Below are 72089 nucleotides of genomic sequence, written 5' to 3'. Positions count from 1 at the left end.
AGTAGCTTGATGTTAAAAATGCATTTTTTTCATGGTAATTTGGAAGAAGACATCTACATGGAGCAACTGAAAGAGTTTGAAAGTCAAGGGAAAAAACACATGGTTTGTAAGCTAAAAAAGAACTTGTACGGGTTAAAACAAGCACCTAGGCAGTGGTACAAGAAATTTGAGTCCTTCATGGTGGACAATGGGTACAAGAAAACAACTACAAATCATTATGTATTCATTAAGAAATTTCTTAATGACGATTCTATCATTCTCTTGCTCTACGCTGCTGATATATTGATTGTTGGGTTGGACATAAGCAAGATTAACAAGTTGAAGAAGGAGCTAAGCAAATGTTTTGCATGAAAGACTTGGGTTCAGCACAACAAATTTTGGGATGCAAATCTCTTGTGATAGGAAAGCTGAAAATTTATGGCTATCACAAGAAACGTATATTGAGAAAGTAATGGAAATGTTCAACATGGACAAAGCCAAGTCAGTTAGCACTCCACTTGCAAGTCACTTTAAGTTGAGTCTTAAACAGAATCTTTTAAGTAAGAAAGAAAAAGGAAGAAATGATGAATGTGTCATACTTTTCAGTCATAAGAAGTTTGATGTATGCTATGGTTTGCACTAGGCCAGACATTGCATATGCAATTGGTGTGGTTAGTAGATTTATTGCCAATCTAAGTAAAGAGCATTGAAAAGTAGTTAAGTGGATTTTCATGTATTTTGGAGGCACTTCTGAATTATGTTTATGTTTTTGTAATGGTAAGATAGTGTTGGAATGCTATACTAATGCGGACATGGTTGGGGACACTAACTCTAAAAAGTCAACATCAAGTTTTTTACTTATTTTTGTAGGGAGACCAGTGTCATGGCAATCCAAACTACATAAATGTGTTGCTTTATCCACTATAGAAGTTGAATGCATTGCTGCAACTAAACCTTGCAAGGAAATTTGTTTAAAGAATTGGGTATACAACAAGATAAATATGTTGTTCTTTGCAATAGTTAAAGTGCTATCCACTTAACTAAGAATCCAAGTTTTCATTTCAAGTCCAAGCACATTGATGTCAGGTATCATTAGATTAAAGATGTTTTTGAGGAGAAGCAATTGTAACTAGATATGATCCATATGAAAAGGAATGGCTCAGATAATATGACAAAATGTCTACCCAAGAACAAATTTGATTTTTGTAGAGGCTTGGCGGGCTTAAGTATGAAGAAGACCTCCTCATGAGTCAAAGGGGGAGATTTGTTGGGTTGTCCTCCTCATGAGGTGGGATCCACAAATAATAAAGACAAAATGAAGTAAAAGTGAAAATGATAAAAAAGGGAAATCAACTAAAAAGGCCTTTTGTATTCTTTGGCTTGTCTTGCAAGCCAATACATCTTTTGGTGTCAAACAAATTGGGATAGCTCTCACTCTCCACTTTCTCTAAACTTTAACAAGTCTATAGAAAATATCAAAGAATAAAAAAGGGGTTTTGAGAAGGAGATTTATAAGGGATGAGACAAAGAAACAATCTGTTTTCAGCATCCCTTCTTACTTCCATTCAATGAAATCATCTTAACCGAATTTCCTTCCATGATTTGAAGGATAAGGGTGGAGCCCCTATTTTCACGATGGGGTTTGGTTGCCAAAGGGTTTATCCAACTTAGCCACCTTTTAGCTCATTATGGACCATAGTACTTCTTCGAAGAGGTAAAGTTCTACAATCTTCCTTCCGTGAAGAAAGAAAGAAAAAGAATCAAAGTTTCAAGCCTCTCAACCATGCACACTCTAGAATCTCTATAGATGATTGATCAACTTCGATGGATATGGAATTGTGGATTCAACAATATTTTTGACCTTTTTTTTATGTTGCATTTCATTTTCAAGAAGTTCAAAGAATAAAGAACGAAGACCTAGGTGATGCTTCTACTGCCACAAATGACCACATGAAATATTCCTTGAAGGTTACACGGGCTTTTGGCGTTGGCTTTCTAAAATAGGAATTTTTATATTTACATCATGCATCATTCACATAATTGATCAAATGAATGCTAAGTGCTTCAAAACTGACCCATTTAGGCCAAAAAGGCTTAGTTGGGATAGTGCAAAACTGATAGCGGCCTACCTGTGTTATTCTATAAAAGAGAGAGGGAGAGAGAGAGAGAAAGAGAGAGAGAGAGAGAAATGTGAATAGGAAAGAGATTTTCTTCCATAAAACTAAGAGAGAGCTGAGAGTGAAAGAGAAAGGTGAGATAGGGAGGAATGTTTCTATAAGAAGCTAAGAGTTTTTGGGTGTTTCCTGTTCCGAATAGAGAGAATAGAGAAAGACGATGGAAACAATGTCCAAAAGATGAGAGAATTGACAATCGAGAGAATAGTGAATGGAGTTAGCAAGAAAGATAGAGAGAAACTATGAGCAAATGACCGAAATCTTTCCTATTAGATCACGATTGTGAAAGGTGATGGATCCTATTTCCTATCATCTCACGATCTCTTCCTAATTCTTTTTTGGCAAAAAAGAGAAGTTTTCCAAGCTAAGGTGGCAATTTCAAAAACTTAGAAAGGGAATCTTGCACCCCTCTAAGATGGTGTTTGGTATCAGAGTGTTTCACAAGTGTTTCGTTTCTATTGATGTGGCAAGCATAACACATTAGCAAATAAACAGAATTGACCAAAAAAACACATATGGAAAGGCATTATATGAAGAAACGATCAAAAAACGATTTTGCATTGGGATTCGTGAATTTACTTTTTAGTTGAAACTACTTTTTTACGTTTCTTGAATTGCTCCACCTATTCAATAACATTACTTCTACATGGATCATGTTGGCATCTAAATTGGCAATTAGCCATGTCAAATTAAGAGTGTTATGGTGCATCGCATCTCACTATAAACACAATAACCCTCCTAAAACCCATTGAGAGTGTTTTTCTCCCTCTTCCTCCTCATTTCTCTTCTTCTTGCTGTGAAACTCACCAACCTCTCAACCTTGGACTACAAGAAGGCAATCCAGGCACTTGTTTGGTAGTTTGGCATTTCCAGACTTGTATATGGTTTGAGTAAATGCCAACACCTCATTCTCGTTGTAATACTAAAATTTGGGTTTTCTTCTTGTAGCCAATACTGCCGTCGTCGGACTTGTTTCTTGCTGTTTCTACCATCAAGAGAAAGTCTCCTCCAAACAAGGTAACCGCCAACTGTATTTGTGGATTGTTATATTTTATTTTTTTACATTAACATATGAATCGCATGTTGACCTGGATGGTTGGACCATTCAGCTCGGGAACTGTCCAGGCAACTGATTCCATTTTATCCCAAACCCTATCCCTAGCCAAAAAACCGTTGAATTAGTCAATGGCCCATTGATCTAGGTGGTTGAACCATCGATCCATCAACCCGTTCAATAGTTTTTGTCTATTTTTTTATTTTTAATTATTTTTTAATTTTTGTCAGAACGGGCTGTTCGTTTGAACTGGATGATCGACCTGAAAACTAGTGGCTAGAACGATTCCATTTCTATGTCATTTTTTAAAACCATGCATATGATTCAAAATAAATCATTAACAAAGGATATAGATCGTTTTGACAATAATAGAGGAGATAGAGATCCTCTCTGAAACGTAAGCTCTGTTATGTTCATTTTAACAATAATAGAGGATACAGATGAACTCGAAGGTCTCCTTCGAGCAAGATGTTATGTTCGTTTTACCAGTAACAGAGGATATAGATTTTCTTTGAACTGTAGGCTAGATTATTAGAATTACATATTCATCGATTTAAGATCCTCTCTGAAACGTAGGCTTAGATTTGTTTACCCCATTAATAGAGGACCGAGGTTTTATAGTTACAAATCCATCAATTTAATAATTATTTATATGTATAATAATTTTTTAATAAAATTTGTAGTTGTATTTAGTTGAATATTGAATGGATTTCAATATCTTTTTGTTGTAATAAAATTTGTAACCATTGGATTAGAAGGGGTCAGTTCCAGGTTTTTGGAATTAGAACCTACCTTGTGAAGGTCGGTTCTAGCCTTACTGGTTTCGAGGTCGGCTCTAGGGTCTACCCATGAAACCTGTTCTTTGTTTACTCCCCTTTGAAAAAAAACATGTTCTTTAAAATCTTGATTTTTAATAAATATGATATATATAGTTTAAAACTTATATTATCTTTATTAATTAAATTGAGTAAATTAATATGTGGACTATCATTATATGGTTCAAAAGTTATAATTCAAATTTAAATTTTATAAATATTACCTTGTACATTACTTATTATACACGTTCAAATATTAAGATGAAAACAAATTATCAAATATTCAAATCACTTAAAGTAACTCAATACATGTAACCATGGCCTTTGTAACCATGAGTGCTTTGGTTCAAATCTTTACATCCCAAAAAGTATTCCAAGGTTTATTTCAAGGCAAGTTCGGTTCCATCAAGGCCAACGAAGGTCGGTTCAAGTAAGGTAAGCCCCTAGACCTTGGAATCGGCATGAGTAGGGGTTGGTTTCAAGAATTTGGAACCAGACCCTACCCTGTAAAAAATTGGGTAAGGCTGGTTCAAGGTCGGTTCCATTCGGTTCTGGGTAAAACCTACCCATTTGCTCACCTTTAGATGAGACGTTTTTTTAATGCCAATGTGACATGAAACAGAACCAAACATATTTTGGTTGAAATAGTTGAAAAGTTCTTTTTGATTGTTAGGCGATTTTTAATGAAATGAGTCGACCTTGAAATAGATAGATAGATAGATAGGGAATGGTGGATGAAGGAGTGGGGACTAAGGGTATAAATTGGACTGGATTTGGTCCAAACCAAACATATTTTGGTTGAAACAGTTGAAAAGTTCTTTTTGATTGTTAGGCGATTTTTAATGAAATGAGTCGACCTTGAAATAGATAGATAGATAGATAGGGAATGGTGGATGAAGGAGTGGGGACTAAGGGTATAAATTGGACTGGATTTGGTCCAATCTGTTCTAGAGGCTGTCCAATCTGTTCAAATTCCTATTAATTTAGATTGGTTTCAACTCAAACCTAGTTCATTGACACCTATGTTCTTATCTTCTATCAATGGACCAAATATTGTGTCAAATCCAATATAAATTTATTATGGACAGACCAGGTCCAATCCAATATGTCATATTGGTCCGTCTAGTCCGTCCAAATTCAATATGTCTTATTGGTCCATTCAATCCATCCAAATGGATTTTGATTTGGATGGAGTCCAACCCAAAACCGATCCATTGACACCCCTAGTGGTGACATCAAAAGACGTATTGAATTAACCTTGTCACAAAGAGCTTGTGCATTTGATCTCATGCCTCCATGTAATGGAGTGACCATCTCAACTATTGGGTCATCTAGGCCTTAGAGGTTGTTAGTTGTTACTCAATTTGCTTATTGTGGATAGGGGTGTAACGGATCGAATTCGAATCGAATCAGGCAAATCCGTATTCGAATCCGATATCTAAATTTGATTCGACATCCTATGGATATTGAAAGTTAATATTTGAATTCAAATTCGATTAAATATTCAAATTCGACCAATTAATTATTTTAGGTAATTAATAAATATATAAAATAAATATTTTCTTTATATAAAGTATATAAATATATAAATTATTTATATTATTTAATTGTTATTATATATATAGCATATAAAACATTTAAGTATTTCATATATTATATATAAGAACTAAATAATCGGTCAAATTTAGATATTTGTCGAATCGAATCAAGTCATATCCAAATTTGAATCTGATTAACTATTTGATATGAATATATCCAAATTGGACCAATTAGATGTTCAAATTATTGGAATTCAATTGGATTATGTCAAATCTCAAATTGGAAATTGAATTTTTGAATACCATTGACACCCTTTATTTTGGCAAGCCAAGATCATTCTTGGAATGCTAGTAATCTCAACTATACCTTACATGAACAATTCAATTAAGAGTTGTCAATGGACTTTGAAAGTTAGATATTTGTTTAAGCTTCGGATAAAATCCAATTATCCTAAATTTAAATGTTGGAACTTACATCTGAATAATAATTAGATTTGATGTGGATTTAACCCTATGATCCCATTATAATCCAAGTCTCATAAAAATAATTGTATATCTGATATAATTATGCATATGTATTAATATTGTATACAAATTATATAAAGTTGACGACCAATAAATTTAATATTTTATAGTTATATATATATACATGTATAAATTAAAAATAATTAATTTTTTAAGTTTCTTTTTGTCATTTTAAACACAATAAAATGGATGGAGATAATATCTGATTTCAATCTATGTCCAACATATTTGATTTTGGATTGGCTTTAAATCCAAATGTTTGATAATTGGATCAAATGCGGATTTAGCTGAAAAAATTGTATTAGCGGACTGTGGCACGTCAGCCATAAATGCTAAGTAAGTGATTGAATGCTTGCATGTGGGCCATGCATGTAGATAGCCTGCTACACAACCATTGCGTTCAATTAATCTGACGTCGTAGTTGAATTTTATTTGAATCTGATCTGATTAATTCTAGCTTAGCTCCTTGGCAGGAATAAATTATCATGGGCTCTCAGACCTAAAACAATTCCATTAAAAAGAACCCAAGTAGAAAAAATCCAGATTTTTTTCACGTTTTTTAGAGCTGCATAACTATGCTTCAAAAAGTTCAGGCATAGTTCTTTACTTGTCTAACTTAACACGTTTATTTTTTGAGTTGAATGAATGAAATTTTTACTGCAATTCGCTTCTCCCAAAGTGTTTGTTCTCTTTATCATGGAGCCTCTCATGCGAATTAGACTTTAACTCCACTGAAAGTTTTTTCTTGTCTGCTGATTTTCTTATAAGGTATTTGTTTGAATAAAGCTGCAAATAATAACGGTTATATTGATCAATATGTTTATACATGGACACCCGCATCTAATTTATCCAGTTTCAATTCAAGAATATTATAACATTTATCCATTAAGTGATATGTAAAAAGATAAAAATACCCTTCAATCTGCCATCTTCACCCCCCCTTCAGTTGCAGAGACTTGTTCTCTCTGGTAACAAATTCTCCCGCGAGATTCCTGATGGAATTTGGCCCAGCTGATCTCGGCGATTTGAAATCACTTTCCAGGACTCTAAACCTCTCCTTCAATCATTTCTCCAGCCACCCATAATGAAACTGATTCTGTTTGGACCGAGAGGGGTGCCATCACCTCTGCAACTCTGTTCGTTGGGTGGAACCGGGCACGATGTGCAGCAGTTATTCGTCCGATAGAATTGCAGCGGTGAAAAATGTCTGGCTGCCGTCCGATAGAATTGCAGTAAAATTCTGTTAGTTGGAGTGGAACCTGGCATCATGTGCAATTCTAATTGCTGCAACTCTGTTCGTTGGGGTGCCATTTCCACCATCCATCACCGCACGTTTTTCACCGGTTCAGATATACAACTGCAACGACACCCCTCTCAGCGAAACTGCTGCAACTCTCGTTGGAGTGCCGTCGCCGCCATCCACCACCGCATGTTTTTCGCCAGTTCAGATCTGCAGCAGCAAAGACACCCCTCTCAGCGAAAAACCGCTGCAACTCTGTTCATTGGGGAGAAAAACATCTAGCTGGTGGTGGATGGCGAAAAAACGTTTGGCTGGTTGGGGTGGAACCAGGCACGACTCTATTCATTTTCTTGAGAAAGAAGATGATGAACAACTTGTTGGGGACTGATTCATTTTTTTTAAATAAGATGAGTATTCAAGAATAATTTTGACATTTTAAGTCTTAAATGGCACATGACGTCAGGTGATATACATAACTGATAGTCTGTTAATGATAGATACTAGATTGTCACAAAATGAAAGTTTGAGTACTAGATTATCGCATTTTAAAATTGAAGTACTAGATTAACACTCACATAAAATACAGGGTACCTATAGAGAATTTTCCCTAAAAATTATTTTTATGCATCCTATTTCTAGTTCTTTTATTTATAATATAATGTTCTGATAATTTCTAGTCAAACTTATTAATGACATATAATATCTGAATCTGATCCCACTCCCATCTTGATCCAATGCGTAATATTTATAACTCAAATCTGAATTTTTTTTTTTTATAATTGAGGAAAAAATTACAATCAGGCCAAAGAAATACAATCAGAAAAAGACAAGACACCCGATCCACACCCATTACACACAGAGTCATGACACATAGAATGAAGTCCGTAACAAATTAAATCTAATTTAACATCAGAAAAAGAAGAGTTAGAGACAGCAAGCCTATGACCAATATTAGATGATCCACTGCGAAATTCGCTTCCCTTAGAACATGCACGTAGGTCACCTCCAGATTGTTGTTATTACACCTCTTCTCTCGACATTCTCTAATGAATCTTCTGATATTCCACGAGGGATTCATCCGTCCACAAATGCAGTTGATAACAATGCTAAAATCTCCTTCGATTATAATCTTCAAATGGGGGAATTTGACAACAACATTGTGGGCTTCGAGGTTGGATGAACATTCACCAATATCATGACAAACAACCCAAACTGTTTTCCCATAATCATCTCTAGCAATGACCCCAATTGCACACTTGCCATCCTGGCTTTGGATAACCCCTCTCTGGATTCTCCCATCCTATTGTTTGGTTTTGGAATAGTATGAATATGGGCCCTCTCCTCTGCCCATTGCTCCATTTTAATCTTCTCTGTAGTCAGATTAATTGGGATATCCTTGTTTTGAAAAAGCTTAGCATTTCTTCTTTTCCAAATATTCCATAAAATAACACTCGCAATCTTCGGATAAATTCATTTATTTTTATTTTTATTGGCCATTATCTTCTCCCACCATACCATGAAGGGTTCTCTCGGGCTGGGCCTTACCTTTTCAAAATTAGCATGATTCCATACTTGTTTGGCTTCATTGCATTGGAGGAGAAGATGGTCCATGTTCTCTTCCTTGCCATAGAAGCCACATTCTGAGTTATTAATCAGGCCCATTCTTTTAATTTTAACTTGGTTATTAGGAGCTTACCTTTTAGGCTTGTTTGCTTTTTAGTAAGTTATTTATTTGGGTAAATGCAGTTACTTGAGTAAGTTTTTCCTGGCTTATATTTACCTGGGTAAGTACATTTACCCATGTTCATTTATTTCTCATGTAAGTAAGGCAATGACCATTTTAGCCATAAAAATCTATTATTAAAATAGACATTTTCGTCTCGTTCAAGTGTTGGCAACTTTCCCCCTAGGTGGGAAAGTTGTTTATTCACCTACAAGATGGGTATTACTTACTTGGGTAAGTGATAACCAGGAAAATAAATTTTCCATGGTCCCCACATAAATCTAGAAAAAGAACATGGGATTCTTGATCAATGGAAACCAAAATCAATCCCATTGACCAACTTCCCCCCTCTCAAAATCCAAAAAAAGAACGCACCTTAGAGTTAAATACATGAACTGAATCTTCGGGGGGATATTTCAATTTCTATACCATTTTTAATCTACCATCCATCGAATTTTCTTCCATGATAGTATTAGCCGACTCTATTGAATGGGAATTGCTCTAAATCTTCTTCCAAAGAGCCGGGGAGACTTTCTGGTGAATTTTTTCCTTATTTCATTTCGTTTCATTAGTCATTCACCATGAGGTTTTCCTCCTCTTCGCTTGAAGTCATGATCGTTCTAATTGGGTGATTTCCCACTCATAAATGATTCCAAAACTTAATAGACCTCCCATTTCCAACAATTCATCCAATTCCTTTTTTTAGCATCTCTCTACTCTACAGAATGCCCCTCCATGTCCGGGAGATGTTTCTTCTAGCCTTGGCTTCCCATAAATTTTCCTTTTTCAGATATTTACTTCCGATCACTTGGACCAATAGATTATTTGGTTGGGTCAGAATTATCCATCCTAGTTTAGCGCGACTTATTAGTATTCACCCATAATAGGTTTTAATGGATTGTTCTATGCATCTTCAAGTGCTTGATGATGTTGATTATCCCCATTCATGACTTTATGCCATAATAGGTTTTAATTGATTGTTCTATGCATCTTCAAGTGCTTGATGATGTTGATTATGCTGATACATGACTTTATGGTTAAGTGTATGCATGCATGTATGTATGTATGTATGTGATGAAGGGTGATTTGGCCCGACCTCGTAACAGGGGGACACGTGGACACAACCTGATCAAAAGATGACAACTCAGCTTAATGAATCCACAGTAGATCGAGCTCGAGTACCTAACCACCCCGAGCTAAATTGACCATGGAACAAGCTAACCTCGAGACGAGATCGACTCGATACCATATCGCAAACAAGAACAGCCCAATGCCAAGGCACTCCGGCATCCAACCCAGTTCAGGGCATAAAGACATCAGTCCGGGGATACCAGTGAAGGGAGATGAGATCTATCATATGGATAGCCGAACCCTGCAAGAAGGTAGGGCAAAATTTCAAAAATTTCTCCCTCCCATCTGAGGAATCGCATTCCCTGTTTTAGAAAATCTGCATTTTCAATGATCAATCTTGAACTAAGAACCAAACCATATTTGAAACCAAGAGGTAGGAGAGGGATATACCTAATACGAAGAAACAGTATCCTCCAATGAAGGTGTTCACGCTCAAAGAAATCTCCAAAGACTACTCTCACTGAAGATGACACAGTGTAGGGTGGAGCAGAATCAGCAATGTTCTTCCTAAGAACCGAATCCTTCAACAAGAATTCGATGGAGGCTGTGAGCACGACTTCAGATCAGCCTTTCTCCAAAGACTGATATCAAGAAATATTCTTGATCGCTCTTAAAAAACTGGAGATCGAACTGGCAGTAGGCGGCAACTAGAGGAGAACATAGGGAGAAGATGGGGCAATCACACTGTTGTTGTCTTCTCTCTATGTGATCTAAGATCTAATGTCTGGGGAGATGAGATGTGCCGAATGGTTCGCCCCCTCCTCCTTTTATAGACTTAAAGAGATTAGCTCCTAATCCCATTAGGAGTTTCTTGATTCAAATCCTTAATTGAATCTAGACTCTCTTTAAGTGATAAGGATGAATCATTATCTTATCTGCAGATTAGATCAGATCTCTCCTAATCTCATTCAAAGGTTTCCAAATCCAAATCATTATTTGGATCTAGACTCTCTGAGTGGATAGGGCAAGACCCTATCCTATTTGCTAATCCAAATCCCAGATCCGCCCCTCTTTAAATAGTCCAACTAAACTAGTTCGAAATGGGCTTTAGGCCCAATAAGTCTTATGTGCTCAGTGGCCTTCCAAACTGCTACCCAGTTGGGCTTCTTTGTATGGTGTGGGACCCAAACATTGATCTACACATTAGCCACATGGGTTCAGCCTAGCCTCTGTTACAAGGCCTGACCGAATTCACTGAAAAGACAATGAACCCCCTGAAGCCCATCACATGGGCTCCTAATGGGCCCAACACTTACAATAAGTGGTCTCTAGGCCAAGCCACCTTATAAAAACCCAATGGCTGTGGGCAGATACAAGATTAGCCCACCAGGTATTACCCTCAATGGTCTTACACTTAACCTCTCAGCCCATAATGATCAAACACTGCATGGCAAGGGAGGACCTCTCCCTCGACTGCAAGGAACAGTGTTGCACTCTCTGGTCACATGGATCCCGGGAATTAAAACATTTTGCAAACATTTACAAATCGTAATATATATGCATATCTTTATATAAATATATTTTGCAAAAACAAATTTCAACGATTGAAATCGGTTGTCGGCAGTATTGGTTTCCATCAGAGAGAGTGCATCCCCGATCATTACCTTTGTCCGACAAAGGGGTTGATCCTATCACTATGATCACCCACTCAGGTGAATTCTTAGATTGTCCCAACATACCCAAGTGTTGACCCCCTCTAAGGATCTCACTGATTAAAATATCAAAGACAGCCCAATCTGACACCTAGTGCAATATCATAATCGAGTCTAGGGGTCAGGTCTGAATTTCCAGTTTTGCCCATCAATCTCCAAGGTCCAGGGCAATACTGGAAATCTGGTCCGGTTCATGGTTTCAAGTAAACCTACACTGCATGTACCTCGGGTCTCACCCTGGCAGCTGAGATAGGCTACCCCAATACTTAGCAGCACATCAATGTCAGCCTTGGCAGGATAAATCTCCCCATATTTATCCATTGGTTGTGAACATTCTAAACTAACACGAGTCTCATAAATGTCCAATTTAGGGGTATTACACAGAAACACACCATAATAACATGAATTAAATATGTACTTTATTTATTTACAATAATGTCATAATGTACATCAATCTAATTAGAGCTAAGGGCATACACTGTCTAACAGCTCCCACTTGCACTTAGGTTCAATCTGGTATAAGCCGGAGTCCCATGCTTTCCACGTGGTTCTCAAACAATTTCTATATGAGTGGCTTAGTCAATGGGTCTGTTACATTCTCCGCTGATGCTACCTTCTGAATCAAGACGTCCCCTCTACCAATAATCTCCCACAGTACATGGTACTTCCTCTCGATGTGCTTCAACTTCGAGTGGGCTCATGGCTCCTTAGCTGAGCGATAGCTCCATTGTTGTCACACAACAACGGGATGGGTGATGTGTGGAATTCCAAATTCCAGAATGAACACCATTCATAAGGCAGACTCACTTACGACAATGTGTTCGGCTTGGGTTGTGGACTGTTATTCTTACTACTCATGACCCCTTTTTATTGACTTTCAGCAAACAGCACATGATCCTATCGTGAAGATATAACCAGATATAGACATTCTACCATCTGGATTTGACAGGAAGTTGGCATCAGTATACCCTTGGATCTGTAGTGAGCTTCTATCGAATACCAAACAAAACTCTTTTGTCCTTTGAAGGTACTTAAAGTATGTTTTTCACAGCAGTCCAGTGCTCCTGCCCTGGGTTGGCTTGGAATCTACTTACCACACTCACTACCTGAGCAATGTCAGGACGAGTGCACTGCATGGCATACATGATGCTCCCTACGGCTGAGGCATAGGGAACGTTCTTCATGCCCTCGATCTCCTTTGAAGTCTTGGGAGACATCCCCTTGGAGAGAGTGACTCCGTGCCTGAAAAGAACATTTTCCTTCTTGGAGTTCTCCATGTTGTATCTCTTGACAATTTTGTTAATGTAAGCAGATTGGGATAATCCTATTATCCGTTTTGATCTATCTCTATAGAGTCGAAGACCTAGTATATAGGAGTCTTCTCAAGATCTTTCATGGAGAATTGTTGTGAAAATCATACTTTCACCATAGTCAACATTCCTACATCATTCCCAATGAGTAGAATATCGTCTACATACAGAACCAAGAACGTAACCTTATCCCCACTAGATTTCCTGTAAATACAGGGTTCATCTAGATTCTGCTCAAAGTCAAACTTTTTGATAGTAGCCATAGTCAACATTCCTACATCATTCCGAATGAGTAGAATGCCGTCTACATACAGAACCAAGAACATAACCTTATCCCCACTGGATTTCCTGTAAACACAGGGTTCATCCAGATTCTGCTCAAAGTCAAACTTTTTGATAGTAGAGTCAAATCAGATATTCCAACTCCTAGAAGCTTGCTTAAGTCCATATATGGATCTATATTTATATACCACGTGTTCCTGACCCACAACTATGAAACCTTGTGGTTGATACATATAGATATCTTCAGTAAGATCTCCATTCAGGAATGCAGTTTTGACATCCATTTGCCAAATCTCGTAGTCATGGTATGCTGCTACAGCTAGTAGGATTCTTATGGATTTAAGCATGGCCACAGGCGAAGAGGTTTTCTCGTAATCGATGCCCTCTTTCTGAGTATACCCTTTCTCCACCAGACGAGCTTTGTAGGTCTCAACCTTACCACCGGGGCCCTTCTTCCTCTTATAGATCCATTTGCAACCAATTACTTTTACCCTGGAGGCAAATTACTAGATTCCAAACTCCATTGGCCTCCATTGAGTCTATCTTAGCTCTCATGGCATCTACCCACTTCAAGGAATCTATGTCCAACATAGCTTCCGTATAAGTCACGAGATCCTCCTCACAAGTCATAGCTTTCACCAGGTAAATTTCCTAGTCATAGCCAAAACGGACTGGAGGCACGGATACTCGGGTAGATCTTCTGGGTTGGTCACTACCTGGAACTAGACCTGTTCATGGGCTAGGTGGCGGGCCAGCCCGGCCCGCAATAAATTCGAGTCAAGCTTGGGTTTTGTCAAAATAGCCCGGCCCAAGCCTGGCTCGGCCCGACCTAATATTAAACTTAAAATTAGTTATTTGATTATGTCCATTTGAAAAAAAAATTGATTGAAGAATGTAAATTGTGTTTTAAAATATAAAAGAAAGGGGAAAATACCATCTTGTAGGCCCATTGTTCATTTAAATAGAAAAAAAATACTATCTGAATTTTTAATTCTAATTTGAATAGGGAAATTTGTTTTTTTTTTCAATTAGGTCAGGCTTCGGGCTCGGGCTCGGGTTTCGGGCTTTTTACCAGGGCTGGGCTCGGGCTCGAGCCTAGTATATTTTCATTAGTGACAAGTGAAAGCCTGGCCCATGAACAGGTCTACCTGGAACTTGTGGGACACCTCCCACTACTCCTAAGTTCTCCTCATCAAGAACAACTTCCTGACGATGATTGTTCAGGATGTAATCATCCTCCAAGAAATGTGCGTTTCAACTGCAAAATACCTTCTGCTCACTTGGGTCATAGAATAGGTAACCCACAAAGCCCTTGGGGTAGCCTATGAATAGGCAATGACTGGTCTTGGATTCCAATTTGTCCGCACTTGTTCTTTTAACATGTGTCGGACAACCCCAAATCTTCAAGTGTCTGACACTTGGTTTTTTCAGTCCAAAGTTCATATAGAGTATTTGCAACCAATTTGGTTGGAACCCGATTCAGCACGTATATCACAGTCTCCAATTTGAAACCCCAAAAGGATGTGGACAACTCTAAGTGTACGAGAAGTGATCGGACCATATCCAATAAGGTCCTATTCCTCCTCTCTGAAACACCATTAAGTTGTGGTGTAGCAGGAGGAGTTAACTGTGATACTATCCCATTGACCTTCAAGTAGTCCCTGAATTTGTCAGAGAGATACTCGCCACCTCGATCCGATCGAAGGGTCTTAATTTCTCTCCTAACTGCTTCTCGACCTCTTGTCTGAACTCCTTGAACTTTTCAAAGGTTTCGGTCTTGTGTCTCATTAGGTACATGTAACCATACCGAAAATAATCATCGATGAATGTAATGAAATACACGTGCTAGTTACGAGTCCTAACACTCAGTGGACCACATACATCAGTATGTATAAGGTCAAGCGTGCCCGTACATCTTTCAGGCTTACCACTAAATGTTCGTTTCATCATCTTACCCAGAAGGCAAGGCTCACAAGTGGGAAGATCTTCTATAGTTAGAAAATCCAAAAGACCATCATTTACCAATCTTGTGATACGATCAATGCTGATATGGCCAAATAGGTAATGCCACAGGCACGTGGGATTAACTGTATCACAAATTCTTTTCTTGGGGATATCAACTGATGTAGTTTCGGCTATGTTAGTTTCCAGAGAAGGATGAAGAACATAGAGACCATTCTCAAGTTCTCTGTATGCGATGAATTTGTTATTTTTTTTAACAGTAATCATATTACCAAAAATAATAAAATATCCATCCGCACACAATTTTGAAACAGAAATCAATTTTCTTCTCAAATTTTGTACATAAAGACAACCTTTCAGTACAATTGATCATTCTCTGAAAAATAACTCTACGGTTCCTATAGCCGCAGCTACAACACTTGCAGAAGTCCCCAAGTAAAGTGTTACTTCTCCGTCACTCAGTCTTCTGCTTATCTTGAACCCCTGCAGTGAGTTACACGCATGGGTCGATGCCCCAGAGTCAATACACCAGGAAACAAAAGTAACCAACATATTGGTTTCTATGACACATGATTCGAAATTACCTTTCTTGGATTCTATGTATTGAGGACAGTTCCTCTTCCAATGGTCGGTCTGTTTGCAGAAGTGACATGCATCAGATGCCCGACTTGGTGGCTTTCTTCTAAGGCTTCTTCTTTTCCTTCCTCTTTTTCTTGCCTGACTTGCTAGCTTCAACAAACATAGCAATAGGGCCATCCTTCTTAATCAGTTCTTCAGCCCTCTACAACATATTGTTGAGTTCCTAAATGCTGACATTCAGCTTATTCATGTTGTAATTCATGATGAACGGATTGAAGGAAGGAGGCAAAGAGTTTAAGATGGCCTCTATCTTGGTCACATGGTCCAACCCAAATCCAAGAGCTTCAAATTCATTGATGTAACCCATCATCCGAAGACAATGGTCATGAACTTGCTACCCCTTAGACATCTGAGCGGTCATGAACTGTTTCAGGACCTTTTGCCGAGTAGAACGATTCTGCTCTTCATACATTGTCTTTAAACTATCCAATATGTTCTTGGCGAGTTTGATCTGATCAAACTGCCTCTGTATCGGATTGTCCAGGGAGGCAATGATGTAACACCGGGCCAATGAGTTTTTCTCCGCCCATTCCTGATAGTCCTTTCTTCGGGCCTCAGAAGCCCTACCACCCAGATGCTCTGGGGTAGTGTTTTTAGCCACTTTGTCCAACTTCTCAAAAGTTAGGACCAGCATAAGGTTTCGGTACCAATCAGCATAGTTTGGGCCCTTAAGCTTATTGTCATCCAACAACTTTGCAAATTGTCCATTTACCATTTCTGATAAAAAACAAACATTAGTCCACAACCTAATTTGATTCATGTTATCTACATAGATATGGCTTTTAATCTATGTTCAATTCCCATTTATTCATCTCTGAGATTTCCCTCCTATCTCAGTGACGGAGACTGCGAATTGTCTCTGGAAATGTGAGAAATCACATAGAGTGCATGGAGCCAATTGTTTCAGCTACATAACCCCACCACCTTTCTATGAAGGATCATATCCACTCATCATATGAGCTTTCCCTTTGGCCTCTGTCAGACAAGGTTCATTGCCATTTTAGGTTAAATCTTTATGTCCAGTGAGTGCTTACCCATCATATTCGTGAACGCCAAGGTACCGTGAGAGAGTCTTTCATTTTCTGGTAAGCCCCTTCCACATCGGTCTATGACGCCTCTATCATCTTATGAAACATTCTGACAAATCCAACAGCAAATGGATAGCCCAAATTTATCTTGCATTTTCTCATTACTGAAGGACCCATCATCATGTTAATGATGGAAGGCCTTTAGAGAGTTCATCATATGAATCTCTCTATCACATGCACCCATATTGCAGGATTGAACAAAAGTTATGCCCTAGTTTGATTTAGGTCAAACCAAAGTGGCTCCCACTGACTTTCATAAAGCCAAATTTCTTGTGGGCCCTAAACGGCTAGGGTTTCGCACGGATCCTTTTCAGGGGTGTGGGGCCCACCACTGAGAGAGGTCATTCAATGACCCAAAGGGACACCATGGCAATGATGTGCATTTAGCCATGGTGTGCGCAAGAGCCACTATCATATCTGCATGGGCCAAGTACTTATGACCCATGTACGTTGCACATCACACATCCATACATCACATGCAAAGATAGAATTGATCCAATCAATTAATATCTGTAAAGCCCATTATTAAAGCCCAATTTAATCCATAATATTACTGATTAAAATTATCTAGGTATATGGGCTGAATAGCAGTTAGCAGTTCGGCCCATATAGCTTTTCTGCAATTAGTGGGCTTTAGCGGTTTTAACTCTTTAAAACCAGGCCTTATAGGTGTGGGATGAAATTAAATCTCATAATTAACCATCAATCCCTTGACCCAAAAGTGGGAAATTAGGGCTGACATCAACCTCCATCGAACCACAGATTTGGTCCAATCTGGTTTGAATGAGTCTAGGGTTTGATTTTTAATTCAAGCATTAATTCAAGAAAACGATCTGAAATTAATTACTGATCAAAGATAAACAGAAATCAGTAACAAGGCTGTTCGCACATCTCAAACCTGCGAAATAGATGTTAGATCACAGTCTGCAAATCACAGATAGTGATTTCTCCTACTGCGAATTCTCCTTCTCTAGCACATTCAGCTTCAATCTTGGAATAAAATAAATAGAAAAAACTCTAATTTTTCTATTAATATTACATCATATCAAATACCTATACATTCAGTCTAAAAATAAAAAAAAAAAATTATTTACAAACCAGAATGTAAAAATCTGCAAATCGTAGATATCTTGCGCCAATAAAGATTTCGATCTCCTTTGTACGAACAACCCATAAATCAAGAAAATCATAAAGAACAATTCTGAATAAATTCTAGACTTGTAAAAATTAATTCAGATTATTCGCCCTTGATCTGGGAACCGATTTCCCAGAAAAACCCTAATCTGCGTAAATTGGGTAGAACACCTTTTGCCCATTTGCACAGGTTCAGATCTAGTCTATTTCGGTTCAAGATTTGAACCATGGCTCTGATACTAGTGAAGGGATGAGAGATCCATCATATGGATAGCCAAACCCTATAGGAAGGTAGGGCGAAATTTCAAAATCTTCTCTCTCTCTCCCATTTGGGAATTGCGTTCCCTGTTTTAAAAAATCTGCATTTTCAATGATCAATCTTGAACCAAGAACCGAACCAAATCTGAAACCAAAAGGTAGGAGAGGTATATACCTGAATCCCGAAAATCCGGGGATACCAGCACGCCACTACGTGGTGATCCCGAAAATCCCTTCGGCAGTTCCCAGACTTCACGGGATCACGTCGCGTAACAACCAGCGTTATCTCCCCCAACCGATTCGAGAAAACTCAATAAACCCTATCAGTTATCCCACATTAACGCGGAAGCGGATCTCATCATGACGATGATTCTGGAACCACTACGCGAAACCCGCGAGGACTCCATTATATAAGGGCTCCACCCCCCGGGGGTGCAAGGTATACATGATTTTCCTACTCTCAAGCTCTCTACTTTCAAAGCAACTTCAGCTCGCTACTAGCCTACTGACTTAAGCATTGGCGCAACCTCACCGGGTTAGCATCCCCTGGTTCTCTGATATCCTTGTAGATTCAGTCCGCCGTTCGTTTGGAAGCCAAATCACCTCCAGTTGGGAGTAGCTAGATCGCGCTACATCAATTAGTGTCGTATGTGGGAAATGCTACAAGAAGCCTCTTTCCATCAAGAATCACAAACCCAGAATCCCTGGCATCCTCCAGCAACGCCAGACAAAATAATGAGATGAATGTCTCCGGGGGAAACCTCAGATCCCGACCGTGTGCATCGATCAGTTTACCATACCGCCCTCCGTGGGTGGGGTCCCAACGCTGACCGTGCCTCAAGAAACTATGCCAGTGAACGCCCTACTTCCTCCTATAGTGGGTGCAACTTTTGTTGAACCTTCAGTGGTTCCCCCTGGAGTCGGACAACATCAGCTTGACGACCTGGTACACTGTGTGCGAGCTATTCAAGCCCAAATGCAATAGGTCCAACAATTTTAGCACTACTAGCAATAGGTTCTACACCATATTTACCAGCAGTAGTTCCCACCGCTGCAATAGAATCAATAGTTAGTTCCACCTCGATATCCGGCTGCACAGCAGAATAAGTCCCATCGTCAGAACACTCGCCCTCCTCGCCAGGGAGAGACTTCCCAGATTCAGCATCCCCTTGGGAGCCAGATCTTGTCCTGCGGCAGAAGGGAAAGGCAAGTTACTCCTCCCACTTCGTAGAACGTGAACAGGTCGAGAGACACTTAGCCCGCCAAAGCTACTTCACTTCGGCCCTCGCAACATGAAGGTTCGCTAGCAGGGAACCGGTTCGGGGTTTTGGCCGCAAACTCCAGGCGAGGCCCCTCCATTCATAGCAGCCAGCATCAGCAGTCCAAACCACTCTATGCCAGGACATTACCCAACCACACTGAGGTTAGCAGCACTAATGCGGAGCCAGTCAAGCAGCAGCAAAGGCGGCATCCTAAGGCACGTCGAACTGTAGTTCCAAGCCAGCTCTTTGGACCTAGTCAACCTGAGCAGCCTAAAGGTAAAGAGGAGGCAAGCTCAGAAGCCACAAAGATCGCTCCCCTCCTCTTCGGGTCATCTCCTTTGTCCTTTGATCTCCTGGCGACCCCGATGCTGAAGAACTTCAAAGTGCCTTCATTAGATAAGTACGATGGGTCGTTCGACCCAAATGATCATGTAGACTCGTTCCAGTCCCATATGCATCTAGCTGGGGCCAACGAGTCCTGCATGTGCGTTGCCTTCTCTACGACATTCAAAGGAGTAGCTCGCACATGGTACAAGAACCTCACGCCTGGGAAGATCAAAAGTTGGGCGCAGTTCGTGCAGATGTTCACCTCGCACTTCATCACCAGCAAGAAGTGTCCAATGTCACAAGAAAGCCTCCTCAGCATAGTCCAGAGAGAAGGGGAGTCGATCCGAAGCTACATCAAACGCTTCAACGACACCTATTTACAGATTCCTGACCTGGATCCTGATGTAAGACTCATGGCGGCAAAGAAGGGTATTACCCACAAGAAATTTAAATGGCACGTAGTGGCAAACAAGCCCATGGACATCACTGAATTCCTCAAGCTCACCGACCAATTTGTCAGGACCGAAGAGATGAATCAGAAGAATGAAGCCCCAGTAGAGAAGAGAAAAAGAGAAGATGACAACCCAACCAATGGTGGCAGCAAATGAAGAAAAAGCAAGTCCCCGACCAGGGGGAAACAAGCCAGATCGGCATTTCCGAACTCCTTCGGTTGAAAGGACAAGCTACACGCCCCTCAATGCAAAGCGGGGAGAAATTCTTATGGCGATCAAGGACGCCTCCTATGTGAAGTGGCCACCTCAGTTGAGGGGAGAGCCCACCACTAGAAATAAAAATGCATATTGTCATTTCCACAAAGACCACAATCATAGTACCGAAAACTATAGAAATCTTCGTAACGAGATCGAAGAGCTCATCTATCACGGATACTTGAAAAAAATTGTACAAAAGGAAAATAAAAACCAAACAGATCGGCTGGGGGAGCAAAGAAGAAATGCTCTTGAGTCTAGCAGCAGGCAGAGTGAGCAGCCGCAGAGACAATTTCCAGAAGAGAGACCGATTCGCGGAGTAATCAACATGATTACTGGTGGGTCCATCATCGCAGGCTGCACCTCAGCAACAGGGAAAGCCTCGGTTTGTGAACTGAAACGTGAAGAGCAAAATCTACCAAAGCGACCTAGGCTCGAAGACCCCATATACTTTACAGAGGATGATGTGCGCGGGGTTCAGTATCCCCATGACGATGCCCTGGTAATAAAAATGAGATTGAGTGACTTCGAGGTAAAGCGCATCTTGGTAGATTCGGGCAGTTCAGCTGACATCTTATTCAAGGACGCCTTCGACAAGCTCCAACTCCAGGAAGGTGATCTCAAGCTAACAGATACACCCTTAGTGGGCTTCGGCAGCGAAGAGGTCAGACCGCTAGGATGAGTTTTAATACCCATAGAGGTCGGCACGTGGCCTAACATTGCGAGGTTTGAGCATACATTCCTAGTGGTCACGACTCCCTCTCCGTACAATGCCATAGTAGGTCGGCCTATTACCCACGCACTTCGTGCAGTGGTTTCCACCTACTACCTAGCCATTAAGTTTCCTACGGACTGTGGAGTAGGGGTAGTGCGAGGCGACCAGCTCGAGTCTCGCAAGTGCTATGTTGCCACTCTCAAGGGGAAGGCTAAGCTAATGGCTAATATCGAGCTCGAGCGACTTGTGGAGTATCCCGAGGAGTGAGCTACACCAACAAAAGAGACGGTCCACATCCCGGTCTCAAAAGAAGATCCAACCAGAACTCTCCATATTGGTGCATCGATCGAGGAACCACTCCATTCTCAGCTGGTAAGTTTTTTAGTTGAAAATTTAGATGTATTTGCATGGTCTGCGGCAGAGATGCCCGGAATAGATCCAAGAATTATAACTCACAAGTTGAACACCGATCCTGTAGTTAGGGCAGTTAGACAGAAAAAATGCAATTTTGCCCCAGAGCGCTGGAGGATAGTCGATGAGGAGGTCTGGAAGATCCTTGCAGCCGATTTCATCAGGGAGGTCCATTACCCGAGCTGGGTAGCTAACCAGTTCTGGTAAAAAAGGCTAATGGTAAATGGCGCATGTGCGTCGATTATACTGACCTGAATCAAGCTTGCCCAAAGGATTGTTTCCCACTCCCTAAGATCGACAGTCTAGTGGACGTGACCTCAGGGCCCGAGTTGCTGAGTTTTCTAGACGCATACTCAAGATACAACCAGATCAAGATGGACCTTGCCGACAAAGAAAAAACGGCATTCATAACCGAGTTGGGGTTGCATTGTTATAAGGTCATGCCTTTTGGACTAAAAAATGCCGGGGCGACCTTCCAAAGATTTGTAAACAGAATCTTTGAGCCATTGATTGGCAATAAGGTTGAATGTTATGTAGATGATATGGTCGTTAAGACCCATTTTTCAAAATTTTTAATAAATGAATTATGATGTGTTTTTGAAATTTTGCGCAAGTATAACATGAAACTAAATCCTAACAAGTATGTGTTCGGTGTCAGCTCAGGTAAATTCTTGGGCTACATAGTCAACCGACGTGGCTTTAATGCCAACCCAAAGAAAATAAATGCCATCCTAAATATGAGGCCACATTGTAAATTGAAGGAGGTTCAAAGGCTGAACGGTCGTATAACCGCTCTAAGCCGCTTCATGTCCAAGTCGGCAGATCGCTGCCTGCCTTTTTTCAAGGCAATTAAGAAAAGTAAAGGCTTTGAGTGGACCGAAGAATGCCAACTCGCCTTCAATGAGCTGAAAAAATACATAGATAGCATCCCGATTTTGACCCGATCCGAGGAGGGAGATGTTTTAAAGCTATACCTCTCCGCAAGCGATGAGGTAGTCAGCTCGGTACTGATAAAGGAAGTAGATTGGGTCCAACGACATATCTACTATGTCAACAAAGTTTTGTAGGCGCCAAAACAAGGTACCCGAAGATTGAGAAACTGGCATATGCGCTGGTCATAGCAGTTCGGAAGCTTTACCCATACTTCCAAGCCCACACCGTCGTCATCCTCACCAACAAACCTCTAAGGCAAATCCTGCTCAACTCCGAAGTATCTGGTAGATTGATGAAGTGGACCATCGAACTCAGTGAGTACGACATCCGATACGAGCCTCGGACAACAAATAAGGCCCAAACCTTGGTCGATTTCATTGCAGAATGTACCTTCAACATCACAATCCCTAAATTGATCGAGGTCGAGCATAGAGAGGAAACTTCAACCAGTGCAGCATCAATCCCGATTAGAGACAGGCCGACCTGGGACAAGGAGCCCTGGATCCTCCACGTAGATGGCTCTTCCAATCAACAAGGAAGCGGGGCAGGCATTATTCTGTACGACCCAAGCAGGGTAAAGCTGGAGTACAGACTTCGGTTTGAGTTCGTTGTGTCTAATAATGAAGCAGAGTACGAAGCATTATTAGCTGGACTCACTCTAGCGAACGAAGTAAAAGCTAAGCACATCATCATCTGCGATGATTCCCAACTCGTGGTCAACCAGGTCACCGGCGATTATGAAGCTCGCGACCCCACCATGGCTGCTTATCTAGCCAAGGTCAGGGAAGTTCTACGCAGCTTCCAGTCCTATTTCATTAGGCAGATTCCAAGGTCTGAGAATGCTGAGGCTGATGCCTTGTCCCGATTAGCCAGCACAAGCAACAACACCATGAGAACCATGTAATAGAGAACCTACCTCGGCCTAACATTCTCGGGGGGGGGGGGGGCAGAAGAGGTCGCTCCTGTTGCACAAGCAGAGCCGAGCTGGATTGACCCACTCGCAAGCTACCTGCTTCACGGGACCCTCCCTAGAGATCGCAATGCAGCCAGAAGGGTAGAGCGTCAGGTAGCCAAGTACATCATGATAGACGGATGGCTGTACTAGAGAACCTTCACGCTCCCCTAGTTGCACTGCTTGCGACCCTCGGAGGTCGAGCTCGTTCTCCATGACACTCATGAAGGCCTGTGTGGCAGACACTTAGGGGGCAAGGCTCTCGCCCAGAAAGCGCTACGGCAAGGGTACTATTGGCCCATAATGAAAGCAGATGCACTCGAACTTGTCAAGAAGTGCGATAAATGTCAAAGGCATGCCAACATCCACCACCGACCTGCTACCGACCTCAAGTATCTCACTAGTCCGTGGCCCTTCACACAGTGGGGAATCGACATTCTTGGCCCATTCCCGCCAGCGACAGGATAGAGGAGATTTTTGGTAGTAGTAGTGGATTACTTTACGAAGTGGGTGGAGGCAAGATAGCCCACAGCATACAAAATTTCTTTTGGAGGAATATAGTGTGCCACTTTGAGCTACCTTGGGTGCTTATCTCCAACAATGGTAAGTAGTTCAAAAATATCAAATTCCAGAGTTGTGCACCGAGAAGGGGATAGGGCAGAACTTCACTTCGGTGGCACACCCTCAGGCAAACGGGCAGGCAGAAGTCACGAACAGAGCCATACTCTGTGGACTAAAGGCTCGCTTAGCCCGAGCTAAGGGACTATGGGTAGACGAGCTGTCCAAAGTATTATGGGCTTACCGAACCACCGTTAAGACCGCCATGGGTGAAACCCCCTTCAACCTCACCTATGGCACAGAAGCAGTGATCCCAGCCGAGATCGAGGCACCTACATTACGCCCGGAGGCATACAACAAGGAAGCAAATGACGACGAGCTCCATACCAACATCGACCTGGTGGAAGAAGTACGAGACCTAGCATACATCGGACTGCAGCCTACCAGCAAAGGGCGCTTCGGTAATATAACGCCTGGGTCAAGAAATAGCACTTCCGTGTCGGTGACCTGGTCCTCAAAAAAGTCATGGTACCTGAGCTCGGAGTCGGTAAGCTCAAACCGAACTGGAAAGGCCCCTACCGAGTGAGATGGGTACTCGGGGAAGGTATGTATGAATCGAAACCTTAGAAGGAAAACAAGTATCTCGAGCATGGAACATCAGCAACCTAAGGCGGTACTATGAGTCACTCTTAGAAGTCCAAGGACTAAAGTGCCGAGCTGATAAAAGACCTTGGCACTATGATGAGTCCCAGTTGCCTCCTCGGCATGGGCACACAAGACCCAGTCGCCTCTTTGGCATGGGCAAAACCAAGGGTAAGGAGGGCGGACTGTGAATTGCTCCCAAAGCCAAAGGGTTAAGGTGTCGAGCTGACAAAAGACCTCGGCACCACATAAGTCCCAGTTGCCTCCTTGGCATGGGCATACAAGTCCCAATCGCCTCCTCGGCATGGGCAGACAAGACCTAATTGCCTCTTTGACATAGGTAACTTACTTCGTGCCTAAGGTATAGACAGCTCGGGTATAAACCCTACGATGTCTAGCCCACCTCGGCATATAATGAAAAAGTTGAACCCCAGTAAAGGGACAACTAACATCATCAAGTAGCCCGCATGCAGACAAGTCGGGTAGATACCCTACAATGTCCACGCACCTCAGGTACATCGTGCGAAGTTACCCCTATTTGTAGTCCAGCTCGGTAGCTTGACAGTTCGGGGTAACCTATACTTATTTGGTTAGTTTTCCAATTAGAGAATTATTTGCACTTGGCAAAAAAGTGTATTTCATTAATGTGAGGAGGTCGTTACTAAAAAAAAAATAGAATTCTCTACTATAAGCCGAGCTCACAGGCCTGGTATATACAACATTGAAGATTTAATGCTCTTTGCCCTTGCTCGAGGCCTCAGTAGGAGGATCAACCCTTTCATCAGCACCGGCCTCTCCGATGTCAAGCAGCTCATCGTTAGTCTCTGCCTTAAAGTCCAGGTCTTCGGTGGCTTCGATGGCCATTTCATCTGTAACCCTCGAGGTGGTGATACCGCTTAGATCAAGCTACGGAAACTCGTGCCTAGTCAGCCACCAACTGAGCTTGAAGCCCATGCGGTAACCCTCCATCCCGACCTCGATTAGCTCTCCCTGGAACTCCTCTGAGCTCTTGTACTCTTCAACGACCTTTGCCTTGGACTCTTCCATCGTCTGAAGGAGTACCTCGGTTTGTTCCTTGACATGGGCTTCGAGGTTCTCCACCTCTCGCTTCAGCACCGCCTTCTCGGACATCAGCAATGAAATGAGCTCCTTCTGAGCCCGGGCATTGTCCTTTAGCTGGTTGATCTCATTACTGGCCATATTCAGCTTGGCGTGAGCTTTGCAAGACGAGGACTCAGCTGCAAGAGCCCGCTTCAAATGTAGCTCAGATTGGTACGACAGAGCGTGCATGATGGAGTTCACCTACCAAGAGAACAATAGTTAGTACCAGAAGAGTTTTAAATACGAAATTGAAGAAGTCAGGATGGAAATTACCACCATGTAGTGAGTAGCCGCTCGAGCTCCGAGCTGAGTGACTGACAACTCGGCCTATCTAGCGACCTCTTCGGCATACATTGCGCTTTTGCTCTTGAGAAGACTATATTTCGAAGTCAAGATGCTCCGAACTGCTTCTTCACTACCCGAAGAAGCAGTGGTTGCAGAGCGGGCTCCGAAGATGCCTCTTCGAGTGCACGATGCAGGGAGCCCTTCCACGGTTCCTTCTCAATCAGATCGATTACTAGAGGTTGCACATTATGGGGCTGTTCGGACTCAGGCACGGTAGCCTACGGTGATTCGACGCGAGCTCTTTTGGCAGCTCGCTTCTTCTTCCCCTTCATCCGACCAAGGAGTTGATCTGCAGCGAGCTTCATGGGAGCTACAACGAAAGCAGAACATCAACAACATTATCAGAAATACAGTAAAAACACAAATAGAGACGATCTACCAAGACTCAGGCCAGCCTGCACAAGCTTGTCTTTAGGCATGTAGTCCGCAAAGTTGAGGCCGAGCTTCGCCCAAGATTGGAGCACTTCCCTTGTTTTCAGGTCCATTCTGACACTGGGATCCTAAATGGCTTCCCTTCAATGGGTTGGGAAGGGCCGTCCCTCAGTGTTTTAGACCACGAAGTAACCCCTCTTCCAGGCCGGGACCCTATTTGGGAGCTCGTGCAAAAGCTTGAAAAGCTTCAAGACTTCTACAATCAAGGGGTGCAACGGAAGATGAAGACCAGCTACGAGTTGCTCCTCGAAGATCACGATCTCGTTGTGATCATGCTCCCAAGGGAAGTTGCCTAGTGGAAGACTATAAATGAGGTCGTTCGGGAGATTGTATCGAGCTATCAGGGCCTGGAGCCTGTCTGTTGTCATTGTTGATGGGCCAAAATTGTCTGGCACCTGACCTCGGTGCGAGGTGGATGCTAGATTACCAAAGGCCTCTCGCGCCTTCTGAGGTGTCTTCACCTCGGGAGGGCCACGGACTGCTTCCAAACCCGAAGTAGCTTTAGTATGACTATCGACTTCATCTTGAAGACTGTCGAAACTAAAACTAGACATGAAAAAGACAAACTGAATCGAAGAAGAGAGATAGGAAAGACTTACCAAGGAGAAAGACCGAATTGAGAAGAAACAATGAATTGGAAGACCCGAGCTAAGGAGCTTGAATGCGACCTCAGACCGAAGGCTAATGAACTTATGGCGAAGAAAATGAGTCTCGGGTCCCCCTATTTATAGCCATTGTACCGGAGAATCAACGGTCAAGATCAAAGCAATCCAACGGCTCCTAAGAAAACCAGTTGCGCAACCTCAGAGCTTAAAATCGGTTTAGCGCACTTTTTGACGTCTGTGGAGTTTGTAGATCGCGTGACATCCGCAGATAAACTAGACGCGACCCGACTTATCATTGGTTGAAACGAGTAGCCGAACTAGCCTGACCAACGATTCATCCGACAAAGTGGCCTGGACTTCGAGCCAAATCCACTTGTCACATCATGAACTCCCCGCACCAGGTCTGGACCCCTAGCTCAGGGAGTGGGGGGCAATTGATGAAAGGTGATTTGGCTCAACCTCATAACAGGGGGGCACGTAGACACGACCTGATCAAAAGATGACAACTCAGCTTAATGAGTCCATAGCAGATCGAGCTCAGGTACCCAACCACCCTGAGCTAAATTGACCTTGGAACAAGTTCACCTCGGGACGAGATCGACTCGATACCAGATCGCAAACAAGAACAGTCCGATGCCAAGGCACTCCGGCATCCAACCCAGTTCGGGACTTAAAGACATCAGTCTGGGGATACCAGCACGCCACTACATGGTGATCTCGAAAATCCCTCTGACGGTTGCCGGACTTCACAGGATCACGCCGCGTAACAGCCATCGTTATCTCCCCCAACCGATTCGGGCAAACTCGATAAACCCTATCAGTTATCCCCCATTAATGCGGAAGCGGATCTCATCGTGATGAGGATCCCAGAACCACTCCGCGAAACCTGCAGGGACTCCATTATATAAGGGCTCCACCCCCCGGGGGTGCAAGGTATGCGTGATTTTCCTACTCTCAAACTCTCTACTTTCAAAGCAACTTCAGCTCACTACTAGTCTACTGACTTAAGCATCGGAGCGACCTCGCCGGGTTAGCATCCCCGGGTTCTCTGATATCCTTACAGGTTCAGTCTGCCGTTCGTCTGAAAGCCAAATCACCTCTAGTTGGAAGCAGCTAGATCGCACTACTATATATATTTGTATGAATATAAGTCTTTTAAATATCAAAGAAGTAAAGAAATACTTTGCATTCTTCTTAAACAATGACAAACCCGATATAATATTGCATGGAAAAGAAATACAATTGCTCTAAGCAATTGTATTTTAATATTGAAAGAAAGCCACAAAATCTTCTATTTATAAAAGAAAATAATCATAAAATAAACTAATAAATTGCATTGGACTAATAATTTCATAAAAATAAGGGGCCATATTGGGTGTGCTCTGCTTGATGGGTTTAGGGGTAACCCAAGCCGACCAAGCTTAAATCCAAAGCTGTTCTTCGCTCTACTTTATTCTGTTTCTTTCTTATTTTCTATCAATCCAAACATAGCCTAAGAAGCCAGGCCTCCAATCTGAGGCCCAGACAAAGGAAAGCCAAATGGCCCAAATAATGAGCTACCCAACCCAATTCCAGTCCAAGTAAACTATACCAATAGTTTGGATGCATTCTGTATTCCAGGCTCAAATCACACATGGGCTTAAGTTGGATTGTGTTGTGGATCAACCCAATCAAGAGCCAATACCGAAAAGCCAAGCCCAACCCAAGCTTCATTGGTGTTTGAATTGGGTACAACTACTTTTCGCACCTAATAAAAAATCTAAAGAAAACAATAACTTAAAAAAATACAGGAGACGAAGATATGAGAAGATGGCTTTGTAACATTCTTCAAATTAATCTAATGAGCTTAATATATAAAACTTAAGTTTTAAGGAATCAGAGTAGAAGAATCTTAACCAATTTAATACGGAACTTCTAAAACTGACACATGTTTCATTTACCTGATTGATGATAAATTTACAAAAGTAAGTAACAGAAGAAAAACATCTATCCCTCTTTCTTGAGTACTTGACAGTTCGTCTCTTATTCAGCACTGAACATGAGTAGCCATTATCTTTTTAACCATAATGAGCTACAACCATAATCATAATCATTAGCTTTTTAACCATCATAAGTTTCCGCTCCATAATCTACACGGAGCAGGATCACTTGCAGAAAGGTGTTGCAGCAAACTTTGTTTCTCCTCTTTTACCGAGTGTTTTTCTTTTGTGATAGAAATTGTAATGGGCCTATTGACATATTTAGGTCTGTAGTTTTTTTTTTCTTTTTTTTATTTCATGTTTTTTTATAGGAAATAAAGAAGTCATGAAACCAGGTTTTAACTTTTGGTGGCAACTATGAACGACTCCACTGTTTACACATTAAAGACTTCTTTACTTTTCCGACAAAAAAAATGGCAATTTTTTTATGAGGCACTTATTTAATCTGGTGAGTGCTAACAGTGGTGTCTATTCAACATGGGCTCATTTTGTTGGCGTTTGTTTTTCTATTCTTGATTTTGGAATCATCCCATGATCAAGAATCAGGATGATATTCTACACCACTCAGATTTTGGAGTGTAGGAAACTATTTATTGGGTGGTGTTCATGAATATTTTTGTTTTCGTTTATCTTTAAAATCGCCACATGGGTATTCACCACTAATTTGTATGATTTTAATTCTTTCGAACTAAAACAATCGCAACATCATCAGATTATATTATGTGGTAGTTGTTTTTGTTTGGAAAAACAAATTTGTATACGTTTTCAAACAGCCCCCAAGTTTATGCACTTCATCTACCGGAAGAAATACGTTGCATTATACTGAGTTTTTTTTATTGGAGAAATTCCCTATTAGTATCATGTATTTTGGGCCTAGTGCCACTTTGGTTCCGGAACTTTAAAATACGATAATTCAATACTTGAACTTTTAAAATGTGCCAATTTAGTACCTATTGTTAACCAATCATTAAGTGGCATTTGCAAAGACACAAATTCGCTTTAGGTGTCATCTAGTTTTCTTTATCAACTATTTAAACGTTGACAAAAAATGAACAGTCCCAAATCCTTATCTCTTCTATTCAAGAAAATTGGGGTCACCAGAATGCCTATTAAGATGTGATCCCAACTAGGGTTGTTCATAAGAAGACCCAACCCGACCAAACCAACCAACCCGGACCGACCCAATTCGAGTCGGCCGGGTTTTCTTCAGCACCGGTTGGTTTCGGGTTATAAAAAATCATAAACCGATGATTCGGTTTAGTTTCGGTTTTCATGTGCGAAAACCAAAACCGACCCGAACCGAACCGATTTAGTAGTTAGTTCCTACTTAACTAAGTTGTCTCTATCCTAGTTACAATCTAACTTTAAGTTAGGTTGTACAACAACTAAGTCACCACTAAGTAGAGCCAAAACCGACCCAAACTGACTCAAACCGATCAGGTCGGTTTTGTTTAACACAGGGTCGGTTTCAATTTCAATTTCAGGTAATCCGACCAGGCCGGGTTAGTTAGAAAAACATCAGTAAACCGACCCAACCCGACCCATGAACAGAAGAGAAAAGGATTTGGGACTATTCATTTTTTGTCAATGTTTGAATTGTTGATAAAAAATTAGATGACACTTGAAAGACATTTGTATCTTTTTAAATGCCACTTAACAACTGGTTAACGACAAATATTAATTAAATTAACACATTTTAAAAGTTTAAATATTAAATTTTCTCATTTTAAAGTTAAGAGACCAAAATGACACTAAACCCAAAAGTACAAGATAGTATACTAGTCCAGAATTTACCCTCTTTATTAAACACCAATTCATACTTTTTTAGGTGTTTTGCCCAATAAAGCTTAATATAATTGAACACTCTCAAATGCAACCTTAACCACCCTTATATTCAGTCCACCCCAACCTAGCCAAGGGTAGAGCTGGGACCAGTAGTGTGCTACTGGGTAGTGGCTCATGAAGTTGCTGGAATCATCTCGATTCAGGCTAGCTATGGGTGTATTGGACTCTACAGGTAGGGGTAGGACAGTGATGATATGCACCCACTGGGGTTTAGATTTGCCTTGTCAGCCATCAACAAACCAAATAATGCTAGGAGATTTTCATTGGGTGATATATTATGATCGTGCTTTCAGTCACAGCTCATGGACCGGACTCAGCTGGACCATTCTCAGTGCATCCTTCACCTTTGTTGTCTCTTGTGGCTTGTGGGTCTATTCCCCCTACTCTACAATTGAAGTACTCTCAACAGTTAATGACTTGATCATAGTGATCAGGTAATACAGTTGGTTGATCCCATCCGTGAGAATGATAGATTTTAATATCAAACATTCAAATTGGACGGCCCAGATCATTCAAACATTCTTCTTAGAAGAAAAGGAAGTACAAGGAGACAAAGACAGCGGATGATATGGAGAGACAACTTTTAAAGAAAGAAAAGGGATGTAGTCCTTAATCCCCATTTTGGTCCTCCACCGTTGGATACATCATATTCATACATGTATTTTTTGAACCATTATTTGATGGGCATTCAATGAAGTTGAACACTTGAATTGATAAAAGCTGCACAGTATCTTGTTGATACACCTGACCCAGTTACTGATTAATGGGCCTAAAGCTAAACTTCAGATGGGCCTCTAATTTAAATGCACCATGAAGCTTGTAACTTGATGGAGAGAAGAAAAATAAATCTAGTAAGTAGTAACAAAAGAGCAACACAGCCCTCAGCCCTAGAGTAGATTCAGTACATAAGTTCACGTTCACGATTTTTCATAAAAACTTTTCGTTGGGAACATACAACAACTAGGCATGGGAGTGATCGAGTGGAGAACACACAAATCCTTAGACCTTGGACCACAATATGTGGTTTACTGTTTATGGTTTTGAATGGAGTGGAAGTGGAGATGGAGGTATGCGGGAGTACCCAAAATGCCAAATTGGATTTAAATCATTTGACAATTGCATACCAGATTTTCCGTGCTGAGGTGCTTCTGTTTGATTGCTCCGTCGGCTTTTTCCTCTTCACTATTCACATCACGAGGAGCAGGAGGGTCTCTATCTCAGTCTCTTTCTCTCTCTTTTTCTCTCTCTCTATATATATAGGGAAGGGACCTTGGCTTGGCCACATTACACACCGTACCGTAGAGCGAGAGTCACAGTCCAGCAGAGACCAGAGGGTATCCCAAGACTCCATAATCTGCAGAGTTAAAGCGGTTAATCGGTTTCAATATTGGAAGAGCTAATTAAAGATTCGTTTACCCGAGTCGAGACTCGAGACTAAACACATGCCATCATATCATCCCATCATCAATGATTTCTCGTTTTAACTTTTCCAAGGATAGGAGACAGAAAAACTGGAAAAGGGGTTGCGCCTGGGGCCTCGGGGGTTTGAACTTTTGAAGCAAAAAGAATAAAATTCTCGTCACAGTGAGAGAAGATTCGAAGAACAATAAATAAAGATCAGAATGTAAGAGAAATGAAGAGAAAGAGGTGGTGACTGGTGAGAGAGGAGAAGCAGTTTGAAGTTTGAAGAGAGATGGAAAGAATAGCAAAAGGTGGAGAGGAAGAAACAGAAAAGCAAGAATTTTTAGGGATAAAGTTGAAGCGCGGGATTTTGGTAGGGAAAAGAGGGGGTCCTTGTACTCCAGTACCCGCTTGGAAACTGGAGGATGCGCAGGATAACACCATCAAAGGTCCCCTCACGCTGCCCTCCACCGTCTCTGCTAGAAAGCTTGGTGCTAACCTCTGGGAGATTCAACAGCACCACCCGCTTCCCAGAATGAGCAAGGGAGGTGCTAGGCTTCGCCACCACAAGGACAAGCATCTTGAGCTTCCTATGCATTTGGTCGATCCTTCTCATAGTCCGCCAGACCAGGTTGAACGCTCACTCATTCACTTGCTTTCATCTTATAGGCTGTTTTGATTGCGTTAGTTGTTCTTTTCTATTTTCTATTTTCTTTTTCTTTTAATTCCTTGGGGTCTCTTGGGTTGCTGGATTTATCTGGGTTTTGTGGTTTTTTTCCATTGCGTCTGCTTAACGAAAGGGAAGTATGTTTGCAGGATTCTTATTGATTGATATTTTGAATTTACTTTTCTTTAATTGCATGTCTTGTAGTCTTTCTTGGTTTTATGATTTTTCCCTCTTCTGTTCAATAAAATAAACAGAAAGGTTAATTGTTTTATTATTATTATTATTATTATTATTATTATTATTATTATTATTATTATTATTATTATTACTACTACTATTATTGTTATTATTATTCGGGTGGCGGGTTCATTGCATTTTGTTCATTTTAGTTCCGCTTATTAATTTTGGTTTATTTATTTTTTCCATATTTGAAAATTTGGCCTCTTAAGATAACATGTTCTTTACCTTCTGGTCTTCGAGTTCTTTGGGATTTTGATGCTTAATTTATTGTCTTTATGGTTGCCGCTGTTGTTTTGGCTGGTGTAACAATAAAAACAACAATTTTCTAAAGAAAGAAATCATATCACTTAGTTCTATGATTCATTTCATGGCTTTGGTCTCTTAGTTTTGTTCCTTTTATTAATCGTTTTGATGTTTCTAGCCTTGTAGGATTCCCTTTGTGTTGTTTATTGATCTTAGTGAGTCTCTCTGTCAGGACTGGTACTGTAATTATCTTTGATGCCCAATTGATAAGAAAAATGGTAGATTTTGGTCTTATTACATTGGGAAGTAGAGGACTAGATGGAATAACTGTTTTCTGCTTTGTGGTTGAGAAATTAAAATTTCAATTTCTACCTCAGGATGGTGCAAACTATGGTTTTTAATGTTGTCCAATTTGGCACTTGGACCTGTAGAGGTTTCTGTTCTCAACTGTCTGTGATTCCTCAAGTTGTTCAAATTGTCTTCAATTGAGAACTTGGTTGATTGAGTCTACCCCTTTGCCCTAATGATTTGGCTAACTACTTCCCAAACCGCATATTACCAACAAGAAGGAAAACCATATATTACCTTAGCATTCCAAACTACAGATAATGTTTTTTGAGGCTAAAAGGAAAAGTTCTAGCATGGGGAAAACTTTCAGCAATCTGTAATTGAAAGTAGGGGCACAACTTGGCCATGCTCAATTTTGGCCTCACCTGAACACACTCAATCTTAAGGTCAAGTGTTATGGGCCCGGGTGTAGGATCGCGTCATGGGTCGGTCCACGGGGAGAACCTCCTGTTTTCCCTTGTTCCTCCCTTTCCTTGAAGAACCTATCTTGGCGCCCTAATGGTGATTTGTCCAAGAGATCACCCTAACTCTCCTTTACTCCTTTCTTGACTGAAAATTTGATGCCTTTATTCTTTAATTCCAGCTCCTTAAATAGGAGATTACAAGAGGTAGGGATACTCCTTATTGGATTCGACTTCTTATAGATGAGATCCCTATCTTGGGAAGGATAAGACTCCCTAGATAAATCAAACTCCTACTATAAGACTCCCTATTAAACCTTATCGGACTAGATAAATGAGAAAAACAAATAAGATAACTGTGAAAGATAAGATGAAATAAGCTGCGGCCTAATCCTACGTGGACTCTTGTGTGGACACTTCGTTACTGTTGTTGTTGTTGCCTACGGCAGTATTTCTTCCCAACGAATGCATCCGCAACATTACACCCCTCCGGGACTACGAGCTTGTCCTCAAGCTCGGGATATGTGTCCCGTAGTTCAGTGAAGGGCATCCAGGTGGCTTCGGTTGATGGTAAGTTGTCCCATTCCACAAGGACCTCGAGGACACTCCGATTGATTCTGGAGCAGACGAGGGCCCGGGGTTGGAGGATGAGCTTGCCGTCTTTGAGGGGCGGTAGAGCGGGTACCTAGTCCGGTGGATCTCCTGTGAATGGCTTGAGCAAGGAAACATGAAAGATATCATGGATTCTGCCGTTCGCCGGTAGCTCAAGCTGGTATGCAACTGGGCCGATCCGCCGTAAAACCTTGAACAGTCCATGGAATTTAGGAGCCAGTTTGGGAGCAGCCCGTTGTCTCAAGGATCGTTGTTGGTAGGGTTGGAGCTTCAACCACACAAACTGACCCGGTTCAAACATTAGCTCCCGTCGATGCTGGTCATAGGTGGGCTTCATGCGTAATTGTGCTTGTTGCAGGCGGAGAGAGACTTTAGCCAGGAGGGCATCACGTTCCTGGAGGGAGCGGTCAATCTTGTCCAGTCGAGTCGATCCAGGCTCGTATGATAGCAAGGGAGGAGGATCTCGGTCGTAGACTACTTGGAAGGGTGTCATGCCCAGGGACGAGTGATAGGCCGTGTTGTAATAATATTCGGCCCAGGGAAGCCAATCCACCCACCGTCGCGGTCGGTCCTCTACAAAACAACGGAGGTACATTTCGATCGTGCGGTTAACTGCTTCCGTTTGGCCGTTTGTCTGAGGATGATAGGCGGAGGAGAAGGCCAAGGTCGTACCATGTAATTGGAACAGTTCCTTCCAGAAGGTACTGGTAAAAACGGGGTCCCTGTCGCTGACGATGGATTCCGGTAATCCATGTAGACGGAAAATATGTGTAAAGAAAATGTGGGCGACTGAAATGACACTGTATGGGTGTGCCATAGGGATGAAGTGGGCATATTTAGAGAAACGATCCACCACAACGAACATAACCAACTTCCCTCCCACCTTGGGTAGTCCCTTAATGAAATCCATGGATATATCCGCCCAGATCTGCGTAGGAATTGAGAGGGGCTGAAGAAGGCCGGATGGGTGTAGGTTCTCCCATTTATGTTGTTGGCACGTGGGTCAGTTGTTGATGAAGTCCTGGATAGAAGTTTTCATTCTTGGCCAATGGAAATCCGCTCGGATACGATGTAGTGTCTTTTGAATGCCCTCGTGAGTGGAGTTATGTATACCGGAGATGACCATGGGGATGGAGGAAGAATCAACCGGAAGGTATATACATCCTTTGTAAAGTACTAGCCCGTCATGAATGGACCAATTGGAGTCGGTTGTCTCGGACTGTATCTTCTGAACAAGGTCTCTCCATTCCGGTGATTGTGGCAGTGTGTGCCAAATGTCTTCCAGTAGGGTGACTCGGGGTTGTGAAATCGAATGAAGGAGCATATTGTCTTCTTCTCGGTGAGACAAGGCATCTGCGGCACGGTTTAAGGATCCCGCCTTGTAGTCCACCCGAAAATCAAAACCAAGCAGTTTGCTGACCCAATGCTGTTGCAGCGAAGTGGTAAGCCGTTGTTTTAACAAATATTTAAGGCTGTAGTGGTCTGTCTTGACGACGAAGGACCTTCCCCATAAGTATGGCCGCCAGTGTTGTACTGCCTTGGCCGACCCAATCAGTTTGCGTTCGTAGGCGGGTAATGAAGATGGCGGTCCGCCAGTTTGCGACTGAAGAAGGTGACCGGGTGCCCTTGTTGCTGTAGTATGGCGCCTATGCCAGAGCTGGATGCATCGCATTCAACTGTGAACTCAAGGTCAAAGTTTGGCAACTGCAAGACTGGTGTGGAGGAGATGGCTTCTCTTAAACTCGCAAAGGCTGCATCGACCTTGACCCGTCAACCCTAGGAGTGGAAGGCATTTTTCTTGAGCAGATTGGTTAGTGGGGCCGCCAGAAATTCGTAATTTTGTACAAACTTGCGGTAGTAACCCGTCAACCCTAGGAACCCGCGGAGAGCCTTGGCGGACTGTGGTTTGGGCCATTCTTTGATAGCCTGAATCTTGGAGTCATCCACCTTGACCCCTTGCCCACTGATCACATGTCCTAAGTAAAGGACCCGGCGTTCCCCAAAGGAGCATTTGGATCGCTTAAGGAAGAGTTTGTGTTGGCGCAGGAGTTCAAAAACGGTCCGCAGATGCTGTATGTGTTCTACCCACGACTTGCTGTAAACTAGGATGTCATCAAAAAATACTAAGACAAATCTGCGGAGGTGGGATTGAAATACCTCGTTCATCAGAGACTGGAACGTGGAAGGAGCATTGGTGAGGCTGAATGGCATGACTAGGAATTCAAAATGGCCATGATGTGTCTTGAAGGCAGTTTTCTCCACGTCTTCGGAAGTCATCCGAACCTGAAAGTAACCGGACCAGAGGTCTAATTTTGAGAAGTATTGGGCTCCATGGAGTTTGTCCAATAGCTCATCTACGACGGGGATAGGAATTTTATCTTTGACTGTCCGATTGTTAAGCTCTCTGTAGTCCACGCAAAATCTCCAAGTCCCATCTTGCTTGGGTACCAACAAATCCGTTGAGGAGAAGGGGGAGCGGCTAGGGCGAATGATTGCCTGTTGCATCATATCCGTACACTGCCTTTCTATTTCATCCTTCTGTCGGTGTGGGTAGCGATAGGGTCGGACAAGGATGGGGTCCGATCCGACTATCAGAGGGATTTGATGATTGCAAGCTCTGGAGGGTGGAAGCCCCTTGGGTTCTTGGAATACAACAGAGAAATTCGTGAGGAGCCTCTCCATATCTACTGCGCGCATATTCTCACCCTGAAGTGTATGTAGCTGCGTTTTTGCCCTTATCCTGGTTCCTTGCCAGGTAACTGGTTTTCCATTCAGGTGGAATGTCATTGTTAGGGTGCTGAAATCCCATAAGATTGGTCCTAGAGTGATCAGCCACTTGACTCCTAGGACGATCTCGAACTCATATAAGGATAGCACAAATAGATCAGCAAAGAAGGATTCCGATTTGACCTGAATTTTGGTGTTATTGCAGATTCCGGGGCTGTGAACTCTTTCCCCGTTTGCCACGGCTACCTGTAGTTGTGGCCTGATTTACATAGGTAACTCTAACTGGCATGCTACCTGCTCACTGACAAAGTTGTGCGTGCTTCTTGAGTCAACGAGGATGCATACTGGTTTTCCCGCTACCTGCGCCCTCAGTTGCATGGTCAATGAGGTCTGTGATTGCGTCAAGGGAGATCTTGGGTTCTGATGTTGCGGGTTCATCCTCATCCTCTTCCTGTTCGTCTACCAGAAGACAGAATAGCCTCTTGCATCTGTGCCCGGCAGAATACAGATCATCGCAGTTTAAAGCACTGCCCCCTTGCGCGACGCTTTGCCATCTCGGCTCGGGACAATCGTCTAATGGGTGGTACTGTCATGCTGCTCCCCATGCTTGATGTCGTCCTGGAAGTGTTACTGGCAGGTGGCCTCTGTTCCCTGCTGGTTGTCAAAGAAAGGGACACTCCGGTTGTCTTCGAAGGTGCCCAGGTCATCGCCGGCCGACCTACACTGAAGGTCTCGCGGGTGAGTTGCAGTTTGCGCTCGAAGGCACGTGCTAGGTTCATGGCTGTGACCAGGTTGGGAGGGTGTTGCATCTCCACGTCCACCCTTAGGGGTTCTGCTAACCCTGTGGTGAACATATCTACTTGTTGATTTGGTCGTACCGAGGCTGCCCTAGCGAGAAGGGTTTGGAACTGTCGCTGGTATTCAGCCACGGTTCCAGTTTGCTTGAGGTTAATTAATTCGCCCAGCGGGTTGCTCGTCAACGGAGGTCCAAACCTGAGGAGGCAGTAAGATTTAAACTGTCCCCAACTAAGCCCGTGTTCTTCCTGCTCCAGACGGTAGAACCAGATCTGTGCCTCTTCCGTTAGGTGGAAGGCGGCCAGATTGACCTTGTCTCTGTCATCTGTGCGCTGGTTGCGAAAGAACTGTTCGTAGTGATATAACCATCCCAGTGGATCTCCAGTGCCGTTGTAAGACGAAAATTCTAGCTGACTATACTTGGGAACAACCGTGGCTGCCGGGGCGGCGGTCTATTGTTCGTCGGACGTCTTTGCCCAGTTTGGTGGGCGGCTGTTGGTGGTGGTGGTTCCCCGGAGTTTCTTTCCCTGTTCGAGAAATACGATTCCAGCAAGCGTCGCAGCTCTCGGACATCGTCTTTGACCTCACGAACCTCCACGCTGGTTTCCACGAGCCTATGCTCCAGTTCGTGGACCCTGGATGATAGCTGCTCCTGATCTCCCATTACGGTAGGCTTTGATACCAAGATGTTATGGGCCCGGGCGTAGGATTGCGTCATGGGTCGGTCCACGGGGAGAACCTCCTGTTTTCCCTTGTTCCTCCCTTTCCTTGAGGAACCTATCTTGGTGCCCTAATGGTGATTTGTCCAAGAGATCACCCTAACTCTCCTTTACTCCTTTCTTGATCGAAAATTTGATGCCTTTATTGTTTAATTCCAGCTCCTTAAATAGGAGATTACAAGAGGTAGGGATACTCCTTATTGGATTCAACTTCTTACAGATAAGATCCCTATCTTGGGAAGGATAAGACTCCCTAGATAAATCAAACTCCTACTATAAGACTCCCTATTAAACCTTATCGGACTAGATAAATGAGAAAAACAAATAAGATAACTGTGAAAGATAAGATGAAATAAGCTGCGGTCTAATCCTACGTGGACTCCTGTGTGGACACTTCGTTACTGCTGTGGCTGCTGCCTGCGGCGGTATTTCTTCCCAACGAATGCATCCACAACATCAAGTTGAGTGGGCATTTTCAAACTTAGATTGATGCATTACCACTTTAGGGAACCCAAGCCTGTAGATTTATAATATGTAGGACATTATAGTGGAACCACCACCAACTGTTGTTAAAAGGTAGACATGCATCTCATTAAAGGAACTTTGGTCTGGTGATCACAAATTTAAAATGAGATAGCTATATTACAAACTTCAAGTCTGGGAAAAACCTTTCAAATATATCTCAAAGGGTGAATTCTTCCATGTGCATGTAAAACTGTGAAAACATAAAGAATTAAATTGTTTAGGAATCAGAGCATCTCTGCAACTCTTTAGACATGGAAAAATGTGACTATTAATTCTCAGATCTCTCTAATGTACTTTTAGACACTATTTGGTTGCACGTAAAGTGGCTGCAGAAAATGAGCATTTTTGAAAAAGTAAATATTAAACTACTAATTTTAAGAAAATGACATTTCTTTTAATTTTCCACAAGTTATTTTGGTTTCCTTGATTCATATATTGTAGACACTTGTATATTTCTCAACTATTCAGTTTTCTTTTCAGAGTTAAGTGAAACACCAGGACAATTAGGAATATGACTCATCGTCGTAATACCATTTTCCAAGGCAATCATTTATTCTTTCATTTTGTGTGCAACCAAATACAGCTTTAGTTCATTCGAAAGAAGTTGTAATATGTGACGCAAGTAATCATCCTTACCCAAATCAACCTGGTTTACTACTGCTTAGCTAATGTCTTGCTGTTCTTGGGTTGCATATGAACCTACTACCCTACTGGAAGCAACTAATAAATGTATTTTAAGGTTATGCATCATCCAAGAAAAGAAAAGGTTCATATAACTAATCATTAGCTTGTTTCTCTTACAGCCAGAAAGTGCTAGTAGTCTGAGGAGGCATGTTGCAGTATCACTGATGCAGCACCATCAATCAATTGAAATGAACGCCTGTGCTTTACAGCCTCTATCTCCTGCTAGTTATTGTAGTTCAATGGAGGTAAATATCTGCATATGCTGTTTACTTTTTATTTTCTCCATTCTTTCCTTTTCATAGGTAAATGTCTTTTGAAGTTTGATAAAAAAATGATGGCTGTTTTAAAATGTGGAGGTGTGACGAGGCATTACACTACCTAGAGGCGTGAGGTGTACTTCAGAACGTAATAGGCATAAGCCTCCCGAACACAAGCCTCCTTGAGAGGACGGAAATGAGGAGGAAAAGGGGGGAGAGGAGGAAGAAGAGGAAAGAGGATCTCATTTTACTTTATTATTTTTAATAAAAATATTTTATATTAAGAAGAATGAAGATGCATATGAACCTTCCCTTCCCTTTTTCTTTTCTTTCTTTTCTCTTTTGTACTTTTCTTTCTTTCTTTCTTTCTTTCTTTTTCTTTCCCTTCCTTTTCTTTTCCTTTCATTTATTTTTCTTTCTTTTTTGTCTTTTTGTATGAGGATGAGGGGCACCTTTAGCATGCCTCATGAAAAAGGTGTATGAGGCGTATGCCTCTTGCACCTGAGCCATACGCCTCTGGCATACACCTCAAGGCGTTTTTGGGGTGCGTTGTCTGGAGGCACGCCTTCCATGCCTTTTAAAACACTGGAAAGGATATATATTAAGGGTTTTGGGAATTCCAAATTACAATTCGAAAATTAGTTTTAGTAACTAAATCAAGTCCAGTGTGACAAAAACAAGTTTGGTATGATTTTCTTTTCTTTTTTCCATTGCACTCAAATTTGCTTGTGTTGGTTCAACCTATACAAAATGCGACCCTTTGGTTGAAAATTGATGTTAGAGTCATCTAAAATGAGTTCCATGTAGACATACATTACTTATTTTGCCCTCTCAAGCAAGCTGGTGATGTTATGGAGAAATGTGGATACTTCGTTGCCATTCCCAGTTTGCCCCTAGCCTGAAACATTGATCTAGTCCAATAAAGTTAGGAAAATATGACTCTATATCCAGAATTTCTGTTTTTGATTCCTACATGCAAGGAGTATGTAGCATAACCACATTCTCTGTCTAGGAAATAAAACTAAAATGAGGGGGAAATTGTGTGCAGGAATTAGCAATATATTTGTGGTTGATCATCCAATTAGGAAAAACAAATTATGTTGATTTGCTGATTCTTTGAGTAATATATGGCAGCATAGTTTAGTCTTTCCTTTGTCCAGTAGATGATAGAGCATGATTAGGCAGGAACTAGCAATATGTTGGTTTGCTGATCAGTGAATTGTTTATGACCTTGGAAGATATAATTTACTGAGTTGCTTCAGAAATTTCAAGTTTTGCATGATTGGGGTTTGTTATTCTGTTGGTCATCGATTTGGGAAGTAACAATATTTCTTAATTCATGGGATTCCAATGTTTATGGCAGTAGTTATGTTCGTGATTCATTTTCCTGTTATTTTTGTTTAATCAATCTATTCTGCTTATTTGTATTCTGCATGTGGGTTTCACCCATTCTTTCTTTTTGTTAATGAATTGGGACATTCCAGTTCAAATTAAGTCGAGTCTACCTTTTTGGAGCCTGGGTCTGCATTTATGCTATTGGTTCTCATTCTTGCAATCCCAATTCTTCTGGACCATGTTCTCTGCTTGAGGGGCTGTGAACTTAAAAGACTTTAGGCCCATAAGTCTTCTTAACATTTGAGGAGGCAACATGAAAATTTAGTAGTCGCTCAAGATTGAACAGACATTTAAAAGGAGAAGAAAAAAATAAGAAAAGAAGAGGGAGAAAAGAGAGAGAGAGATTTTGATTAAAGAGAGTTGGGTTGATGTTTGAAACAGCTGCCCCCCTCTTAAATTTATATGCATAGTATCATACTTGTAAAAGGACTGAATTGCTTACATGGCAAGATAAGATAAGATAAGTTAAGGCTGAAAAAAGACTAATCCTAATCTTATAAAAGACTAGTTCTAATCTTATCATAAAGAACTAATCCTAATCATAACTTATTGCTGACATACGAACAGTGGGGACCACCTTAGTGGGGTCCACATTAACGTTCTATACAAATTTTAATAAAAAGACATGTATATATATGATAAAAATATTTGAAAAAATTGTTGTATCTTTTGGTTTTCTTTATATAGACCTGTGATTTTTCCTTTTAATAATTTGTTAAATTTTACAGAAATTAAATCAGATCGGATCATATTTGAATTTCCGACATCCTTAATGGATTTGAATTCGACCCAATCCATTTGCATCCCTAAATCTTTGAAAGGCTTATTATATACCCCCATCTGGAGGTGATAAGGACTCTTAGGCAAGGTTTGAAATGTCAGTGTTGGAGGAAATGTTGATAGTCCAAATATTAGAAACATGTTGGAAATGTCAGAAATACTGTATGGAAATATTGTAAAAATTATAGACATGGTCAAAACATTGTAAAATATGCAAAGTATAGATTGATATTTTATGAAATGATAAAAGGAGCATGGATGTACCTTTTTAAATTATTATCTCATTCAAAATCATTAAGCAAAGTTAAGAAACTAAGGTTATAGACAAAAGAATACGTTCTGAAGTTGTCCTATGAACAAAATAATCTATTACACAAACAAAAGCTAATATTTAACTTCATGTTTAAAATGGTTGTAATAGATCAACCAAATAATCTATTACACAAACAAAAACTAATATTTAACTTCATGTTTAAAATGAATATTGAGCTAACTCAAAGTGGTAATCATGTAAGTTAGGTAGGTAATAACATTGTTATTCCACATATCTACAATATTAGCACCAACTTATGTTATAGTACTATATCTTGTACTTCACATAGTGAGGGTGGGCCTTGGTGCAATGGTTAGGTTGTTCCATTGCAACCTGAGTGACCAGGGTTCAAATCTTGGAAACAACCTCTTTGTATGTGTAGGGGTAAGGCTGCGAAAATCTGTCCCTCCCCAGATCCTGCATTGGTGGAAGCCTTGTGCACCTGGCAGTCCTTTTTTCTTGTACTCCACATTGTGCTGGTAGTGTTCACTGGGGAATATGTTCATTCCAGTATCAGTATCACACATATAAACCCAATAGATTCTTTGAAAAAAAAATAATTTTATTTTTAAATTGACAAATACCAACAATTTTGTATTCTGCTTGTGCATTTCACTCATTTTTCCTTTTGTCAATAAATTGTTTATGACCATGGAAGATATAATTTACTGAGATATTTTGGAAGTTTACTCAAAATTTTCTTGTCAGATTCCATTTAGAGCTTCAAGCCTTCAAGTAGACCTCTTACTTGAGAAAGTCCCTTGTCAAGCAGATATATCTGTTTGTCAGATTATTAGCCATCTAACCATACTTGAATGTATAATTACTAAAAAAAAAGGGAAAATCTCTTAAAATACCCCCAAGTTTTAGGAAATTGACTTACTCTACCTCTACTGTTTAGAAATTGCCTTAAAAGTACCTCCAGGTTTTCTGACAATTGACTAAATCCCCCCCCGCCGCTAGCATCCGTTAATGGAAAGATGCAAAAGACTATTTTACTCATCTTTCTTTTAAATTTTCAAAATGAAACATTTGAACAAACCTGCTGTTAACAGAAATGCAGGCACCAAACCTGTCACCCCACACCCCTGGCCATCATCTCTTCCAGTTTTACAATTCAGCTTTACCATCAGCAGTGCTGAATGATAAACATCAAATGGCATTTGAAACCAGAAATGCAGTTCAAACTTGTAAACAAAGCCCACAAATGCTCAAACCAAGAGACAAAAAAGAGATTGAAAAGGTATCAACAAATGCTCAAACCAAGCTTTGGGATGGTCCATTAATGGCGTTCCAGGTTTGTAACAGTAGAGGTGTTGTTGAAAATTTGGATCTGTTGAGTTTTATTTTGAAACTTTGAAGAACAATGGAGAGCAAAATCAATCACAAAAGGATAATATTGGGATTTAAGAAATTCTATACATCACGTGATGTCACATGTGAACAGATTGTAATGGAACACCATTAATGGACAGGGGAGGATTTAGTCGATTGTCAGAAAACTTGGGGGGTACTTTTTTTTGATAAGTAAAGAGTCATATTCTATTAATTCAAAGATCGGTTACATGAAAATCCCCTTAGGGAGGTGCAAGGTGCTGCCTCTCCATACAGAAAACACAAAAACTACATCAAGTGCATGACTGTTACAAAAGACACAAATTATAGTTGCACCCAGAACAATGTTTCCCTATTTGTCCCTTGTTTTGCCAAGACATCAGCAAATGCATTAGTTGATCTCCTAACCCACTGTTCTGTTACAGACATATTCCTTGTCAGCCATTTGAATTTCTTTATCTCATTCTTGTAGTCCCACGTGACATTCTTCGGATTATTTAACCAATTCACCACTGTCTTAGAGTCCCCTTCAACCAAAAGCTGCTCCACAACCATTTCTTTTGCAAGAATTATTCCTTGTATTGCAGCTAATAGCTCTGCCCGAATAGAGTTACCAACACCTAAAGGGCCAGAGTATAGTAAAACAGCCTCTCTAGGCTCATTCCTCAGTACACCTCACAAACCAGAGGGATCCGGGTTGCCCTGACTACTTCCATCAAAATTCAGCTTCAAAGAACTGTGAGAAGGGGGGACCCAACTTGTCATTACCTTTATCTTTGAGGAGTAACAACTTGCTACTGATGATAACCAATCCCTCCAATAGTCAGTAAAGGAGAAATGATCAAACAAATCCAGAGTCTTTAACCAATGTATTGCCTTATACAAAATGTAGTCCTTCAAGGCCTAAATGCTTCTCCCCTTTTCTAGAAGATCCTGGCATTTCTTTCTTCCCAAACTGTCCATAACAAGGCTGCTGGTGCACACCTCCACATTTTCCTTCCTCTTTTATGGGGCCAATAGAACATAGAAGGGTTAAAGATTGTACTTACTTCTGTTGGCATATCCTATCTACACCCAAACAATGATAGAAGTCAAACCCAAAGCTCTGCAGTGACACTACAAGATAAAAATAAGTGATAATAGTCCTCACCATGAGATCTGCAAAGAGTGCACCAGTTTGGAGAAATACATAGGAAGGGTCTTCTCTTTTGTAGGTTTTCCATCGTGCTTACTTTACCATGCAACACTTCCCAACACAAAGCCATAACCTTGGGGGGAACCGGTCTACACCAGATTTCTTTGGAAGGGAAACTTTGTCGAGAGGAGGTTTGGCACAGAAAATTAAAAAAGGAGCCATAAGAAAAAGACCCATTAGGGTGAATGGCCCAAATCCTCTTATCAGGCTTCAAAGGATCTAACCAAACCTTATAGACCAAGAAGAGCAAACAAACAATCAATTTCATCCTCCCTTAACCCTCTACGGAAACCAAAGTCCCAAGACAAAGACAACAAATTTAAAATTGAAGGAAGAAATTTTGAAATCACCTCATTTTTATACAAAGAAATAGAGTACAAGGACGGAAAAAGGTCTTTTAGGGGAAGATCTCCCACCCAAATGTCCTCCCAAAACCGAATAGAGTTACCAGAACAAGCATAATACTTTATACAACTTAGGAACTGCGAAAGAATTTTGTGAATTGCTTTCCAAGGTGTTGCTAGGTTAGTCCTCCTTGAAGCACCAGCATCCCATTTACTCTCTGAGAATCCATGAATACTCTTCACCACTTCATGCCACAACCTATCTCGCTCCATAGCCACCTCCAGAACCACTTCCCTAACAAGGCTGAATTCTTCTTAAGCACATTCCCAAGCCCTAATCTTCCTTCCTCTTTGCTTCTACCCACAACCTCTCAACTGATTAAGTGGTCTTTTTTACCTTCTCCCGGTTCCCAAAGAAAATCTCTCATTAATTTTTCCAGTTTCTTCGCTTCCCTAGATGGTATCCTAAAGGCAAAGAGGTAGTAAGTAGGTAGGTTCGCAAGGGTAGCTCTTATCAAGGTGATCCTCCCACCCAAAGAGATGTAATTTTTCTTCCACACAACTAATCTCTTTTCAAACTTCTCTATAACTGTGGTCTAGAACCTATTCTCCCTAGGGTTTGCCCCTAAGGCAGCCCTAAATAGGACAAAGGCCAAGTAGAAATGGAGCACTGAAGACAATCTGCAATAGCCTCAACCTTCTCAAAGTCTAGATTGACTCCAGCAATTCTGCTCTTTTCTAAATTGATTTTCAAATTGGAAACTCCTTCAATGGCTTTAATCAATTCTTTCAAGTTTCCCACCTTCTCACTAAAACCACCACCACAGAAGATCATTAAGTCATCCGCAAACTGCAAGTGAGTTAGTGGAATTTGGTTTGTGCCTATTCTCCATCCCTTTATCACATCTTCCCTATCAGCCCTTGTGATAATTTCACTGAACACATCAGCTACCAAGGTAAAGAGAAAAGGTGAAAGTGGATCCCCTTGTCTAATATCCCTACTAGCTGGAAAAAAATCCCTTACCACCCCATTTACTAAGATGGAGTAGTGACAAGAGCTAACACAACCAAACATCCAACCACACCGTCTTTCCCCAAACCCACACTTCCTCAAAACCTTTACTAAGAACTGCCAATCCACCAAACCATAGGCTTTCTCAAGATCGAACTTACAGACAAAGCCTCTTTGCTTAGACCTCTTCATCTTCTCCACACATTCATTGGCAACTAGGATCTGATCAATTATCTGTCGTCCTTGGATAAATGCCCCTTGGGCCTGACTAATAATGGAGGCCCAAGCTTTGGGATGGTCCATTAATGGCATTCCAAGTTTGTAATGGTAGAGGTGTTGTTGAAAATTTGGATCTGTTCTATTTTATTTTGAAACTTTGAAAGAATAATGGAGGGAAAAATCAACCACAAAAGGGTAATATTGGGATTTAAAAAGTTCTATACATCATGTGATGTCACATGTGAATGGATTGTAATAGAGCATTAATGGACAGGGGAGGGTTTAGTCAATTGTCAAAAAACTGGAGGGTGCTTTAAGGCAATCTTTAAACAGTAGGAGTAGAGTAAGTCAATTTCCTAAAACTTAGGGGTATTTTAAGAGATTTGCCCAAAAAAAAAACATAGTTGAATGTATGTATCCAACTTTTATAGTTCTATCATCATCCATAAAATGGATTTACCAAAATATTGCAACCGTGCAATCTTTACCATTTACCATCAAATGTCTAACACCCTATTTGTACCAAATATATAACTCATTATGCCTTTTCCTTGTAGGTGGCGGCTTATAACCCTCCTCTTACTCCTACTAGTTCTTTGGACATTAAGGGAAGGGTTGGGGAATCAGGGTATAGTCTTAAAACTTCTACAGAGTTGCTAAAAGTATTGAACCGGATCTGGAGCCTGGAAGAACAGCATGCATCCAGTATATCATTGGTAAAAGCACTGAAAATTGAGCTGGACCATGCTTGGACCCGGATCAAGGAGTTGCTAAAAGAACAGCAAACAGATAGACATGAAATGGATGAACTAATGAAACAAATTGTAGAGGAAAAACTAGTTAGAAAGAGCAAGGAGCAGGATCGCATCAAGGCTGCAGTTCAGTCTGTGAGGGATGAGCTAGAAGATGAGAGGAAGTTAAGAAAGCACTCAGAGAACCTGCACCGTAAACTAGCTCGAGAGCTCTCTGAGGTGAAGACTGCCTTCTCAAAAGCTCTGAAAGAGCTAGAAAGAGAGGGGAAAGCAAGGGCACTGTTGGAAGATCTGTGTGATGAGTTTGCTAGGGGAATAGGAGACTATGATCAGGAGGTGCGGGCCCTTAAACACAAGTTTGATATGGATCATAATGACAGGAATGGCCATGATCGGTTGATACTTCATATTTCTGAGGCATGGCTTGATGAAAGGATGCAGATGAAGCTTTCTGAAGTTCAGTCGGGTCTTGCTGAAAAGAACACAATAGTTGACAAGTTAAGCTTTGAGATAGAGACCTTCCTTCAAGCTAAACGATCTGGAAGTTCTAAGAGCAATGATATCTTATTTGCAAAAGATCCGAATTGTACCTTGCATCGCCATTCTCTTGAGTCCATTCACTTGAATGAGGCTACAAGTGCACCCCAAGATGCAGGTGATGAAGATTCTGTGAGTTGTGATTCACATTGTTTTGAACTAAACAAAGTTGTTGGCAACAAGAAAAACAATGGTTTCTCTAAGCCCAATGCAGAAGAAAATTTGAGAGAGGTTGACAAAACAACAAAATGCTATCCTAATAAGAAGAAACTTGGGTCCCATGAAAGGACCAAAGGTTCACAAGTGCAGCTTGAAGAACAAATGCCTTGGGCAGCATCATGCAATGGAAAGACCACCCTCATGGATGGGGAGTCCACGAAGGTGGGTGAAGATGCAAGCCTGGTAGAAATAAGCATTTCCCGTAAGTCAGAAATCTGTGAAGATACAGAAGATGGAAACCAAGAGAGAAAGAGTAAACGAGATGAGATTCATAGATCCAACTCAAACAATGTGGTTAACAACTTGACCGGAAATCCATCACTGCTAGGAGGAAAAATTGGACCTGAAAATGATTGTAAGGAAGAACCATTCAGTGAATCTATATGCAAGGGTCATGCTAGTCCAGTACAACAATGGATTTCCAGATTTGCATCCCCAGATCTTGAGATATCAGAGCCTTCTTCGAAATGGCCAAGAGGTTTTAAAGGGAATACCTTGAAAGCAAAGCTGCTTGAAGCAAGGTTGGAGGGGCAGCACTCTCGTCTAAAAGCTTCTTCCAAAGGTTCCTCCTAGGTTATTTGGAAAAGTGGGTTCAACTTAGACTTGGATCCTCAGTTGTGTATAGTGACCATAGTACACGGATGAATGCTGCAGCCTGTAGTGATGCATTTTCTATTTATGCAGGATCTTTTTCTTAAAAAAAAAAAATATATATATATATATATATATATATATATTATTTTTTTTTTTGGGAATTTCCATGTGTATGTTAGAAATGCATTGCTATGGCATGGTTACACGGATCAAGTGGAAATCCCAGTGCAGCTGGAATTTGAATTACCACTAATATGCTCTTCTATGTCTTTGTTTTGTTTTAAAGCCCAACTTCCCTTTAAATCCCTCTTTTTTTTTTGACTAACTGTTCTAACTCACTGATTCCTCATTGTGTGTTTTATTGATTTTGCAATCCTTAGACATGTAAAACTCTTTTTTTTCTTCCCTCATGTAGACTTTATATCCATGCTTCACTCAATCAACTTGAGAGCTGAAACAGGGAAGGTTTTTGAGTTGCTAATCAAAGAACAGAGAAGGTTTCTGACTTTTTTTTTCTCTTGACAAGGTAATGCGATAGTGCCAGCCTTTATTTATGGTTAAAATTAAGCATTCCTTATTTTAAGCTGTTTGGTTTGAAGTAAAAAGTAGGGAAAGGGAGAGGCCTTTAAAAACCTTGTATAGGTTTTCCTACTTTTTCCTTCAAACCATCTCCTTTTTGCAGTTAAAACTCAGCAGTATTCATAGGGGCATTTTAGCCATAAGGACTTATCTCCTTAAAAACTTAGCTTGGTTCTAATTGATATACTTAGTCTAATCTAATGCACCCGAGTTGGTGCTTTTGATTATTCCTTTTTTTATCTGCTGGGTTGGGCCAGGTTAGAAATGATCAACCGAATCACCCTTAGGCCCTAGCCTTAGCCAGGCCAAGAATGATCTTAACATAAAGACTTTTTTTTTTGTCAGCCTATACATAAAGACTTAACTCTCTAAAATATTGCATTTAAACCGATGGTAGAGGAAAGTTACTTTCAAAAATGAAAAAAAAAATCTACAAATAGAATCAGGTGGTTAAAATTCCAATTGAACCAAAATGTCGGAAAGAATTGATTTTCAGCATAGCGATAGCTATTGTTAGGAATCATTCAATGTTGGACTTGTCTTGATTAAGAATTATGGCAGTCCTGGATTCCCATAGTGCATCCCTTTCTTTAGGTATGCGCAACTCTTAACGGTCTAACTTATAAATAGAGAAGAAGTTTAGGGCCCGTTTAGTTTGTAGGAATAGAGATGTGGAATTGGAATTGAAATGACCCATTCTGAATTCAACCATTTGGTTGGGTGGAATCAGAATCCCATTCCCATTCTTGTTTGAATGGCATTCTCCCATTTAAGAGAATGGTCATTCCCTTCCCGTCTCTTGGAAATTAAATCTCATTCCAGATTATTTTAATTCCAATTTTGGCTCAGGAAGCAAACGAAACGGGCCCCTTATGTGAATATGAAATAATGGAAATACTGATTATAATTACTATTTATTTTTGTATATCTGTATGTATGTAATAATCTATGTAACAATTATATTGATACTTTGAACCATGCCCTACACCACTCATTTTGAGCATTGTGTCATTTGAAGCGGATCCATGGAAATGAGTATGAGAATCAGAGAATGTATAATAGGGCATCAACATATAACTTAAAAAAGGAAAATGGATAGGGAACTTAGCGCGAGTAGATTAAGAATTTGTTAAAATTTGAGCAGGTCCAGCCCAATTTGAATGGCTTGGGCCTTCTTGTCCAAAGGCCCAGGCTATGTAAATTTTAGGAAATGAAAACGGAGAAAAGAATAAATCTACGATTAGGAGAGAGCAAGAAATAACCAAAAAATTGAATCAAACCAATAAAATCGAATAAAAAATTTTGGTTAATTGAACCAGGCAGTTCAGTTTTGGTTTGGTAATTTGGAAAAATCGAAGGTATCGGTTCGATTTCGATTAACCAATATAAAAAATCAGTGGTTAATTGAATCGACTAGTATACATATATTATATTATATTTATATTTTTTATATAGATTTTATATTATCTATATTATAAATATATATTTATAATTTATAATATTTATTATATATAATAAAATGAAAACCAAAAATCAAAAAACTGATGAACCAGACCAGCGGTTAACTAATTGGCTTTGGTTCAGTTTCGATTACCAGCTTTCCAAAAAATGGTACCATTGGTTTGATTTGAAAAAAGGCCTACGGTGAGCACCCCTATCTACAATGCCAGTAAGGTATATATTGGAAGAGCTTTGACTAATCAACCCCCTCCCCCCAAATGAATTTTGATGAATACCACGTGATGGGTTACCACTTATATGATATTGGTTGATTGATTCTAAATTTTTATGGGTATCATGGTCGAACCTTTTAGAAAATTATCAAAAAAAAAAAAAAAATTGCAAGCATGCTTTATAGTTCGAAATAGCTTCTTCAACCTTCTTCACCTCCTTCTCACCAAACTTTTGCCATTTGAAAGTTGCACTAGCCGTTGTCTCCTGCAACGGCGATAGTGCTCAATCTTCGGGCATTCAATTTAGATGAGCAATCCAAGAATGACTTCAACGGTGATAGTTCGGAATAGCTTCTTCAACCTTTTTCACCTCCTCACCAAACTTTTGCCATTTGGAAGTTGCACTAGTTGTCGTCTCCTGCAATGGTGACAGTGCTCAGTCTTCGGGCATTCAATTCAGATGAGCAATCTAAGAATGACTTCAATTTGGACTTGGGGTGGAGCACCATCACCCTCGTCGTCTCCATCTCCCTTACCGACAAAGGCGTCACAAGGGTTTCTGACTTCCAGAGAACACATTTCTGACGACGAAATCACTATCGCTACTGCAACAAGGTTTTTTACAACGAAAAACAAAGGGAAAAAGGGATTAGGGTTTCCTCCGCTCCCTTTAGCTTTCTTTTTTACCAAAATACCACCATTGTTGCAACTTCCAACAATGGTGGTGAACAATAAGGGTATTTTATGAATTTTAAAATGATTACCAAGCACGTGATGTCGCATGTGGATGAAGTGTGACATAAAATTAACAGCAAGGGAGGTTTTAGACAATTGTCAGAAAACTTAAGGGTACTTTAAGACAATAGCTAAATAGTATGGGTGGAGTTAGTCAATTAGCTAAATAGTAGGGGTAGTTTAAGGAAATTTCCCTATTGTTTTCAAGGGATAGGCTCGTAAGTTGATTCCTTTGAGGAGTACACATGCAATTACAAGCCATTATTTGGTTACTTTTATTGAAGGTTTAAAAAACCAACCCGGAAATGGAACCGTTCTGGCCATCTGTTTCTGGGTCAACAGTTCGACTGTCCGGGTCAAACGGTTTGAACGGTTTAATTTATAAATCTTGATATGCCATCTTACCCATTAGATTGGAATATCAGAGTAAGATGCATATAAATAGAAGAGAAAAAGGGTTTGACTAATGAAAGTGGTGTGAGATTTGTCGATAGCTGAGATTTAGAAGAAGAAGAAGGAGGAGGAGGAGGAGGTCGGTTGTAGTGGTGATAGCAACGACGAACTACAACGGTGGCAATGAATGTAGATCTGAGATTTCTCTCAGTCTCAAATCTCTCTCTCTGATTTGTCATCTAAACTCTTATCCTTCTCTCCCAGATCTCTCACTATCTCTCACATCTGGTAGATCTCAGATCTCCCTCAACTGATTTCTCTCTCTCTAGTAGATCTCAGATCTCATATCTGAGAGATTTCTCTTTTCATTCTTGAATCTTGCTCTTATTTAATAAACCACAAACCATTCTCTAGGTCGAATGGTTCAACAGTCAAACCTTTTAGGTCAACAGTTTGTTGACTAATTTAACGGTTTTTGACTGAAGACTTGGTTTGGGGTAAAACGGAACCGGTCACCTGGACGATTTTTGGTCCCAAATGGTTCGATTGTCCGGGTCAACGACGGTTCAAAAACATTGCTTTTATTAATAATAGACAACTTCTTCATTTCCTTGCTACATATGCACACACCTTGTTCTATGTGACACCAACCAATTTGGGAGCTTGATAGAGCACTCGCAAGTTGCATCTCAAACCTAAACTCCAAACCCAAAATTCCTAAATCTATAATTTCTAACCTTAAAACCCTAAATTTTAGCTAAAAATGCTTTTGATAGGATACAAATCCAACTAAGTAGGAACCAATAATTTCTCTACATTGTTCAATTAAAACCCTTTACCATGTATACCACGTTGGCGATTTGGTAGGTTCCACATGATTCAATCCTATCAAGACTGATCCAAATTGATTTGTTATAGTTGGACCAAATATTGGTCACCTCTATCTGGTACATATTATCCAATTTGATTCAAATCGAACATTAATATATACCAAAATTACTAAGTTGATTTGAATGTATTGCTTTTAGTAAAGAGTCATTGGTTCAAATTTATAAAATTTATTTTTAATATATTTTATCAATGATATATATATATACACACACACTAAAGTAGAGCTTGCCATGTCAACAGTTCTCTCCTTGCTCCATTACCCAAACGAACAATTCTAGAGGAGGTGCAAGATTCCCTCTAGAAGCACTAGGAGTTGCCACCTAATATGGCTTATCTCATTTTTTTCCTCTCATTTTTATTAGGAAATTAACTATCCCCCACTTTCTCCTAAATTATCTCTTTCTCTCCCTAAATCCTATGTATCTCCTAAATTATCTCTAATTCCTATTTATCCTCTCCCCACTTTTCATCTATATCTATCTAAAGAAAGCTTCAATTAAAACATTTAACAATTATTTAAATATTATGAAATTATGTTGATAACTTTAAAATATTTATTAAAAACAAAAAAAAAATAATTACAATAGGTTTAATAATATTCAAATTATTAATAATTTTGTATTTTTATGAAATTCATAATGAAATTATGTAATAAGAATATAAAATATAATTTTATGGACTGTTCAATTTAATAACTAAATAATAATTTAAAACATAAATAAAAAATATTTAAATAACAAAATATTAAAAATTAAATAATTATGTAACAAAATATTTAAAATTACATAATTACTTTAAAGGAGTAATGTTTAAATAAAAAAGATTAAAGATTTTACATATTATTTAAATATTTAAATAATGAAATATTTAACACAACTAAATTTTAAATAGTTAAAATAACAAAATTATGTAATAAATTAAAAAAAAAATCTTAAGAATAGAATAATAATTATGTAATAATAGTATAAATTATAATTTCATGTATTATTAAATTTAATAAATAATTAATATTTTAAAATTTTAAATAATGGTATTATTTAAACAATTAAATAATATTAATAACTAAATCATATCTTATATATTATTTCAAAAAGAAAAAATAAATTAAATAAAAAAATTATGTTATAACTTAAAAAATATAAAAAGTACAAAAGTAATTATAACTAGTGGCGATACACGGGATGTGGCACCCCTCCCTGTCCCATGTCCTTATAGTCAAGACACTCTACTCCATTCTTGCCTTGTCCCTATCTACAAGCGATACACTGCTTTGATTTGAGAAAAGGCCCACAATGAGCACCCCTATCTACAATGCCGGTAAGGTATACATTGGAAGAGCTTTGACTAATCAACCCCCTCCCCCCAAATGAATTTTGATGAATACCACCTGATGGGTTACCACTTCTATGATATCGGTTGATTGATTCTAAATTTTTATGGGTATCATGGTCGAACCTTTTAGAAAATTATCAAAGAAAAAAAAAACTGCAAGCATGCTTTATAGCTCGGAATAGCTTCTTCACCTCCTTCTCACAAAACTATTGCCGTTTGGAAGTTGCACTAGCCGCCATCTCCTGCCACGACAATAGTGCTCAGTCTTCGAGCATTTAGTTCAGATGAGCAATCCCAAAATGACTTCAATTTGGGTTTGGGGTGGAACACCATCTCCCTCATCATCTCCATCTCCCTTACCGGCAAAAGCATCACAAGGGTTTCTGACTTCCAGAGGAACATAGAGTTTCCGATGATAAAATCATTATCGCCACTGCAACAGGGTTTTTTTTTACAATGAAAAACAAAGGGAAAAGGGATCAAGGTTTTCTCCACTCCCTTCAACTTTGTTTTTTACCAAAATCACCGCCACCGCTGCAACTTCCAACAATGGTAGTGAATAATAAGGGTATTTTAGGAATTTTAAAATGATTACCACTCACGTGATGTCACATGTAAATGAAGTTTGACGGAAAATTAATGGCAAGGGAGGTTTTAGATAATTGTTAGAAAACTTAAGAGTACTTTAAAACAATAGCTAAACAGTAAGAATGGAGTTAGTCAATTAGCTAAATAGTAGGGGTAGTTTAAGTAAATTGCCCTATTGTTTTTCAAGGGACATGCTCGTAAGTTGATTCCTTTGAGGAGTACACATGCAACTGCAAGCCACTATTTGGTTACTTTTATTCAAGGTTTTAAAAATCTACCCAGAAACGGAACCGTTTTGGCCACCGGTTTCCAGGTAAGCGGTTCAACCGTCCAAGTCAAACGGTTTAATTATTATAAATATTGATATGTCATCTTACCCATTAGATTGGAATATTAGGGTAAGATGCATATAAATAGAAGAGAAAAAGGGATTGACTAATGAGAAAGGTGTGGGAACTGTTGATGGCTGAGATTTAGAAGAAGAATAAGAGAGGAGGAGGAGTGGCGATGATGACAACAATGAAAGTAGATATGAGATTTCTCTTAGTCTCAAATCTCTCTCTCAGATCTATCATCTAAAATCTTATCCTTCTCTCCCAAATCTCTTAGATCTCTCTCACTATCTCTCACATCCGATAGATCTCAGATTTGAGATCTCCCTCAACTGGTTCTCTCTCTCTCTCTCTCTCTCTCTCTCTCTCTCTCTCTCTCTCTCTCTCTCTTCTAAGATCTAAGATATGAGAGATTTCTCTTTTCATTCTTGAATCTTGCTCTTATTTAATAAACCGCAAACCGTTCTCTGGGTCGAACGGTTCAACGGTCAAGCCCTCTGGGTCAATGATTCGTTAACTAATTCAATGGTTTTTGACCGAAGACCAGGCTTGGGGTAAAACAGAACCGGTTGCCTGGACGGTTTCCAATCCGAATGGTCCAACCATCCGGGTCAACAACGGTTCAAAAACATTGCTTTTATTAATAGTGGACAACTTCTACATTTCCTTGCTGCATATGCACACACCTTCTTCTATGTGGCACCAACCAATTTGGGAGCTTGGAGCACTCGCAAGTTACATCTCAAACTTAAACTCCAAACGCTAAATTCCTAAATCTGTAATTTCTAACCTAAAAACCCTATATTTTAGCTAAAAATGCTTTTGATAGGATACAATTCCTCCAACCAAGTAGGAACCAATAATTTCTCCACATTGTTCAATTAAAACCCTCTACCATGTATACCATGTTGGCGATTTGGTAGGTTCCACATGATTCGATCCTATCAAGACTGATCCGAATTGATTTGTTATAATTGGACCGAATATTGGTCACCTCTATCCGATACATATTATCCAATTCGATTCAAATTGCACATTAATATATACTTAAAATTAGTAAGTTGATTTGAATGTATTGCTTTTAGTAAAGAGTCATTGGGCTTGACTAAAGTAGAGCTTGCCATGTCAGCAGTCCTCTCCTTGCTTCCGTTACCCAAACCGAACAATTCTAGAGGAGGTGCAAGATTCCCTCTAGAAGCACTATGAGTTGACACCTAATATGGCTTATCTCATTTTTTTTCCTCTTATTTTTATCTGAAAATTAACTATCCTCCACTTTCTCCTAAATTATCTCTCTCTCCCTAAATCCTATTTATCTCATAAATTATCTCTAATTCCAATTTATCCTCTCCCTACTTTTCATCTATATCTATCTAAAGAAAGCTTCAATTAAAACATTTAACAACTATTTAAACATTATGATGAAATTATATTAATAACTTTAAAATATTTATTAAAAACACAAAAAATAATTACAATAGGTTTAATAATATTCATATTATTAATAATTTTATAATTTTTTGAAATTCATAATGAAATTATGTAATAAGAATATAAAATATAATTTTATGGACTATTCAATTTAATAAATAAATAATATTTTAAAAACATAAATAAAAAATATTTAAATAACAAAATATTAAAAATAGATAAATAACTATTTAACAAAATATTTAAAATTACATAATAACTTTAAATAAATAAAAATTAAATAAAAAAGATTAAATATTTTACATATTATTTAAATATTTAAATAATGAAAGATTTAACACAACTAAATTTTAAATAGTTAAAATAATGGAATTATGTAATAAATTAAAAAAAAATCTTAAGAGTAGAAAAATAATTATGTAATAAAAGCATAAATTATGATTTAAGGAATTATTAATTTTAATAAATAATTAATATTTTAAAATTGTAAATAATGGTATTATTTAAACAATCAAATAATATTAATAACTAAGTCATATCTTATATATTATTTCAAAAAGAACAAATAGATTAAACTACAAAATTATGTTATAACTTAAAAAATGTCAAAAGCACAAAAGTAATTATAACTAGTGGGGCTCCAAGCGATACACAGGATGTGGCACCCCTCCCTGTCCCTTGCCCCTGTAGTCAAGACACTCTACCCCTTCCTTGCCTTGTCCCTAGTAGCAGGGCAGGTTGGAGGTGAGACACCCATTCTCCATCGAGGATGGGGAATCCCCAAATTTTTCTCACCCCGAGGCAATCACCTAAAAATAATTTAATTTGTCGATATTTATAAATAGGATTATGAGAATTTGGGGTATTTTAAGAATTGGATTATGATAATTTTGGGGTATTTTATAAATAGAATTGTAGGATCATTATAAGAATATGAGGAAAAACTTGGAGATATTTTAAAAGTCAATTTAAATTTACTGATATTTTACTATTTTACCATCGGGTTTGGGAAATTATATGCAAATCCCGTCCCTTCCCTGTCCCTGATTTGGAGCAAAAATATTTTCCCCATCCCCACCCTGTCTCTTCCCCATTCCTATTCAAGATTCGAGAAAACTTGCCCCATTTGGGGTGGGGTAGGGTATTATTTATGTTTTATATACTATTTTTCAATATAAAAATTGAATACTAAATCATATTTTAAACATTATTTAGAAAAAAAAAGATTAAATTACAAAATTCTGTAGTAACTTTAATAAGAATATAAAATATAAATAAATGATGAAATAAATATTATTGAAATAGTGGAAGTAGATTAAATAACTTAGAAGTATTAAAGCTTTTTATTAGTTATTTATTTTATTTTTGTTATAAATATATTTTCAAGAATTGTGCATTTTCGCTATAAATTTTCAATAACTGTTGGAGATTAAATTATTGTTATTTTTTAGAGGTTAGACTATTAATTTAGCTGAAATTAGGAGTATTCACTAGGTAATTCAGTTCGTTTGGAGATTGTTTGGCTAGCCAAACTGATCTAGTCGAATTAGTGAGTTGATCACTCGAAAATGACCAACCATTAATGAAAACTAACCATTGGTTAATTAATAAATGTTCAAATTTTTAATGTTTAGCAGAACTTACATTAATCGTTGTAATTTAATAAATTTTCATTAAATTTTTACAATAATTATTTATTCATAAAAGATATTACTAATTGGCGTAATTTACTAATTTCTATAAAATCAATAATTATAGTTAAAATTATCAAATAATTCAATGAAACTCTTTAACTAATAATCCATACTTTTTTAATAAATAATAATTAAAAAATTAGGAAATTAATCTATAAATATTCTCCAAAACTATTTAAATAATAGTCCACTATTATTATTCAACTAAATAATTATTAAAATTTTAGGAAATTAATATATTAGAAAATTTTCATATTTATTTAAATAACAATCCATTATTTTTATTTTAATAAATAATTATGAAATAATTTAGAAAAATTATTAAATCTATCCACACAGGTCTAGAGTCTAGACCACTCTTGGCTTTACATTAATTAACAACAAATGATTTACTTTTAATTAAAATTAATGATTTACTATAATTACATCTCATTGGTTAATGGTAAACAATTTAGGCTTAAAAATTAAATAATTTACATTAAGCCACATTAATTTATTGTTATTGTAAATAACTAGTTTACTATACATTTTTGCTAATTAACAACAATTTCATTAACTTTTCAAATTATCATACAATATAATAATTTATTGTTATTTTATTTACTATTTGTTAATTAACTATAGAAAATTATTAGAACTATAGGGATGGCAATTTTCCCTGTAAAACTAGGGCCCTACCTTGCCCCACCCCGAACGGGGCAAGTTTTCTCAAATTTTAAATAGGGATGGTGAAGAGATAGGGTGGGGACGGGGAAAATATGTTTACTCCAAATCAGGGATGGAATTTGCATATAATTCCCCAAACCCAATGGTAAATTAGTAAACTATCAGTAGATTTAATATTGATTTTTAAAATATCTTTAAATTTTCCTCATATTGTTATAATCTTAGGATTCCACAATTCTATTTATAAAATACCCCAAATTTGTCATAATCCAATTTCTACAATACCCCCAAATTCCCATAATCCTATTTGTGAAACATTCACAAATTAGATTATTTTTAGGCGGTTGCCTTGGAGTGGGGAAAATTTGTGGATTCCCTATCCCTGATAGGGAATGGGTGCTTCGCCTCGAATCCGCCCCACCACCAAGGATGAGGCAGAGATGGGTTAGAATGTCTTGACTACGGGGACAAGGGACAGGGAGGAGTGCCCCATTCCATGCATCGCATGGGGCCGTTAGTACAATATTAAAGCTGGTTTATTTTATTAATAATATATATTTAACATTTTGATTATTTTCAGTTTAATTTATAAATTCTATTCAATCCGGATGCGATTCGAATCCGCAATCCGAGAGATAGATTCGCTTATAATCCAAATATAAACGGATACGAATCAGATTTGGATATATACCATATCCGGATCTTATCCGATCCGTTTGCAGGCTATGGTGAGGTGATGGACCGATGGTGAAGTTTGTGACCCGGTGCTTCATAAAACTTCATCCGCAAGTGGCAATTTCCCAACCTTTCAAATCCTTTCCATATTGTGTCTTCTTCCCTATCCAACTCCTCCAACAAAGCAAAGATAATTTCGTAATGGGCATTTCCGTTGTTTCAAGCTCCGAACTTTTGCAGAGCTTATGGCCTCTGCAATTATCAAAACCCCTAGGAACCCCCTTTATTTGCAGACCCATCATGGGTCTCCGAACAGAATTCTCAAGCCCACTGGTAAAGGAGAACTTTTTCCCAACATCGTGAGGCTCTGCTCGGAGAATCGATTAAAAGAAGCTGTTAGTACTCTTGATTTGTTTCAAAAACCAATTTTATATCCAGAGAGGCTTCGTATGTACGAGCTTTTGATTTCTTCAATTGCCTCCGTAGGAGATCTGTCTCTTGCCAACGAGGTTTACCGCCACATGAAGGGTTCTAATTTGCACAGGAGTTGTTACTTGGGAACGAAAATTATCGACATGTTCATTAAATGCGGTAGTCTGGATGCTGCATTACAGGTATTCGATGCTGTTAACGATAAGAACTTGCACACGTGGTCTGTGATACTGACTGGGTTCTGTCGAAATGGTCAGTTCGATGATGCCTTGCACCTTGTTCGTGATTTTAGTGGTACCCATGTGAGAGCAGATGGGTTTGTTTTAAGTAATATTGTCAAAGCTTGTGCTGGTTCATGTAATTTTAGATTGGGAAGGGAGGTTCATGGGTTTGCTTATAGGAGTGGATATGAATCTGATATTTTTGTAAACAACTGTTTGCTTGACGCTTATAGGAAGTGGGGTCGTATCGATGATGCTCGTAAATTATTTGATAGGATGTATCTCAGAGATATTGCATCATGGAATTCTATGTTGAAAGGTTATAGTGATGCTGGAGAGTTTCCTGCATTCATTAGATTGATTGAGGAAATGAAAGCAGTGGTGGGGTTGAAATTAAATCTGATTACTTGGAACACAATGATATCAGGCTATGCAGCCCATGGATGTTCCAAAGAAGCATTGAACTGTTTCTGCAAGATGCAATCCATGGGAATGAAACCAGATTTGATCTCTTGTAATGCATTAATCTCTGCTCTGGCTCGAGATGGATATTTTCAGGAAGTTCTGGAACTCATTCAACAGATGAAGATTGTGGGTCTGGAGCCCGATATCATCTCCTGGACTACCCTTATTGGAGGGTACGTGAATTCAGGCTATTTTGCTGAAGCTTTGAATTTGTTTTCAGAGATACAAAGTTCTGGTTTGGTTTTAGACAAATTCATATATTCTCTAAGTCTGAAGGCATGTTCTGGCCTGCAAGCTATCAGACAAGGCAGAGAAATCCATGGTCATATGATCAGAAATGGGTTTTCAAATGGAACTTTTCTAAGTACTTCTCTAGTAAACATGTATGCTAAATGTGGGAGGCTAGACTGTGCTAAACCCCTCCTATCAAAGAATGACATTGTCTCATGGAACTCTTTAATTTCTGGATACATTAAGAATGGAGACATTAAGGAAGCAAAGGAACTACTACAACAGCTGCAAGCAGAACCCTTGAAGCTGGACTTGGTTTCATGGAATCTGATGATCAACTGCTATGTCGAAGAAGGTGATATGAATGGAGCGTTGGGTACAGTAGACCTTATGCAGTCGTTTGGCCTTCTGCCCGACTCTTTTTCTTGGAACAGCCTCTTAAAGGGCTATGCAAAGGCAGGGCAACTTAGTGATGCAGTGGAGCTCTTAGGTCAAACAGAGTTCGCAATATGTAAGCAGGACTCCTGCTCATGGAACACACTGATCTCTACACATGTCAAAAATGGCAAAGGGGTCAAGGCACTACAGGCTTTTCGCTTTATGAGAATCCGTGAGGTCGAGGTGGATCCAATTGCAATTTCCTGCATTCTTCATGCTTGTGCTCTTCTGGGAGCTCTTCGAATTGGAAAATCCATACATGGATGGATTATAAGAAGGAAAACCCAGGACAAGTACGTAACCAGTGCTCTCCTTGAGATGTATATCAAGTCAAATGCTTTGGATTCTGCACAGAAGCTTTTTGCTGTGACCTCCAAAACAAACTTGGTATTATGGAATGGAATGATTTCGGGTTTAGCTAAATGTGGGCAGATGCATGAGGCTTACAAGCTTTTCCATGAAATGAGATCAACTAACTTAAGTCCGGATGTAGTTAGTTGGACATCGATTATGTTGGGCTACATAAAGTGCGGCAATGCAGATTTAGCACTAGAAGTGTGGACCCAAATGCTTCAGGCAGGTGTCCAACCTGACCCAATTTCTCTTATAGCTGCCTCAACAGCTTGTGCCAACTTGGGAATGCTGGGGATTGCAAAAGAGATCCATGGCTTCTCAATTACGACTGGACTGGAGAGGGAACCATCTGTTCAAGCTGTTCTCATGAATATGTATTTAGAATGTGGTAGTATGATCTAATATTCAGAAAAGCTCCGTACCTTGATTTGGAATTCCATGATCTGGGGATTTATCATGTATGGGCATTGGGCAGTGGACAAACCCCTCCTGCAAAGCTCCAAAGCAGAGAGGTTGCAAAAGGAAACTATAGCATGTAGTTTTGTATGTTATGCATCTACTTGTGTACAACATGAATACGTAACAATGAAAACAAAGTTCGGAAAATATATATCTGCCGGCGGTTCACGGTTATCTATATGGAGCATTCAACTCTTCAGTCTCAAGTTAGGGTATGGTGGAGAGGTTTCATCATGGTGCCCCTCTTACCAATAAACCAGACACTATGATATTTACAGCTGTAGCGCTTTCGTAGAATTGATATCACTGACAGGACATGTTTGTATGTCGTATAATTTGTATGTTGTTGTCGACAAGTAATCGGGATCCATGTCAAATTGTCAGTAGCTCATCTTTCTTTCGTACAAATAACAAGTGAGTACTGCTCAAATAGTCAGATGTTTATTTGGAAAATGCCCGGTCTCAGGGGTTGCCACGTGGCATCAGTTTATGATATAGATGATGATGGATCCAAAAGCAATTTCTGATAGAGATGATGTTGAGATGTTCAACCTAGTTATGTCTACGTCATTCTTGGTGCGGCAAACTTCAGTGAGTTTGGGTGGTCAAATGAATACAAGTTTGGGCCTATGGTCCAAATGAGTAAGGCCCACTTGAGCTGCATGCATCAATTCTCATTAGTTGTTTATCTTTATTTAGGATACTAATTAGGTTATATGCCTATAGTAAGGGCTATAGCCTGTGTCTGTATGGGCCGTTTCGCGCTTTGGGCTTAAATCTTAATTAAGCTTTGTATATATAAAACTTTATATTAATTCCATAAGATATAATATTTGTATCAGTTTATAATATTTATATTCATTATACAATATGATATGATATAAAAGATGCATATATATAGTTAAATATATAAATAATATCATGCGGCTGTGGACTGTCCAAACGGTTCGAATTAGATTTAATTTAGATTGGGTCCAACAAAAACCTGCTCCATTGGCACCCATATTCTTATCTTATGTCAATGGACCAGATATTGGTTTAATCTGAGTCAGTCCAATTCAAATCTAATAAATACTTTGAACATTGGACCATTATTAGGTATGGGCTGGTCCAAATTCAATATGTTTTATTGATCTGTCCAATTGGTTCAAATAATTTTGATTTGAACAGGGTCCAATCCAAATCTAATCCATTGATACCCTTAATTGATTTGGTAATTGGGATGTAAAACATAACACTGTTCTATTTTATTTCTAAAACCCAGTCCGTTGTATTTCCATAATTAACAAAAGTAAGAAACGGATTCACCTTGACCGTCTGGAGGCTGGAGCACAAGTCATGGCACAACATATATTCGACCATTTACCAGGTCTTTTGCAGCTATGAACTACCAAAATCACGTTATAATCGGAGTTGTAGATAAACCTTGGGGGTGTTTTCTTTTGGGATTTTGAGAGGGGGGAAAGTTAGTCAATAGGATTTTGGTTCCTATTGACCAAGAATTCCATGTTCTTTTTTCAGATTTATGTGGGGACCAAGGAAAGTTTATTTTTCTAGGTATCATGGTAAGTGGTATACATCTACTATATGGATAAATAACTATTCCATCTAGGCCCTATTCGCATTTCGGTAAATTACTTACCCAGGTAATTGTTTCCCAAGAAAGATTTAACCAGGTAAGTGCATTTACCCATGTTCTTTTATTTCCCATGTAAATAAGGCGATGACCATTTTATCCATAAAAATCCATTATTATAAGGGGCATTTTTGTCCCTTTCAAGTGTTGGCAACTTTCTCCCAATGTGAGAAAGTTATTTACCCACCTAGGAGGGTAAGTGATACACAGGAAAATAAACTTTTCCTGGTCCCCACATAAATCTAAAAAAAGAACATATGATTTTTTATCAATGGGATTTTGATTCCAGTGACCAACTTTCCCTCCTCTCAAAATTCAGAAACAGAACGTCCCCCTAGGCGGAAAGTTGCCAACACTTGAATGAGACAAAAATAACCCTTTTAATAATAGATTTTTATGGCTAAAATGGCCATTACCTTATTTACATAAGAAATAAAAGAATATGGATAAATGCACTTACCCAGATAAGTGTTTCCAAGAAAAACTTATCCAGGTAACTTACCGAAAAGTGAACGGAGTGTTGAAGGTAATATTGGGTTATTGTCCATACACCATAAGTTAATTGCATGTTTGGGAGGATTGCATTAATTGGTCTTTCCAGGTTTTTCATCAAATAAATATAATTTCATGACTTCCTAGGGCATACCTTGAAAGTTGCAATACTTCATGAAAGCCCTCCCAAACGGGCCTAGTTTCCAAACAGGTGTTTGATTTACAATAATACAAAATGTACTTTGGTATTCTAATAGTTACAAGCTTGTTTTCTTATCCTTTCAATAGTTTAAGCTAAGAGCCTAAGACAATTAACTTTCCAAGAATGGACCACTGAATTGCAAATTTGGAAACCTACGACTACGAAACAACATTGATGTGATGTACTTTCTCTCTCCCTTGCTGTCTGATCAAATGACGATATTTTTTATCTTCTTTGTGAAGGCATAAAATTCCAATCAATTATAGAAAAAAGAAAAGAAGGCCAATCCCCAACGTCGATCCCAGCTATATTGGTCTAATTAACCCATGTTCTCATTGGTCAGTCCATGATTTTTCCATTTCATCAAGCAATGGCCTCTCTAAGTAAATATAAAACATTTATTTATAAATATAATGCTTTAAGAGGTGTCTTTGATATTTCATCTCTCTTTATCTATATTGTTCCGCTTATGGGATGATTTCAAATCTGAAAATAAATAAATAAATATAAATATAGAAGTTGGTTCAGCTGTTTTGAAGCGTTAATAGCTATTCCCTCTCAAATGGAGATGTGCTTTTGTGCAATAGAATTGTTTCGAAGAATGAAAGGTTTAAAGCTAATTGAATCAAGCTTTAATTGAACATTTCGGACTCGAATTCAATTTGACTCAATTTTTTACTTTAGTGCTAATCAATTTCGAACTTCCGGGTAAGTTCAATTAGTTTTTCAAGCTCAAATTCAACCAATAAACTATTCGACTTGAAGGCTCATGGTTCTGCCTCTTATTGCAAAATACATTGCTTCACTTTCAATTAAAACTTTTTATTTAAACTAAAAAGCAAAATATGAGCCTGTCTCTTAATCTTTACACCCTCATTCGGCTCAAAAACTGTTACGATCGATCCATTTGACCGATGTTGGTAGTATGGAATGCTAATGTGAGGTATCCCGCATCGGTAGTATGGGATGCTATTGTGGGGTATCTATGTGCTTGGGTTCCTCTCTCTAACAGTTAGCTTTTAGGGGTGAGTTCTCTGAAGGCACATACAAAAACCTTTTATATAAACTAAAAAGCAAAATATGTTGCTTCATTTTCAATTGAGAAATCCTCATTGGGATTGTGCTTTTTGTTGTTGGTTAAAGTTGAATTTAGTGGTTGATTGGAATTTAAACTTGAAGTTAGCGGATCAACATGTTGGTTTGGTTTTTTATGTTTTTTTCTTTTTGAAGTTGTATTAAAGAAATTGGATTTTTATCTAAATTAAAAAGAAAATTAAACACACAATTATAATGAATTATTTTTAGTTTGTTGTTTTCTATTCATTTATAATATTGGAAAATTACCAAGGAATTTGATGTTTGTGTTTGAATAATTGATATTTGTATTAATATTTATTATTTATTTATTGTGCTAAAAAGGACAAGATGAGAAATGAAGTCATTCAAAAAACCTAGAAGACTACCAACAATACACGTAAGAAGAATTAATTGATCTGTTGCAAGTTGAAGGGGCTAAAAAGGTTCGGAGTAGACCAAAAAGTCATGGGTTAAATTAGTTAAAAATGATTTTGAGTGCAACTTAACAATAGATGTGACACTAAACAGATGGAATGATGAAACAAGATTCATGTTGTCAGCCACATATAGTTTGGATAAAGCTTTAAGCTATGTTTAGTTTCAAGGAAAAAGTAGGGAAAGGAAAGGAAAGTTAGAAAAACGTTCACAAATGAAAATTTGTACAGATTTCCCTACCTTTCCTTCCTTTTCCCTACTTTTTCCTTCAAACCAAACATAGCCTAAATGATGACAATGATGACAATTTCTTGTTTATTTCAAATGTGAAATAAAAAAAAAAAGCAGTGTTTACATGTTAAATTTAGGCTTAAATCCGGACCTGTGTGCAGATGCAAGCCAAGTCAAGCAGTACCTGTCATTTTGATTGATTTACTTTGTGTAAGAATTTAGCTCATAGTACATGAACTATAAAAACCCCCGTTAATGAATTTATTAACATTGAAAAAGTAGCCTGTATACATGTCTATATATGTATCGGTAGAGGGTGAAAATACCTGTAAATATAGGTGTATCGATATAATACGCTTAGTATTAAATATATCATATCGATTACTTTAAACCTTGATACAGTCTGATCAAACCAACCTATGCTAAAATCCCACATATGACCAGTCTATAGAGAACCTAGTTGGTTGTTACTTGTTATTGGGAGTTTTCTTTGAATCGTTATCCCATTCCTCCTTTTAGCCTACATCCATAGTAGCTTATGATGTGCAGAAAGCTCTCGACACAAAGAACCAAAGCTTCTGCTCCAGCATGCGCGATGCATACATAGAATGCTGATGGATTCACTCACGTAGGACTGTGAGTAGGACACAAGACCCTTAGCTATATCTATGATGCTGGAGTGGTGCATCGCCATTGGCCCAGCATGCATTGACTATTTGGACGATAATGGCTGCTTCAAAAAAGAACTCATCTGGATAAGAGAGGGAATATTAAATTAATTTTATGTTGAATAGTAATCTTACAGGCCAAAGATTGTATATAACTTCTATCACATCTGGGTGCGTGTAAGATTCGAGTTTACCTTCTTGAGAACATGTCAGTGATGAAGAACATATAAGATCAAAAATGAGAGTCCATATCTGCTGATGCACGCCTTTCTTTTGGTGCACTTATCCTGCACTTCCTATCAGTCTGTGACTACAGGTCTCCCTTAGTTTCCATGTATTATGTATGGTGACTATGGTCTTCTCTATTGTATGCATGGGGTATTACACACATATAATGCATGGGACACTTTTATGCAGGATATATAAGCAGAGGCTGCATAGCAAAAAAAGTGCAGCAGATCCCAATCCATTCATATTTATTAGGAATAAGTATTTTGCAGTTCATTGTAGAATTTTGAATTACAACCTCCCATAGTGTATTAGAAGTGCCCTCCCTCTTATAAACTGCATCCTGCCCGTGGATTTAGCATCAATTCACGGGGAGGATTCAATCCACCCCTAGGTGGAGGTAGGATTTCATAGGGGTGGACTGAATCATAAAAACCCCAAACTTTTAAAGTATCAAATCGGACCTTCATCATGAAGGATTGAAGGTTTAATGGGGTATGACTATTCGCCAAATAAATAAATAAATAAATACATCAAAGCATTGGTGTTATATAATAGAGGTATGCATTTATGTCTTTTCATTAATCAAAAAATTTACACCGTGATGGAGGGATGGCCACCGTGAATTTTATTTAATTAATTAAATAATGAAGAGAATAAAAACACTTGCAAAGGGAGGGAAGGATGTAGAAGCCTTGTCCTTATAAAAGATCCTCCTCCTCTTATAAATAAATACAATTAAAAGAATAAAGGAGGTCTTTAAAAATCTGAAAGCATATTTTCCATCTTCAAGTTTGCATAAATGTTATATATGAATTAATTTCCTGAATGTGATAATGAAGGAAGGTTTAATTACATAACAATAACAATATCAAACATGCTTGACAACCAAGTACCATATAAAGTCTGCCATTAGTTTATTAGGGCCTCTTTGCATGAACAAACTTCCCCATTTAAAAAGGTATCAGGTGCCTTCGTTTCAGATAAATTTATGCTTTCAATAGGACCCTATGCTTTTCTCCATTTTAAATGAGCACTTGGTATATCAATCGTTAATGGACTACTTTCATATTGCACTAAGAACAAAATAGATAGATTCGTGGGCTCCTAACTTTTCTGTTGATGAGCCTAATCAATGGTTTTCTATCACCATTTTACCATTTTGAAAGATTTTTTTTCTGTTTCTTTACAACTGATTTATTACAATTAGAAAAAACTGATTTATTACAATTTCAAGGGTCTAGAAGAATTAGTAATAAGAAATGTTTTAAGCTCCTTATAATTAAATTAATGATGGATATGGCCACCAATGCCAAAAGAGGATTCATGTAGCCCACCCCATATACTTGGAACAAGGATTAGATGATGATGATGATGATCCTCTTCTCTATTTGACCACTTTCTATAATTCCTCTTTTTCTATATATACAACCAGAACCACGTCTATACATTGATTAGCAAGTATCAACTGCTGTAAGTATATACATAATCCATCTCTCTCTGTGGAGTAATTATTGATTCCTACCAGGATGGAGGACTTGGATCCAACCAAGGTTAAAAATATTGATACGTCTGATATGCTTGTAGAGGCGTATCGAGGGCGGTATCAGTAGCATTTTTAGTATTTTTTTTTTAAATTCAGTTCAGAGGGGTCGGTTTAAGGTCCTTCCACCCCATAAATTGATCAAAACCCCTATACACCCTCTGTAGGGGCATATCAGGAAGTTCCCAATACAATATGTATCGGCTGATATGGACCAATACATATCAATATTTTAAACCTTGGATCCGATGAAATCCACTTTATAGTTAAATTTTAGAATTCAAGGATTTAGGATCAGGGTTTAGGATTTAGGGTGTAGAACTGTAGAATATAAAAATCAAGAGGTGGTCGCTTTATCTTACGATGGTAGGAGCGAACTAAAGCGCGTGTGGAAATTGAAAATGTAATCAACAAATTAGTCGTAATCATATGCACTAAATACTTGCTGAGTTGATCATTAGAACATCTAAGGCCCATGGAATAAAGGAACATGATGGAAGTTGTTTTCTACACAAGAACAATCTCAAAACTTAAAGAAAAAAAAGTTTAAAATCCACAAATGTGGGCATCCCATTCTTGAACCAGTCGTGGCAACGACAAGACGATGGCCCCATTTCATCAACTATGCATACATTTACATCTACCTGAACCACTAACGAGAAAAAAACAATGGCGCCTGTGTTCCATAAAGATGTCCATCAATTAACTAGTACCACCAGAAAGAGGAAGTTGGGCTTAAACTTTCAGAAAAGAGGAAAGGAGTCCGACAAAAGCTCATAACCTTATTTGGTCTCTGTAATACCACCATGCTTACACTAGCTAGCTAGAGAAACCAATCACAAAAGAAGAAAAGGCCATCTCGATCGTATATGAAATATGAAATATTTGCTGTGGTAAATAGTAAGTATGAGAGATCGATGGTGGAGAGGGAACCATTTCTCTAATGGGAATGGGAATTCGCATTGTAAAAAGAACCAAGTGCAAAACCATTTTCTCACATTACTTTTGTTTTGATGGTGAGATGAAATTTTCTTTAAAAAAAAAAGAGGCTACAAGAATAATGTTAAGAGATTTCGCCCCGCTAATTAATACAAAACATCGAAATTTAATCAGTTGGAATCTGGGATTCATAATTAAGGTAGTGTCGGATTCACTATTTCACTACCAAAATTGATAAAATTAATTAAAAACCCATCACTACTTTAACAAGAACAGCAATAGATTCATGATTTCAATCTGTGAAACACTGCCATGAGAAGGATTTTTTTTTTTTCTGTTGCAGGACAATTCACTACACAGAGAAAGAGATGTAATAATTAAATATAAATTTGCTCTTCTATTCTTTCACTCCAGTCACGTTAATGGACAGGAGAAATGTCGTAAAACAATTTCACCAAAGACGACAGTGGGAATCTTACTCCTGCAGAAACACGTAGTAGTAGCTGATGAGATAGAAGATACGTCGCTGAGCTTCTTTGTTCTGGTTATGATTCCACAAACCCTAGCTTGAACCTTCACCATGGAAAGAAACACGGGGTATATAGCCAACTTTTTTCTGGGTGAGCGGGACTCTTTATTTACAGCAGCGTCTTACCAAAAAGACGATTCTTTATTTTACATCATGGATAAATGCTAAAAAGTAAAATAAAAGAGAGGAAGAAAAACAGTAGGGAAATGGAAAAACACCGAGGCTGAAGAACTTTTTTGAAACGCGTGATTCAAAACCTACAAGAGAAACTTTTTATACATTATGCGTCGAAAAATCAGAAAGTGGAAAACAAAATGTAGGAAAAGTAGCTTCAACGTGCAGTGTTCTGTAGATCAGAAGAGTTTTTATTTTTATTTTTTTGGCAATTGCGTTGCGGCATAGGGAGAAACATATCTAGGGACTTGTTGCAGTACAAGAGCGCACGCTGCACGCCCCAAGAATTTATCGTCGTAGAACGTGTGGTGTAAGGTTTCTCGCACAACAGTTGCTCCTCGATCGCCATTCGCCAATGCGGCCGTGAGCCGGTGAAACTGAAGCGATTACACAAGCAGACAGAAGCAACAAACAATATTAACAACCATACTGAGCTCTTCTGTTCTAACTTGATGAAGCGCGTTTTGAATCTGCCTACCCAAGAACAAAGGTTAGGCCAAACTCCTAAAAAATTATATCTGGCTCAAAGATTGTTGTTGAAGATGCAAGAAAAAACTACCATTTCGATCCCTGCAGCCTTCTTCATGGCAGCTAGGTATTCAGAAATTTGTTGAAGAGAACCAAATCTCAGTGTATCTGGTGTAATGGTCGCAGATATATTACAAACCCCAAACTCGCTGAAATGGGTTTTGTAATCCTCGACAGAATCAGTTC

The 72089-nt window shown here is 39.1% G+C and overlaps 3 protein-coding genes and 1 long non-coding RNA gene across 4 annotated transcripts in view; 3 read left to right on the top strand and 1 right to left on the bottom strand.

The window, feature by feature from the left end:
- The first annotated feature begins 20669 nt into the window (after positions 1-20669).
- On the top strand, positions 20670-21482 carry LOC148879719 (uncharacterized). Its single transcript, XM_088975170.1, has one exon. It carries the CDS (start codon positions 20670-20672, stop codon positions 21480-21482), a length of 813 nt encoding a protein of 270 aa, XP_088831296.1.
- A 10970-nt stretch (positions 21483-32452) lies between these two features.
- On the top strand, positions 32453-50140 carry LOC148879718 (uncharacterized protein At5g41620-like). Its single transcript, XM_088961363.1, has 3 exons — positions 32453-33350; positions 40800-40925; positions 48088-50140. Exons 1-3 carry the CDS (start codon positions 33012-33014, stop codon positions 49609-49611), a joined length of 1989 nt encoding a protein of 662 aa, XP_088817489.1. The 5' UTR covers positions 32453-33011; the 3' UTR covers positions 49612-50140.
- Positions 50141-60866: 10726 nt separating this feature from the next.
- On the top strand, positions 60867-63164 carry LOC148879717 (pentatricopeptide repeat-containing protein At4g18520, chloroplastic-like). The gene has a single exon (XM_088975145.1). The coding sequence runs from the start codon at positions 60867-60869 to the stop codon at positions 63162-63164; it is 2298 nt and encodes a 765-aa protein (XP_088831271.1).
- Positions 63165-71408: 8244 nt separating this feature from the next.
- Positions 71409-72089, bottom strand: part of LOC148879716 (uncharacterized) — a 1366-nt gene continuing 685 nt past the window's right edge. The window contains exons 2-3 of the long non-coding RNA XR_016105726.1: positions 71935-72052; positions 71409-71845 (exon numbers count right to left, since the gene is read on the bottom strand). This is a non-coding gene — a long non-coding RNA (uncharacterized LOC148879716). The remainder of the gene's footprint in view (positions 71846-71934; positions 72053-72089) is intronic.

This window comes from Nelumbo lutea, chromosome 1, assembly GCF_056320005.1.
Source record: "Nelumbo lutea isolate HS-2025 chromosome 1, American lotus-T2T, whole genome shotgun sequence".
Classification (NCBI taxonomy): domain Eukaryota; kingdom Viridiplantae; phylum Streptophyta; class Magnoliopsida; order Proteales; family Nelumbonaceae; genus Nelumbo; species Nelumbo lutea.
This window is presented reverse-complemented; position numbering and strand designations above follow the sequence as displayed.

What these genes read in the sequence shown, in the direction of transcription:
- LOC148879719 (XM_088975170.1), top strand. Translation starts at nt 20,670, where the DNA reads ATGACAACCCAACCAATGGTGGCAGCAAATGAAGAAAAAGCAAGTCCC.
- LOC148879718 (XM_088961363.1), top strand. Translation starts at nt 33,012, where the DNA reads ATGGAAAGAATAGCAAAAGGTGGAGAGGAAGAAACAGAAAAGCAAGAA. An exon ending in CTCATAGTCCGCCAGACCAG is followed by an intron (nt 33,351 to 40,799) that starts GTTGAACGCTCA and finishes TTTCTCTTACAG; the next exon opens with CCAGAAAGTGCTAGTAGTCT. An exon ending in GTTATTGTAGTTCAATGGAG is followed by an intron (nt 40,926 to 48,087) that starts GTAAATATCTGC and finishes TTTTCCTTGTAG; the next exon opens with GTGGCGGCTTATAACCCTCC.
- LOC148879717 (XM_088975145.1), top strand. Translation starts at nt 60,867, where the DNA reads ATGGCCTCTGCAATTATCAAAACCCCTAGGAACCCCCTTTATTTGCAG.